The 72,089-nt window shown below is 35.6% G+C and overlaps 3 protein-coding genes across 4 annotated transcripts; 2 read left to right on the top strand and 1 right to left on the bottom strand.

Moving 5' to 3' along the window:
• Nucleotides 1-10,535: 10,535 nt before the first annotated feature.
• LOC118734000 (vitellogenin-1-like) lies at nt 10,536-33,717 on the bottom strand. 2 transcript variants are annotated; one of them, XM_036463670.1, is made up of 4 exons: nt 33,379-33,717; nt 11,803-12,055; nt 11,468-11,736; nt 10,536-11,402 (listed from the first exon to the last, which is right to left on the bottom strand). In XM_036463670.1, the coding sequence occupies exons 2-4, from the start codon at nt 12,050-12,052 to the stop codon at nt 10,716-10,718; spliced, it is 1,206 nt and encodes a 401-aa protein (XP_036319563.1). In that variant the 5' UTR covers nt 12,053-12,055; nt 33,379-33,717; the 3' UTR covers nt 10,536-10,715. The 2 variants fall into 2 exon arrangements, with proteins under 2 accessions (XP_036319563.1, XP_036319561.1); XM_036463668.1 differs by lacking the exon at nt 33,379-33,717 and adding an exon at nt 12,156-12,399.
• A 123-nt stretch (nt 33,718-33,840) lies between these two features.
• LOC118734001 (glycine-rich cell wall structural protein 1.0-like) lies at nt 33,841-34,922 on the top strand. The gene has a single exon (XM_036463671.1). It carries the CDS (start codon nt 34,438-34,440, stop codon nt 34,786-34,788), a length of 351 nt encoding a protein of 116 aa, XP_036319564.1. The 5' UTR covers nt 33,841-34,437; the 3' UTR covers nt 34,789-34,922.
• A 30,502-nt stretch (nt 34,923-65,424) lies between these two features.
• On the top strand, nt 65,425-66,093 carry LOC118734002 (glycine-rich cell wall structural protein-like). The gene has a single exon (XM_036463672.1). The coding sequence runs from the start codon at nt 65,501-65,503 to the stop codon at nt 65,945-65,947; it is 447 nt and encodes a 148-aa protein (XP_036319565.1). The 5' UTR covers nt 65,425-65,500; the 3' UTR covers nt 65,948-66,093.
• The last annotated feature ends 5,996 nt before the right edge of the window (nt 66,094-72,089 follow it).

Consider the following 72,089-nt stretch of genomic DNA (forward strand, 5'->3'; position numbering starts at 1 on the left):
ATGCGGAAGATTACTCAGAGCAATGCAGCAAGCACGATTTAATGAACAAGTTAATGCGCCATCAATTCGTATAAACAAGTTGGTGCGACAAAATGCAATACATACATACACATACATCTATGTACATTAAAGTGGTCCAAAAATGTATGTAAAAAAATAAGGTCGCATTTTTAATGCCGCCAGCCCTTAGGATCGTTCTATACCAAAAAAAATATACCCCTACTTTTTTATTTTGAAATAAAAACAAGTAATTTTTAGCAAAAAAAAACCGACTTCAACTCTCATATAAAAAAAAAAATATATATATATATATCTCATGATCCGCTGATCGGATCTTAACCAGATTATTATGGGACCACCTCTGAGATACTATTTTTCCGATGCAAAAAGAATTATCGAAATCGGTTGACGTGGTCCAAAGTTATGCGGTAACATACATCAAAAAAAAAAAAAATAAAAAAAAAATATTCCGACGAACTGATAACATCCTCCTTTTTTGGAAGTCGGTTAAAAAATAGAGTGTGCTCAACGCGCTCAAAGTTTTCAATGTATTTTATATGGGGAAAAAACAACTTTTCGTAGAAATAGTGTATAAATCTTGAAAATCAATATTTTTCGATGGGAAAACTTTGCTTATCTTCAGAAGATTCCCAGTAATAATACCCAATTGTTACTTTAACAATTTTTTCATGGTAACTATATTTTATAGGTCCTAGAAAATGCAATGGGAGGACCAATAAAAAATCTTTAATAATAAAAAATTGTTAAATAAACTATTGAATATTAATATTTGGAGTCTCCGGAAGGGAACCACAGTCTTACGAATGAAAAATATTGATTTTCAAGAGTTTTATACAATTTTTACGAAAATTTCTTTTTTCCCCATATAAAATACATGCACAATTTTGAGCGCTGTGAGCACTCCCTAAATATTTTTTGATTTCAAAATAAAAAGATAGGGGTATATTTATTTTCGGTTCAGAACATCCTAGGGGGTGGCGGCATTAAAATTCCGACTTTATTATTTTGGACCACACTAGGGCGGGTTGATTTTTTTTTAATCGTATAGCAAAAACGTAAACTACATAAAATTCTAAGAAAATTCTCCGAAGAAACCATGTATCTAAAATAAAGTCCTAATCCGCGCCTCTCGACTTGAAAATTTATATGGCCGCCTTTGCCAAAAAAATAAATGTTAGAAAAAATAGGTTTTTCCAAAAAGAAATCGAATTTTCTGAATAAAATTGTTTAGTAAGGTAGTTCTTTTGCACTTTATATTTTTTCTACACTCAAAACTGAAGAAAACTGATATGAAGTGCATGTGAAAATATTTATACCGAAGCGAAAGTCACTGCCTACTTCTTATCAGCAGTTTGAGAGTGCACAAAACAATGGACAAAACATTTTACATAAGTGTTGTTGTCGATGTGCACTTTGTTTTGAGCAAAGCTGAGGTAACGGTATCTTACGCACTTAAACGAAAAAAACGCCAATATACAAGAGAACAATTTGATGAGATAAACTGGATTAGAGGTCATGTTTTTTTTCTGTTTTAAGAAGTTTGTTTTACCTATTTTATTATAAAAAAAAAACTATTTTTTTTTTAATTATTCTTTGTTTTATGCAAAACGCAGTTTAGGTGAAACGTGTTCTAACTATTTTTTATATGGAACGCAAATCAGAGGAGATGCAAGTTGGGGTTCAACTGCTTTTTTGATAATTGAATATTTTGATTAGTCTCAAAACAAAACCTGTATTGCATAAACTATAATATAATATAATAAAACATAATATATTTCAATAAAAGAAAATAATTTTAGCGAAAGAAGAGGAAAAAAATTTAATAATTGAATATTTTGATTAGTCTCATAACAAAACCTGTATTGCATAAACTATAATAATATATAATAAAACATAATATATTTCAATAAAAGAAAATAATTTTAGCGAAAGAAGAGGAAAAAAATTTTCAAGTCGAGAGGCGCGGATTAGGGTTTGATTTTAGACCCATGGTTTCTTCAGAGAATTTTCTTAGAATTTAATGTAGATTACGTTTTTGCTATACGATTTTTATTTTTTTTTTCATCCATACAAATCAACCCGCCCTAATGCACACATAAAAATATGTTCAAGCATAAACTCATAAAGACAAAAATTCAGGCAAGCCCCAAATGTAGCAATAAAACCAAAAACAGCCAACCGCAACGGCGAACCCAATGGAAAAACTTCTTTTTGTTGCGATTTTTGAGTAGCATGGCCAGTGCATTGGTGGCACATTAACGTGCATCTATTGCTACCACCTGCTTATTATAAGCAATCGAAAGTGGTGTAGCAAAACAAAAAATGAAATTAAAACAAAACAAAGCAAAAGCAAAAGCAATGAAAGCAAAACACAAGTAATTCGAAAACTAAGAGTAAATAAGTTTCTTTTGTTTTCAATTTTGTTGCAGCAATTATTCACTAATCGTTAGACTTCATTCTGTTGTTTACACGTCATAGCTACAAACAAACCGATTTTATATTTGTGGCAATGCAAAAATCAAACACCAACTAACTGACAAGCCAAGACCAACACTTGACTGACCAAGTCATCGAGCGTTTGGGGCATCAATGAAGAGCCGTAATAGTGAAATTATGGCGTTGCTTTAATTTTATAGAATTGAGCAATATTACTTGTTAATCATTAAACATTACCGCACCACATGAATGTGAGCGCATTTTCCACGCATCAGAAGACTGGAAAAATTAAAACAAGTAAGAAAGTCTAAGTTCGGGCGGAGCCGAACATTAAATACCCGGCGCAAGTTTTAAATATATGTTTTTCACCTTTACAAAAGCTACCGCTACATGGTAAGCCGGGGTGGATCAATTTTGAGTAAATTAGCGTCTTTAAATTTTGAAATATTGAAGTTTCAAGCATTTCTGAAATTTACCGTTATATGAAAAGCGGCCGTAATTTTAGTCCGATTTCAATAAGTACAATAACCACACCGAGTTTGGTACAAATTGGTAAAACGGTTATCGAGATATATATATATGATCATAAGTGGGCGGTGCCACGCCCATTTTCCAAAATTTTATCACAAACGTATTTCTTGGTAAAGAATTGTTTCAAGCATTAATTTTGAATAAATTAGCTTTAATATTTACTGATTTATCAAAGATTTCGTATTTCTCTAAATTACCGTTATATGGGATGTGGGCGTGGTTATTGTTCGATTTTAAAAATTTTCGGCCATTTCGTAGGTTACATCAAGGGCAACAACTGTGCCAAGTTTGAAAGAAATTGGTGCAGCGGTTACCAAGATATACACATGTAACCATAAGTGGTCGTTGCTACGCCCATTTTCCAAAAATTTATAATATTCTTATATTTTGTCTAAAACTCATTGTAAATATCAATTTTGAGTGAATTATCTTTAGTAGTTACTAAAATATCGCACTTTTCGTATTTCTGAAAATTACCGTTATATGGGAGGTAGGCGTGGTTATTGTCCGATTTTGCCCATTTTCAATACCATCCGTCCTACGCCCAAAAGAAGTCCACGTACCAAGTTTCGTTAAGATATCTCAATTTTTACTCGAGTTATCGTGTGCACAGACGGACGGACGGACGGACAGACAGTCACCGCTTAATCGATTTCTCTTTTCATCCTGATCATTTATGTATACATTTGTCTATATCTATCTCGATTCGTTTTGCCTGTTACAAACAACCGTTATGTGAACAAAGTTATAATACCCTTGTGCACAAGTGCGCTCGGGTATAAAAATACATATGATATTTGTGCATAAACAGATATAAAATAGAGTACATGCTAGGAATGCCGGCTACTGTTGAAATTCGGACGGTTTTCTTTAAAACTTCAAAACGACTTTTTTTTTTAATTTTCTTATCTTATTTTAAATCACTTTTTTTTGCATTACAGTTTAATGTCTAACAATTTCTCTATATACTCTTTGATCCTAAAAAAAAAATTATCCTGGCCTGAAATATTTTTCAACCGATTTTGAAATCAAAGAAGCTCTCCTTAAAGAAAGGGGCTTTTCAAGTATTATGTATTACGACGATGGTATCTTTGCATTGCTTATTTTGCTTAACCAGCCATCAAAGGGGGTGGATAAAAATTAGAAAATTTAACTCTGCTTAAGTAGTAATTGGATGGCTCCAAACAAGTACTAAAAAAAAGCGATAACGAAGCAGACCTTAATGCGAAAACATAGAAACTCACCTCAAAAAAAGCAGAAAACAAAACAACAAGTAGTGCAGCTGGGCCACACTACTATGGTAAAACTTCCACTTACTCCTTTTTTGATTCATATTCCATATATTTTTATTAAGCTTGCCTTAATCTTTATTTTTGTGTTTATATTCATCTTCGTATTCGAACTCGTCTTCGTATTCCACATTGCCTTCTTATTGTTTTCCACATTCGCATTCATCTTGTATTCGTTTTCTTATTCGCCATCGTGTCCGTTTTACCTCTCGCATACATCTTCGTATTGCTATTCGTCTTCGTATTTATCGCCGTATTCGTCCTCCTTTTCCTCTGCACCTTTGTTTTAGTCGCTGTATTCTAGTTCATCTTCGTATTCCTGTTCGTGTAGGTCTTCGTGTTACTATCCGCCTTCGTTGTCGTATTCGTCTTCGATTTCGTCCCCATATTTGTCGCATAACTTTCGTATCTATTCGTCTCCCTACATATTTGCGTTCGTCCTCATGTTTAAAATCAAAAATGCCAAGCAAAACAAAATTCAAAAATTCAAAAAAAATGCAAAGCAAATCAAATTGAACAGCTTGCAACAACAACTATAACCAAACACTTACTAAAATTGTTTAATGCTGACTGTAGTAATTTTAAACAAATTTTGAAACCATAAAATCTTACATCTACAGAAAAATATCTTTCCAATGGTGTTTTTGATTTCAAAATTGGTCCAGTAGGAACGTCAAAGGAAGGCGGGCACAGTTTGCGCTAGCCTTGAAAGGCGTCCTGGATACTAAGGGTTTGAACTTAAACTGGTGACGCTTAGAACTATCCAGATTTTTGTAATTAGAATGTTAACACCACTAACTTCCTAGTCAGAGCAAGATCCATTTCTTAAAATACTATAGGTAAATTGATTTCAGGAGACAAAAAAAAAACAAGTTCGTGCAGTCCCAGCGCACGGTAGAAGTGAAACTTTATAGAATAAATTGAATCTAATTTTTTGAAAAGCGGGCTAAAGAAAATCTAAAATCAAAAACTGCAGTTATATTTATAAGAAAACTATGCCTTCGTCTTTGCAACTAACTTCCCTGTCCTAATCCAAATCTTAAAGTTAATGTTAATCATAATACTTATCTTAATCTTAAACCTAATCTTTATCTTTATCGTTATCGTCATTTTCAACTTTATTTTAACTTTAACCTTAATCTTAGTGTTTGACTTAATCTTAGTTTCCATCTTTTCCTTCATCTTCATCTTCATCTTCCTTTTTATTTTAGTATTCAATCTTCACATTCTTCTCCTTAAACTTAAGCTTAACCTTTGCCACCTTCACCGTAAAGAGTAAATTTCTCAACTGGACCTCGGATTTCAGTCAAGTTGGAATTTTCGCATGAGTAGAGAGGTTTATAGATGTGAAAGGGATTCTGAGGACTTTTTTGAAAATTTTTAATTTTTAAAGCTTTTATAAGCAAATATATTTTTAAGCAATCTTTTTTTCAAAACTCATTTTCTCTTAAAGTATTTTATGAAATTTGTTTTGTAAGCGTAGGGACATTAGAGCTTTAAAAAAAAATATTTTTTTAATTTAGAAAAAAAAAATTGAAATTCAAGCATTATAAATATTCAAGTTGCATTAATGAGTGTTTTCCATTTCGAAACTGCATTTATTGAAGAAAATATCTCTAGAAAAAGATTTGTTAGATTTTTTCTGTTCATTACTTACCGCAACATTTGTCACAGCGCGCACGCATCGTGAACCATGCACGCTCACCGCCTATGCGCGCAACGTGTTCACTAGAAAGCGCGTACAGGAGCTACTACCTTATATAATAATGATGGCATTTATGGTATTTTTAAGGCATCATTAGGTTAATTCGTGCGCGCTCTGACAAATGTTGCTGTAAGTAATAAACAGAAAAGATTTAACAATTTTTTTTTTACAAATATTTTCTTAAATAAATGCAGTTTTCGAAAATTTAAACGAAATGGAAAACTCTCATTGAGAACATATTTTTAAAGCAACTTGAATATTTATAATGTTTAAATTTCAAGCATTTTTTTTTTAATTATAAAAATATTTTTTTTTAATGCTCCAATACGCTCAATCTCACTACGCTTACAAAAAAAATTCATCAACTTTCGTCAAATACTTTAATAGCAAATGAGTTTTGAAAAAAAAGACTGCTTAAAAATATATTTGCTTATGAAAACTTTAAAAATTTAGATTTTCCAAAAAAATTCTCAGAATCCCTTTCACACCTATAAACCTCACAACCCACAAATTTTCACGCAAAAATTCGAACTTCACTGAAATCCGAGGTCCAGTTGAGAAATTTTCACCCAAAGTTAAATATGTAACGCAAATACATATCTCCGAAGTAGATCAACAAGTTTCACCAACATTTTTGTTAAACAATTGTATACATTAAAACTACTATTGAAGTATACATATGTGTTTACGTTGCAATACAAAGAAAATCTTAAAAATTTGTGTTGTTAATGCCAGACTTAAATCTTAAATTGCAGGACTAATGACTTTCTCAGGGATTAGGGGGCATTAAGTAAAAATTTTCACCTAATTAAAAAAGCGATCGATTAACTGAACTTGTTCAAGTCGGTTGAATTTCGCAAGATCGGGGAAATAATTGATCGCCCTAGTACACGCGTGCATCCGATACAAATCATGTAAATGTAACCACGTTGTATTGTATTTTCAACAAAACTTCTCTTAAATTCACAGCCTTTCTTCCATAGTTTTTAATAAATACCTTTTTGAGCACGTAATGCTGCTAATTAAACATGAATATAATCGCTAATACATATTCATATAATTACTTGTAAACATTTTATACATTGTAGCTCTTGTTCTGTTGCATCGCGAAAATCCACAAGAGAAATGGGTTAGTTGGTCTGCGATTGCATCAATGAATGAATGTTCCGCTGTGTTGATTATGCCGATTGCTGTAGGCTTACAACGCCCACCTACAGAGGTGGTAGCGGTAACTAGTAGATATATACCTATGTACATTAGACTGAAAAGGGAATTTTTTTCCATTTTAATTATAAAATTTATTATATTTTAAGACGTTAACCAAAATATTTCGGAAAAATATTAAGATTTAAGCGAGCTGGACCGATTTGAAAATACCTCCAAAAATGGAGTTTTTTTATGAATACAAATAGTTTCTTAAAGATGTTTTTTGAAAAAATTTCCTCAAATGACAAAACGGGTTAAGCTTAAAAAATTTACACAAAATATTAAAAAAATAAAAAAAAATGAAGGGAATCGTAATAATGAGATTTTTGATGCGGTTTTTTAACTTTTTTCAAAGATTGGTATAAGATAAACTTAAATAACTAAACATAAACTGCTCCGATTTAAACTTGTGAGGTATCATTGGAAAGGTATTTTCACCCTTTTATTTTATTTCTTTGGTAATAAGCTCATTCAAAGGATGAAAGAGAAAGGTAGGATGAACGAACATCATTCAAAGTTGAACTAAGATTTGTCAGTATTTGAAAAAAAAAATTAGGACACGAATGACTTTTTTTGCACATATGTATATAAAAAATAGTGGTAAAATACCTTTCTAAATTACAATAGTTTTGGCCCAGTTATTTAAGTTTTTCGTAAATCAAAAAAAAAAAAGTAAAAAACAGCATCAAAAATCTCATTATTACGATTCCGTTGAAAAGATTTTTAATTATTTTAATGCAGATTTTTTAAGCCTAATCCGTTTTGTCATCTGAGGGGTTTTTTTTTAAATGTTCTTTAAGAAACTATTTATATTCATAAAAAACTCAATTTTTGGAGGTATTTTCAAATCGGCCCAGCTCGCTTAAATCTTAATACTTTTCCGAAATATTTTGGTAGACGTCTTAAAATGTAATGGATTTTGTAATCCCGTTGGAAAAACCGCAGCTTTTTTTGGTGATGCAGTCTAATGTACATATATGTAAGTGGTGTATACAAAATATACCTATCGTGTTAGGGGTTAGATAAAGTTTAGTGAAAACGTAAGCCCATTCTTTTGGCGGCGAGGAAATTTTGAAAAGCCAATTTCCTCGGAATTGGACTATCCTAATGTGCATACATATGTATATAGAGCGAACAAAACTTTTAAACATTTACAAAAAAGCGGATAGCTGTCGCCAACGCCAAACGAACGGATAACCATTGTTGCTTCAAAAAGGCCCAAAACAAACGAAAAAGACCCAAAGGCCTAAACGGAGAAAAAAGGCCCATATTTGGTACAATTGTACCAAAGTGGCAACCGTGCCCATAGATGTAAATAAATACCCGTCAACGACTACCACAAGAAAATTCACTACTACTTTAAACTTGCACTTTATTATACTTAAATCAAATGGGCTACAATGCGAAATCTAGTTAAAAAGTTCGACATTTTTACATATAGGTGAAGCTAAAATGTATAAGCTTGTTAAAAAAAGTACATTAAAATTTCATTGGCAGATTTAGGCAGCTGAATTTTATTTTCTTCAGTAGCTGGTACTTTTCTAGGTAACCTCCAGTAGATTTATTGGCATCATCGGACAGCGTGCTATCATTGTTTCATTTAACATCTCAAATTTTGTTTAAAAAAAAATACTATTATATTTCTACTTAAAAAAAATATCTTTTACATTCAATGTGTATTAAACAAGGTGTGATTGACAACTCAGGTAGGCTCTCTATTATGCCAAAAAATATAAAGAGGCGATTCCAAATTCATACAAAATTTTTTCAATTTGACTTTATAGGATGGTTCTTCTGAAAGCAATTCCAAATTCAATGGGTAGGTTCAAAAGGCGCAGAAGTTGGGCGCAACCGTTGCTAAAAAAATCAGTGATCATAATGCGCCTTCTGAACGGCTTGATACATTAGCTGTCAAATTCAAAACACACAACATGTTGTCTCAAATGATCATAAAAATATTACGATCATCTAACACGCAACTGTTCAGTTGATCAGAAGTGCAAAACAACGCGTTCAGAAGGTGCAATCGCAACAGTTACTGAGCTGTTGCGCCTTCTGAACGTGCCCAATCACACTTTGTTGAATACATTTTGGTTACCATGTTGCTATTCACAAACTTTTTACGTATTTTACTAGCCTTCAGACGTACATACATAGAGTCCATTTAGTTTTGTTGGATTTCCTTTACTTATCCCTTTGAATCCACCATAATGTTATGCTTGGGCGAAGACCGCATGCCGACTGAAAATAAAGAGGGGACTTGGGGCACAGGCCGTTACTGTGAACGGGTTTCGCTTCTTAGAGGATTCCTTTAGCCATCATATTGATGAAAAAGCTCTGCCTAGAAACTGTTTTTTATTTTCAATTTCGGCCGCACTGTGTGCCGTAAGAAATTTTGGGAAACCGACGAGTTAAGTACTGACGATCTAGCGACTATATCAATTACACTGGCCAATAAAATTGCACTTATGGCCTGATGAATGACTTTTGACAGAAGATGTTTACTCATTTGACGTCGCTGTTTCTACTCTACGCTGATACCCTCATTTGTTTTCTGGCAGCTCTTTTTCACGACTTATAGCTTTCATCTTCGTACTATGGAGGAACGCTAGCAAGGCCTGAAACGTACACATGATGGTTGACTATTGTTGAAACATTCACAACTGCTCTCTAAAATTAGATTACCCCACTGGCGCGAAAAAGTATTGGCACAGAGAATTTTTTATAATATACATATGTACATTAAACTGGGTCAAAAATGTATGTGAAAAAGTAAGGTCGGATTTTTAATGCCGCCACCCCCTAGGATTCTTATATACCGAAAAAATATACCCCTATTTTTTAATTTGAAATATAAAAAATTTAGGGACTGCTCAAAGTGCTCAAAGTTTCCCATGTCTTTTATGTGGTGAAAAACTACTTTTCGTAGAAATGGTGTAGAATTTTTGAAAATCAATATTTTTCGATGGGAAAACTTTTCTTATCTTCAGGAGATTTCCAGTAATAATACCCAATTGTTTCTTTAACCACTTTTTCATCGAAACTATATTTTATAGGTCCTCCAAAACCCCCAGAAAATGCAATGGGGGACCAATGAAAAATCTTTAATATTAAAAGATTGTTAATTATACGATTGGATATTTATATTGGAAGTTTCCCGGAGAGAACCACAGTTTTTCGATCGAAAAATATTTATTTTCAAAAACTTTATACCATTTCTACGAGAAGTTGTTTTTCCCATACAAAATACATGGACAACTTTGAGCGCTGTGAAATTTCTCATTTAAAATTAAGCTAGTATCATGTAGATAACATAACCTATTTTATTATCAGAAAATGCGGTTGTGCGGTGTTATTTGAATTCAAGTTTTCTTAAAAATTCATTTGCAACCTAAACATTTTAACAATTTGCTCAAATTTAAAAGTACATATTTGAAACATTTCCAGAATGAATAAAAAATAAAAGCTTTTTAGATAGACTGATCGTACATATGCATATAATATGAGGAATCTTGATTTAATTCCAACTAGTTGGAAAAACCAATAGACTCACAACTGCCGCACTCCGAACTTGGACTTGTGTAACTGGATGAAGAATTCGTTCCATATGGTTCTGAAGGATTAACCTTCAAGACAAATAAACCCTTCAAATTTTTCGGCACAGCATAACCCATAGGATAGTCTTTACCAACACAACGCCCTTGCTCTAAATGCAGCAGCGAATCACAACGCTTAGAAGGAAAATTGTACTCATTACCCGGATACACAGACTCCACATAGTACTGCCAAGAACGTTGATGGGAACAAACTGGCTCCAAGCAGCCATTTTGTATGGGAAAACGACCTCCTACAAAGAAATCCGAATCACCCGTAGCCCGAGGCTGGGCGGCTATACCAGGATCGGTGTGAATAATGTCGACATAATCGGCATCGCCTGTCGAAAGTGTAATTAGCTTTTGACCATAATTGAAGCATGGCCCGGCAGGATCGAAACCAGTGACACGTGGTATTTGTTTGCCGGTTAAGCGTTTAAATTTTCTAGCTGTTTCACCAACAATTTGTGCGCCCAAGCTGTGACCCATCAGGTGGAAGTTTTCGAGTGGCACAACTTTGGTTAAATCAACCAAAGCATTTGCAACTTGTTCGCCTATATTTTTTGTGTTTAAAGATGACCAAGTGTAAAGTGTTTCAATGTAACGACCAACATCAATGCCCTGTCAACGCAAGCGTATAAAAGGAAGTCAGAGAACGAAATTTTCTTATAAACTTTTCGGATTACCAAGAAATTTGTATCACCACGACAGCGGTAAGCTTTCCCCAGACCTTCAAGCACATCATCAGACTTGTTGGCATTTGTTAGCCAGCCGGAGGCAGCTATAACAACTCTCTTGCTAGCATCAAAGTCAGGGTCATCCACTATGGTTGCCAAATCCTTCAGTCGGTATGTCTTTATATCGCAAGCTGTGCGGAATTGAATAGAGATATCGTCCGTGCTGGGAACGTCAGCTGGATCAGGATTAATGCCATCTTCAGTTAAAACGGCAGCACCTGAAATGAAATAGTAAAAGTATTTAAATAGTGTCTCTCAAAAATACACGAAACCTCTTTACTTACATATGGTACTTATGATTAATGAGGCGAATTGAATTGGAAATCCAAGCACAAGGTTGCCAACAAAATTGAAGAAATAACTCGGTGTCAATTGATTTCCAAACGCATCCACCAACCCAGTCGCGATGTCTCCAGCCGATTGAAGCAGATCGGGCAAGGATACGTTTATTGCATGAGCGCCATCTAGCGGTATTTCTGCTGCAAAGCAGGCACTTATGGCAGTGATACTCACCAGCAGTGGGCAGATTCTCATTGTCTGGAATTATTTTAGAAGTTGTAAGTGAAGTTCAAAAGCGCAAAAATTTTATACGTGCGGCTTTCGCAATGACCATCCATTTATATACTGAAATGCTTACATTATTCACAAGCTAACTTGCATAAATTTCGCCTTTATTGTTGCTAATTCCAACGTAAGCCGGGATGTCAAAGGAACCCATTAAATACAGAAACTAAGTACGTATTTGGTGTAATAAAAATGGAGCAAAACAAAAGAAGTGCAACGTGCTTTCTTATCTATGTGCATATCGTCGGTGATACTGCAAAATGTTCTATGTCAGTTATTACCTCGGGTGCTTAATTGATCTGTTATCTCTATCTGATCGATTCTAGCAATCGTTCATCTTCATCAGCCAAAGGTAGACATTTTTTGTCATTCATTTGCTAGGGTATAACGATTTGCAGATGCATTCCGGTGCAAGTAAGAGACCATCTAAGTGTCAAGGGTATTAATAGACATAGACCGTTTTGCAGTATCACCGACGATATGTCCCGTGTTTTAAAAGCAATGCCTGCGTATGTAATCAGTTGTAGGCACAATTATACAGCTGTTCAAGCACCAAGCATTGGGAAATTAGCTAAAAAAAAAAAATGTGTGTGTGATAAGAAAAATCTTATTTGCAATTAGGCATTTCATGGAAAGCAATTAAAAAAGTATCTAGTTGACTTAAAAAAATTTGTTTTTACTCGTAAAATATAATTGGAAATAATTTGCATTAATTTCCCTGTATTCGAGCGCACTGCTCTTTAAACATATTAAAAACTTTAACGTTCAAGGACAAGTATTAAACATGTTTTTTTCTGGTACAAACATAAATATGTCCTTACATAATTTTGTTGCTTTTTTCGTTTATGTGCGAAGTATTTAAAGTAATTTCTAAGCTTACTAAAAACTCTGTAAAAATGGCTGAATTAGAGGAGCCGCATGCACCTGGAATGTCCGGACCCTTAAGGGGAAGGTGCCTCTGCCCGGCTGGTTGATGTCCTCGTAAGGACAAAAGCTGACATAACCGCCATCCAAGAAATGCGTTGGACGGGGCAAGTTAAAGGCGACGTCTACTACAGCTGCCATGTAAAGGAGCACAAATTCGGAGTTGGATTTGTGGTGGGAGAGAGACTCCGTCGCCGAGAGAGAGACTCCGTCTAGCCATAATCCGCATCAAAGCGAGATTCTTCAAAATCTCGCTCATCTGCGCCCATTCCCCGACGGAAGAGAAGGATGAGGCATCCAAGGGTCTCTTCTATGAGCGCTTGGAGCGCACGTACGAGCGCTGCACCCGCCACGATATCAAAATCGTGCTTGGCGACTTCAATGCCAGGGTGGGCAAGGAAGGGATTTTTGGAACCACCGTCGGAAAATTCAGCCTCCACGACGAAACGTTCGACAACGGATTGAGGCTGATCGACTTCGCCGGGGCCCGAAACATGGTAGTATGCAGTACTAGGTTCAAGCATAAAAAGATCCATCAAGCTACGTGACTGTCTCCGGATCGAAAAACGAGAAAACAAATCGATCATGTTGTGATAAACGAAAGGCACGCTTCCATTGTTTTAGACGTACGCACGCTCCGAGGTCCAAACATCGACTCGGACCACTATCTTGTTGCAGCCAAGATACGCACCCGCCTCTGTGCAGCAAAAAATGTGCGCCCAAATATGCAAGGAAAGCTTAACGTCGAAAAGCTGCTTTCGCTACTCGACTCTCACACCTGCTCTCAGAGAGCACTCTTCAACAAACCGACATATGCGAGCAGTGGAACCACAGTAGTCGGATTCCTGCGAGCCCGAAAGATCAACTGGTACGATGAGGAGTGCAGGAAGCTGCAAAGAAAAAATATGCCGCCTACAGGGCCACGCTGCGATCGGGCGCAACGCGCGCTATGTGGGACCGCTATAGGGATCTGAAGAGGGAAGCGAGACGTATTTGCCGCAACAAGAAGAGAGAGGCCGAAATACGTGAGTGCGAAGAGCTTGAAATGCTGGTCGACAGGAAGAATGCCCGTAAATTTTACCATAGAGTTAGGCGACTTACGGAAGGTTTCAAGACCGTGGCGTACTCCTGTAAGAACAATAATGGCGACCTAGTAACTGATGTCCAGAGCGTTCTTAAGTTATGGAGGGAACACTTTTCCGCCCTACTAAATGGTAGCAGCACGGAAACTTGTGGAGAAACCCGAGCTCGCAGTCGATGATGACGGATTCGACGTTCCACCGCCTGACTATGACTAGGTACGTATAGCAATAACGCAGCTGAAAAACAACAAAGCTGCTGGAGCTGACCAGCTGCCAGCTGAGCTATTCAAGTACGGCGGCGAGGAGTTGATAAGGTGCATACATCAACTGTTGTGCAGAATATGGTCAGATGAACGCATGTCCGACGACTTGAATTTAAGTGTGCTCTGCCCAATCCATAAAAAAGGTGACCCCGCCAATCGCGCCAACTACCGCGGGATCAGCCTTCTAAGCATAGTTTACAAGTTCTTATAGAGCGTACTGTGTAAAAGACTGACACCCACCGTCAATGAACTGATTGGGCCTTATCAGTGTGGCTGTAGACCTGGCAAATCCACCATAGACCAGGTATTCACAATACGCCAAATCTTGGAAAAGACCCGCGAGAAAAGGATCGACACTCACCACCTATTTGTCGACTTTGAATGCGCTTTTGACAGCACTAAAAGGGGTTGCTTATACGCCGCTATATCTGAATTTGGCATCCCCTCAAAACTCATACGGCTGTGTAAAATCACGTTGAGCAGTACCACCAGCTCCGTCAGAATTGGGAAAGACCTCTCCGAGCCGTTCGCCACAAAACGGGGTTTCAGACAGAGCGACTCCCTTTCATGTGACTTCTTTAATCTGAAACAAGAAAAGCACGAAGAAAAACAAAATTTTAAACATAAAAATTCTTAAAAAAAACACTAAATTTACCCTTTCTTCGATTCATTTCTAGTTCGTCTTCACATTCGGTTACGTGTTCATCTTGGTTTTCGTGTGTGTTCGATTATGACTTTGTCGTCGTATTCGTCGTGTTCCACTCGTAATCGTCTTCGTCCTAGTATTCGTCATCGTCCTCGTATTCGTTTCCGCCTCCGTAATTGTCTTCGAATCGTCCCTGTATTCTCGTTCGATTGTGGTTGGTCTTCCTTTCGTTTTCGTATTTGTCTTCATATTCGCGTTCGTCTACGTCTTTAAAGCAAAAAAAAAAAAAAAAAATCAAAAAAACAGCAATTTTGGAAACCATAAAAACTCTCGTCATCTGCAGAAAAATACCTTTCTATTTTTTTTTTTGTCAAAATCGTTAAACCAACACGGATAATATAAGTACTTATTTTTTAAATAAAATTCAATCACTTAATCCGGTCAATCAAAAACATACTTAAGTACAATAATTAAAAGCAGAATCCGAAATGTAAAACAAGTCATTTTTAAGCAAAATACATAACCGACTTCAATTCTCATACAAAAATTTAGGAGTACCGTTAATTTCTTCATGAGCCAATGATCGGATCTCAACCTCTGAGGTAATAAAATCTTTCATACAAAAAAGCGTATGTAAACACGCTCTCCTTCAAGGCATATCAAACAGGTAGCAGTGCCTATTAGAGAAAAATAAAAAAACAATTTCTGTGTATTTTGTTGTTGCAGTAGATTTACTATGGTTTTCAAGAAAATTTAAAATTTACTACGCTACTCCGCTTTACCTACGATCTGCTACATTTTTCATTCCAAAATAATAAAGTTTGCAATATCTAAACTCAAAAAAAAACCCAAAACTAGAATTGTTTTTATTTTTATGCAAACACGAAGCGATGAATTCAGGTAATTTTTAAGGTATGATATAAATAGTATTACTAAATTGTATTTTTATGTAGCACATACTATATCTAAACATAAATATGCCTCTTAAAGGTATTGTTTCTGGGAAATGGCATAACTTTCGTGATTTTTCCACGATAATAATAGTTGAAACGTCATTTTAAAGATAGTTTTTTCCACTCTTTCGCTAAAATATGCCACACTTGCTTGAAATAGTAGATGATAACTATGTCATCAAAAATCCATTTGGTTCCTTAAAATAAGAATCGGTAGCCATTTTGCATACTTAACTAAAAAAAAATGTCTCTTTGGTTTATGACGTTCTCCAGTAAACGAACGACCTTTAAAAAATCTACTACGGAACTTTATTTTCTGCGACGATTTTTCATGCCATTTACTCCAATTTAAGCTTGCCATAGTTCTAACCCTTATTGTAGTTGCTACCTAGCAACGGCAAACTACAATTTTAATATTGTAATTTCTATACCACATGTGTGCTGGAGGCATACGCAAACGTTTCAAAGATGGTTTTCAATAACTTTTTTTTTGAAGATTCGCATGTAAATACAATTAGCCAATTAACAAAAAGACCTAATAATTTGAAAAAATCAAGTCGGGAACGAGTACGAAGAAAAAGAATATGCGAAGTAATACATCAATAGCAAATGAAACACTACTCAAATTAAAGAATCTACAACAGAGGTTCCCAATCTTTTTTTTTTCTCGTAGACCCCTTTAAAAGATTTACTGGTTTCGGTGGAACCCCTGCTGATACATTTCTAAATATTCCCAAAGCTCGTAAAAAAATTGAATGTGAAATTTAGATCTAGCAATGTACATTTGCATCGCGGGTGAATTCAAAAACTAAACTCAGAGTGGCCAAAATAAAAAGTAGAATATTGTCTCGTGTTCTATTTACACAAATAATGTAAACACTTGTAGGTTTTAAAAATGGAGCTCGTAAATACATCAAAATACGCTCTCGCTCGGAAGTTATATTTTTAAGAGCACTGCGAGCGCTAGCGTTATTTACATTATCTTCACCATAAACTCATCAAATATTCGGCTCCCTCATGATTTTGCACGTGGAGTATAGGTAAAATAGTTTATTTGTGTTAATGGCATCGTTTTTATTTTTATCGCCCCCAGTTTTAAAGTGAGGCGAAAAATATTTATCACATTTTTAAAACACAAAACCTAAAACATCAAAACGGCTAAGCTTCTTACGCCAAGTTTTTAATTCAGAAACTGACAATAGAGAAAAGAACGAGTTCAAAAAAATCTATGGCAAATAACCAAGCAAGCAAGAAGCACTAAAAGTGCTCCACGGTCTTATCTTCTTCAAGGCAAGATGGGCAAATGGACTTGTTATTTACGCCTATCACAGTCAGGTGTTTGTGCCACGTGAAGTGAGCAGTCAGCAGTCCAGTAAGTTGTCTGCCGTGTCATCTGCTCAGTGAGAGTAAAAACTTTGATAGGCCGTGTGAGATTGAAGGCAACATGAATTTTGCACACCTGCATCCCCTCGATGCCTCCAGTCATTTCTGAGCGAAGTATTAACCCAGTTTCTGATGGTGGATTCGATTTCCGAATGTGGGAGTACTAAAACTGGTTGCGGACCGAGGAATACCTGGTCTGAGGCAACTTTGGCCAAATGATCAGATGTCTCATAACCAGGTACTCCAGAGTGACCTGCCACCCAGAGTAAAACAACCTCGTTATGTTAACCATCATATTTTAGTCGAGACTTGCATTACCGAACTATTTTGGAAGTACTTAAATAGAGGGCTGGTCAATTAAGTGCAGCTTGGTTATCACTGCTGTCACGTAAACTCCTTCCCCTCCACCTATGTTCCACCACGTAGTCCATGGCTTTGAGTATTGCAATTACCTCAGCCTGGAAGACCGAAGATATTCCCCTACAGAAAAGTGAAGCTTATCTCCATTAACCTCGAAAAAGACCCAAGATCATGACCCAGAGTCAGTTTTGGAGCCGTCAGTGAAGATTCGACAAAGTGTGATTCCGGTCTCAGTGATGGAATCAAACCAGCATTCAGTCTCAGGGAACTCAACATTATAGAATCTCTTCAACAAAGGTAATGGTGGCGTACTATCCTGTAGCATTGAAAAGACACAACTGCTTAAATCTCTGTCGCCAGAAATTTTCGCCGCGCCTCACTCATTGTCATACCAGCATACTCATTGTATGAAAACACAAAGTGACGGTAAGTGCAGCAGTGCGTCAAGAGCACTATACACCACTTAAAAAAATTAAAGTTAAATAAAAAGGCTACCAAGCAATCATTTTGGTTCTTTACATCGAAACCAGATAAATTTTCGTGGACCCCCATTTACAACTCATGGACCCCCATATTTTGTTCACGTCACCGTGGACCCCCGTCGAGTCTTCCGTGGACCCCTGGGGGCCACATGGATATGATATGTGGTAAACCCGATCTATTTCGATAACAATAAACTTCGATTACTCTATAAATTTTGATCATTTGATAACTTTCCATAAGTAAATTTTTGATGACTGTATATATTTTAATATATTTTTTTACTTCTTTTTGGTTGTTTGTGTTTCCGACAAGGGATGACGGAAAATCGTTCCACAATATATCATATTTTTTTACCCCTTCAGTTACCTTAATTCTTATGTACACTAGTACATACATATGTATGCATATATATCGCTAGCTAAGAGTAAAAAGTTGCTAAGTCCAATTTTTATGAAAACTTATACATATTGGCCGCTGTGGTGTAGTGGTAAGCAGTGCGCGCTTCCACTCCGCTGTGCCTGGGTTCAAGCCCTGGTCAAAGCAACATCGCAAAAAAAAAAAGTAGAAAATAGGTTTTTTCTTAGCAGCGGTCGTCCCTCGTCAGGCAATGGCAAACCTCCGAGTGTATTTGTGCCATGAAAAACAGCTTCTCATTAAAATACAATCGCCGCTCGGAGTCGGCGTAAAACTGTATTTCCGCTTTGTGTGACAACTTCAAGGCGCACGCCACAGTTGGAGGAGAAGCTCGGCCAAACACTAACATATGTGTAAGCGCCAATCTATTATTATTATTATTATACATATTTAGATACAGGAGGCTGGAGAAATTTAAAATGCATTGTTTCAAAAAAGATAAAAATATTTGTTTTATTTATTCCCGGTTATATTCAATGAAAGGGAAATTTGCTAAGTCCAAAAGAAGCACCGAAAATCCAATAAGGCCAAAATAGTACGAAATCTTTTAACAAAGATCGAATCCCTCTGATTCGTATGGAGTTGCGCTTTTCTTTAAGCCGGCAAAATGTTGTATTAAAAATTTTGCGAAATACTTGAAGAAAATGGCTATAAGAAATTTTTTTCCTCTACTGTAAAAATTTTAAAATGGGAGTTAGCAACTTTTCGCTCTGAGCTAGCGATATGAATTTCTCATTATGTATTTTCATTTTCTTCTTTATCTTAATTTTGTTACCGCCACTTTTTAATGTTGATTGTTTTTACAAGCTTTTATTATGCTTCACCTGTGTGTGGTCAAATCTTGCAATCAATTTTTAATCAACTTTCCGATAAGCTACAGCCTTGAGACTTTAAACTTAGCTCAGGGCATGATTGCAATGCTAGACGGCGCGGGTGTCGAGATATTTGGAAACCTACGGGGTTTGTGGTCCGATTTGGTTCACATTTAGAACGAATATTACTTAAGACGAAAGAAATAGTAAAAAAGGCATTTCCATATTAAATGCCATTAGGCTTCGAGTTTCTTTGAATTAATTAAAAAAGGCGGAGGATATTCTTTGGAATATTGTTTTTTATGTGTGTTACCGGATAACTTTGGACCACGCAAACCACTTTCGATAACTTTCGAAATTGGTCAAGTTTCGATTATTGAATAATGAGTAAACTAACAGTACTTCTAAATTTTTATAAGAGCCTTCAAGTCTGTTATGTTTTTTGCTTAATAATTAATTGTTTACAAAAAGGTTTAAAGTCAAAAATGCAATACAGAAAGGAAATGTGTACTCACAATCAGATTAACTGAGAGACCAACTGGAAATGAACTTGAAATCTAGAAAAGGGAACGTTACACAGATCTGTTCCATTTGATGTTTTTCGAGTTCGAAAAGGCTTTCGATTGTGTTCATAGAAAATGCTTTTGAGTACCCGATAAAGTCATCGCTGCTATTAAATCTACGTCCTTCACAACGAGAAGCTATCTGAGACCTTTGAAGTGCGCGGCGTAGTTCGACAAGACTGGTTGTACTAACAGTAGTGAGAACTCACATTAAATATTTGGTTTATTTTCAAATAGTGGGACGCTTAAACTGTTTTTTTAAGTGGTAATATGAGCTTTCCCAAAAATTTAGATACGTGGTTAACACAGAAATGGCACAATATGTCTTTTGATACACCGCCTTTCTAATCTGTCTAAAATGGGCAACGTGCTACACAGAGAACTAAGGCGGCAGAGCTAAAGATCAACTATAAAAGGACCAAAGTTTTAAGTATGCCAGCGCCGGCTTGTGATGTCGTGACCTTCTCCGAGCAAAGACTCGAGGCTAGGAGCAATTTTACATTTCTTGGCCAACGAAGACATTGACTGCCGAATAAATCAAGCTTTTTTTATGATACCACGTAAGTATTCGTATACCGATTTCTTAGAACAATACTCCGATTTTTTTGGCCTAAAACAATCTCAAATGAGGAGTGGCTCAGGAAAGCTAACACGGGTCCCTTTCACATCAAGTGTACTAAATACTTTAAACCAGTTTTTCCAAACAATATTTTCTAGGGATCACTTTTCGATAGAAGTTCTACGCAGAAAAGTGTTCTGCGGAAATACCTGGGGTCAGCCTAGCCGGGGTTGAATAGATGAGGAATGCTCAGATTCAAAGAAGTATAAGTTTGGGCGAAACCGAATTTTATATACCCGGCGCTTTTATTTAAGTAATATCGTTTTTCACCTTTCAGTAAAGTTGGTGGTGCCATACCTATTTTACAAAAATCTGTAATTTCATTTCTTGTTAAGTTGTTGTGAGTTGGGTATATATATGGTAAGTGGGCGCAATTTTTGTGTCATTTCAACAATTTTCAACATATTTCTCTTTTTCTCCAAGGTTAATAACTGTACCGATTTTGGTAGAAATCGATAAACCAATACCGATATACACATATGTAAGCGTAAGTGGACGGTGCCACATTTTCAATAGGTTTCATATTTTATCGTAAGTGGCTGAAGCCACACCCATTTTCCAAACAATTCATAATTGTCTTATTTTATGCCGAAATTCTACTTCACATTCCAACTTTCAGCAATTACATCGTGTACACGGACAGACAGAGGGACAGACAAAACATGGTTAAATCGACTTCTCTTTTCATTTTGTCCAATTTGGTATGTATATGGCTTTATTTACAAACAATATATACGGTGGCGGGAATTTAAAGGGGGAAGAGACATTTTGGCAAGTTTTGGCTACTTTTCTTTGTTTAAAAATTGTTTATTATTTTTTTATGAAAATGAAAAAAAAACATGTAAACCAAAGTTTCACTTTTGAATTTTATTAAATGCTGATAAAAAATTTTAAAGATTTTAAACAGATTTTTTTAGAATTGTTCTGAGTATGCCTATTCAATTCAAAGTACAAGTTTGAAGTAGCTTGGACTTACCATTGAGTTTTGGCTATTTTTTTTGTTCACTTCTTCCATACAAAGTATGGGTGCATTCGAAAACATCAAAATATAAAGCATCAGTCTCTTTTATTTTTAAATCTCAGCAGATTGTAATGCCAAATGTGCGCAACAACGGTAAGATGCTAATTATCTACTAGGCTGCGAAAGTTAGAACTTTTTTCTAGAGCGGTGTAGAAATAAAAGAGACTGACGTTTACGATGCTTCCTATGTTCGAACATTTTTTTGTATGGAGAAAATGAGCAACACCTTCCACAAAAAAAAATTCCTAAAATCAACGGTAAGTCCTAGCTACTTAAAATTTGCACTTTGAATTGAATGGGCTACAAAACTGAACACCCGGAATGTTTCTAAAAAATCTGATTCAAAAGCTCATAATTTTGATGACCCTTTGTCGAACTTGGCTAACTTGTGTACAACCTTTGAAATTTTGACTCGCATGGTCTTTGTTAAATAACGGTCTACACTTTTCATAAAAAATAATAAAAATTAAATAATCGAAAGGGTAATAGCCGAAGAATGCTATCATGTCTCTTCCCTATTTATATTTCTGTCACTGTATCTGCAATTATATTTTTCATATCCATGAATTTTTTGAGGAAATTAGTATTATTTTTTTAATTGCACCAAATTTACGAAAAAACAAAACTTAACAAATAATGATAAAAACCTTAAAAATAACTCAGCCAAGAGTGATAGAGTACAATATGGGGAGGGTACCAGTTTGACAAAATAAAACATAACCAAAGATCATAGAAAATAAGGATGCTGCCTATGTTTATGGCTCCCTTATATTCTATGTTTTTTGTGATAACGAAAGTGCTGCCATGTTTGTAAGAAAAATTGTTGTTGGGCCAGAGTACAGGGAGACTCTTTAAATTAATAAAGAAAACACTGAAAATCGCGACATAATCGGTACAAATATGAAAACTCGCGACACTTATACGTCCCGATTTTTAAAAAAATATTCAGGGAGACAATTTTCTCAAAATCCGTACTGTCCCGCCAAAATCGGTACGAATGATCACCATATCCATGAGCCACTCCAGAAGAGATTATGGCGAACCTCCCCGGTGGAGACTAGTCATACTTTGTAAGATCGAATATTTTAGCATTCTTTCTGCATTAATACAATCGAAATATTATTTTTTTCAACTTAAAGACTTTTTTGTTTAGGGGCATATTAGATTTTGGCCCAGCATCTTTCTTGACTGTTTGTGTTCGTCTGTACATTAATTTCATGGGAAATACTTCGTTGTAGAAAAAGCACATTAATAAATAAACGCAAACGTACACAAATACATACATACCAGAAATACATAATCCATCACTCACGTTCGAAGATGATCGCATTTAAAAAAATTGTAGGAAAATATTCTTTTTATGATTTTAAGTTCTTTCTAACATCACGGAATTAATGAACATCAGAGTAGTTATGAAAACACATAGAGTCTAGAATTTTATTATGGTGTCATTAATTATAGAACTTTATTCAACAAAGATAATTTACTTAATGAGGGACCTTGAAATAAACCAATAATGTTTTGTTTTGTATTTCAAGACACCAAGTATGTATGCATTAGCATTAGGTTGTCTCACCAAAAAATAAAAAAATAATTGCTTGTTTTAAAACGAAGCAGTAATGGCCGATTGTTCAATGTCTGGTTATCACTACCACCCAGTTAATTATCATTATCGACGCTTTCGACATCATGCATATAACATGTGATCTATTAAGCAGTCGTTGTATTTAAAAGGAGCTTCTACCTACTCCTATTTGTGTTAACCGGGCGTTGAACAACCGGCCCTAAATTGGGTTACTACTTACATATATATAATCCCGCCAAAATAATTTGCATTCGTAACTTTGTAGTTTAATAATTTTAAAGTGACAAACCGTAGCTGATAAATACAGCAGCAGATTAAAAAAAAAAACCCATTGACTCGAAAAGTAAAAACTTGAAATATCTGAAAGTTTTTAAAACGATATTACAATCGTATTAAAAATAGAGACGTTTTCAATGCAATTTTATGCAACGAAGTTAACTCGTATCTCGTAATCATTATTAATTATCAAGTATTTGAGGCATCGAGAACACAAAAATAAATAAAATAAAATAAAATAAAAAAGTAAAGTATAAGTTCGGGCGAAACCAAATTTTATATGCCCGGCGCAGGTATCAAATATCGTCGTTTCAACTTTCAACGTATTCGATATCACAGCTACAGACCACAGTTGTCAAATTATTTTAACACGTACTCGTACGTGTAGATAATTATTTTGGCGACGACCAGGCTACGCGACGGCTGTGGTTGTAGCCAGATTAGATCTATTTCTATTTTTCCGGCGACAGATAAGGTTCATGATGTCGCTGCCGCGTTCAAAAAAAATCATGTCGTCATCGACAAAGCGTTTAGATAATGAACATAACAAATTTGAAGCTGTGGCCCTTAGCTCGTCGTTTTCAATGTGTTCAGAACTTTAATGAAGTCATTGAACCAAGTTTGGTAGAAATCGCTAAAGCGGTAATCTAGATAGACCTTTGTAGTTATAAAGTGGGTGGTGCCACGCCCAATTTCTAAAAGACTACAACAGTCGTATTTATTGTTATGAAATTATTGTAAATATTAACTTGGGATAAATTAGTGTCCTCAGGTTTGGAAATATCGGAGTTTTCGTATTTTTGAAATTTACCGTGACACGGGAAGGGCGTCTAATTTAAGCCGGATTTGAATAATTTTCAACAAATTACTTGGTCATAATGTGCAAAAATTTTGGTTGAATTTGATGAATCGGTTACCGAGATACATATTTGTGATCATTTTCGAAAATACCGTTATATGAGAAGTGGGCGGGGTTACAATCAGATTTCGCCCATTTTCAATACCAACCTACCTTGGGTAAAGGGAAACCTACATACCAAATTTCGTTGAGATATCTCAATTTTGCGTTATTGCCGTGTGTGTTATTTCACCCCCCCTTTCGGCCCACGTAATAGACACATTCTGAGAGTCATATGATTCATTGGAGGACAAACGATATTTATTTTTGCATGGAGCGTAGGGCACACTAATGCACTTTGCTAAAATGTTTGTTTAAAATAATCGATGATGAAAAATTTTCCGTAAATTTTTGTAAAAATGTAATTAATGATACATAATAAAATTGGGAATGCCTTGCAATAAACTATATAATTATGAATTTACCTATTTATGTACATATGTACATAGGTATGTATATATAAAAGTCAGAACTTAAGTATGTGCTAATAGATACGAAATCCAACTACATATATTTACTATTTTTTTTTGTTTTTAGACAATTATTTGGAAATTTTCAAATGAATACATACATAAGTATGTAGGCTGGATTTTTTTTTTAATTCTGAATGTTTGGAAACATTTTTTTTTTTACTTACCCGCAAATTCATAAAAAATATAGAAGACTTTAAGTGCTTTATAAATCGAAAATTTTTATGAAAATGTCACTTTATAAAGTTCTTGAAGCCTATTTTATTTTTTATGAATAAGGCCATTATTCTTTAGAACGTTCCGGACAATTTGTAACCAATATTTCAAACGCATTCCGTTTATTCTGCCTGTGAGATAGGATTAGCTGGAATGTATAAAGAAACAGAGCCATAAATAACGATTAATTAAATGGAGCATTAAATCGCTTTTTAGAATAAGCAACATATTGCTAGTTGAAGTAAAAATTTAAATTGGACATTAAATCCAAGTAGTTTCTTGTGTAAAGGACTGCTTAGCTTCCATTCTCTGTCCAATTCGACATAATACTTTCATAAACTTGTACATATCTCTAAATTGTTACCAATATATTTCCATTAAAATAAAACAATAAAAATATTCGCTCACTTTCAGTGATTATAATAATTATTATCTGTCTCAAAGCAAATGCTTCTTACCAGCTTCGTTTAGTATAATTTACCTGTCAGAATGCCTTTGCTTTGAAAATTTCGTAATTCTCTCACTCTTAAATAGTATGTATGTGTTTATCGTGCCCAATACTGGTACTTTAAAGTACTTAGGCGTCCGTTGCTGCCACCGGTTGCCATTATGCGCTTGTTGCGTCTGCTAATGGTGTTAGGCCTTTGCACATAATTTACAGCCACAAAATTACTTAATTTTAACATTGCGCTTACGTGTATTCGCATAGTTAATTTGAAATGGAAATTAACTATACTGCAATAAAATAAATATAAACAACCGCAACTGAGCATAACAAAGCTGGAAAGTGTTTTGTTATTAGACAAAAATTAGGTTAGTAAAAGATTATACTGGGCAAAAAATTTTTGATCAACTTAATTGTTTTACCAATGAGATTCGCTGCATAATACTTTTTATAACTATACGACGCCCACTATTGACTATTCTTGACTTTTTCTTATAAAAATATACATAGTTGATTCTATAACAAAAACCATGGTGGAAGATCGACCTTCCTCGGTAGCCAGTTCGAAATCGCCCTATCTCAGAAAACTTTTCCAAAACGCCCTATTTCAGAATTTGATTGAAAAGCGCCCTATCTCAGCTGACGATTCAAAAACCAGTTTAGATAGGGCATTTTTGAACAAAATTCTGGGATAGGGCGTTGTTGAAAAGTTTTCTGGGTTAACTAGGGTGTCTTTCAATAAAATTCTAAAATACGGCGTTCTTCGACCAAATTCTGAAATGGGGCGTTCTGGAAAAGTTTTCTGAAATAGAGCGTTTTCGAATCGGCTGAATCTTACAACAAGTTTAAAGCTTTCTAAACAAATTTAAGAAAAGTCAACAAAACTACAACATAATTTCGCACTTTTTATTCAGAGTTTCTAGAAAATATCTGGGTATGCAGTTTTATAATTTATTCAATTCTAGTATAAGAAGTGCAGGTTTATAGTGACTACAAAGTCCCGTAGTGACTGGTCATTGAAATTACGACTGCCTGGAAGTGAACTTCATACTTTCGCGTAAGTAAGTAAAGTAATTTTTTTGTTGGCGTTTATGGAATGCACCATTTCTTGTTCCAGATAAGCTCGGATAATCAGTTAAGAAGACCTTTTGTTGACTTCCTCTTTTGGCGAGTAAAAATATCGTGGTAGATCCCGATGGTGTTGGTCGTTAGTAATGAATTGAGGTGCGTTAACAATCATTCTAAAAGTTCAAATTCAATATTTCGGTTAATCTTCTATCAAGGTGTATTCTAAGATATTTAGTTTCATAGCTTTGTGTTATGTTAACATCGTTCAGTTGGACGGGTGGGCAGGTGCCTCTGTTGAGTGTGAACGTTACTTGGACAGATTTAGTGCTACATATTAGTATTAGGGGAAGTGTCATCCTCTAAAATAGCAGTGTAATCAGTTGGCAAATCGTACGTGTAGTGGAGATATAGTATTGCGCCCATTACGCTACCTTGTGGCGTTGTAGTTGAAACTGTTCTACTCCTTGTTTAACGAAAAAGTAGCGCTCTTTCAGGCAGGATGGAATATAAATATATATATATATAAGCTTGTAAGGAGGGTATTTTTAATTTTCTAAAGAAGCCCATCATGCCAAACGCGATCGAAGGCTTGTGACATGGATAACTAGATATGAAAGTCTCTCATTTTTATCTGAGAGCGCGCCCAGGAACTCGTTTTCGTAGTTGGCAGTACTACCAATTTGAGTTCAGTGGATTTATTGCGCCTGCATTTTTTGATTTGCTATAAAACAGTATTTGTAAATAAGATTTTACTGGCAATTGAAACGCTAAAAAAAAACTAATATGAAACCCTAAAGTTCTCAATAAATGCCCACACATGTTTTCGTAACAGTGGCTCTATTGGAAAATGTTATAAAAATACACACTTTGATCGCGCTCTCACGGGAAAAAGAGTTTCATATCTAGTTACCTATGGCTTGTGATATGTCGAGGAAAGCAGAAGTGCAGTATTTCTTTTGGTCAAATGCTGACTAACTTTTATCGATAACCCTATGAACTTTTTCTATTGTGCTGTGCCATCTTCTAAATCCAAATTGGTGATTCGGAATAAGCTTCTCATTCTCGATAAGTGGGAAGGGTAGTAAGCTAATATACCGATATAATTCAACTTTATCAGCATTATTCCGCTTTTAAGATCATTTTTACTTGTGAGACTTTCCATTCAGGAGGTATATTTAAAACCGATATACAGAACCGCGTTGAATATGGCAGAAGCTTGATGCCTGAGGGCTGTAGTTGTTTTAATAATTGGCCAGTTATTAAGTCGTAGCCAGGTGCCTTTTTGGGTCTTAGCTTTTCAATGGGTGTTTTTATTTCTAATTTAGATATTTTCATATGAGTAACCCAAGGTAGTTTTAACGGTTTTTGTTGTATTGGGTGGTGACTCAATATCATGTGGGGTGAATACTTTTTTAAGTGGCGAGCAAATGTGTAGGCTTTTTCAATATCACTTTTGGTTCATGAACTGTTCTCCTTTCATTTTGCAGAGTTTAAGAGGATGGGTCTTTTTAGTTTACCCGCTGCTTTCAAAAGGGAGTAGTCGGTTACTGCAGAAGCATCATTGCTCATATAGCGTGTAATTTGAGCATTAAACTCGTTGCTTAAACTCTCTTTAAGTTCTGGAGTGAGTTTATTTAGCCGTTTCTTGTCTTGTGAACGACGCGTGTAATGCAGATCGAATTACCATAGGAATGACGAACGAATCTAATATTTATCGGAAATATATCGAAGTTTTCACCGGCCTGTTCCCATTTGCTGACAATTTTGCAAGTTGCTGGAAAATTAATTAATAAAATATTCTCTATATAAATGAAAATTTTGATGATAACTTAAATTTTTGCTCCATCTTCGATATTTTCAGTACAAAAAAATAGTAATAAATAGCGAAGACCAAGAACGAGAAGTAGAGCTGCCAAACGAGTTACTAATTTGTGTCGTGGAAATACGGTAATTCTCGAATTACTTAGCGAATTACTTGCTCGACATTTACGAGATTGGGGTAAGATTTTTGTTATGTAGGGGAGAGGCCGAGTTCAAAGTAGTTTTTTGTAGACCCTTGTTAAATTGTTAAACTGCTTCAGTTATATCCTCATTAGTTTTAAGAGCTCCTTTCAAGTCAGGAGTGGTAGAAACTATGCTTCGAAATGTGTTCCACTCTGTTTTTCAGTTGTGTAGCTGACAATGTGTGGGTTTGTTCAGAAAATTGTTATCGAGGGAAACAAGTACGGGCGAATGGTCAGAGGACAATTCAAAGCATGACTTTCACGATACTGCCCAGGTGCTATGCCTTTAGCGACGCAATTATATATGAATTAAATGTTTTAGGTGTCATTTACTTTACTTCACTCTTTTCAATATTGAATGAATAATTTTTTATGTTGCCCATACGATATTTTGTACTAAAATTACGCAAAACTTTGTAGACAAATTTGTATATCAGTTTCATTAAGTATTCAATTGTTAATTTTTTTTAATTAATACCCAAGATTTTACTTATTCCCGGAAAAATTGTACATACATATAGGCAAGTCTCCGGAACCTTGTGCTTTTGTGACACTCACCTTTAAATTAATTTTATTAATGTAATTTTTCTTTTTGTAAAAAACTTTTATTTACATGTATAGGGTGTTCTGTAAAAGCGTTCAATAAATAAAGGGGGTGAAGAGTTAATTTAAAACTTAAAGACTTTACAGGGAAAGAAAATAATTGTCAGCACTTTTAGAAAAAATTAACATCTTAACGGAAAGTTCTAGTAAAATTTGGCTCTAACGATTTCGATACAATTTTGTATTCAGGTAGTGTTTTAAATTTTAAGGTTATATAGACAGGTGTTGCCATCTTATATTTATTTAGCTCATTGTTTAAAAATAACATACAATATTACTATTCGTGCATACTAAAAGAAGGCTCTTAAACAATTCTTTTTCTATGTAGTAATTGTTATCCCTTAGGATATTGGTTTAAGGGTGCCACTTATTTTCGTTTCTACAAAATTTAACTAAAACTATTAACGTGGATATCAAATGAAAAGTATTTTTAAGAACTTTATTCAAGAAATATTTTTGATATGAGTTGCCACGTTTTTTTTTTATAGTACAAATTTGTGTCTTATTTCCTTAAAGTTGAATTTCGTTTTTAAACAGGTGGCAACCCTCCCACTTGTTGTTTAGAAATAAAGCCTTTTCAAAACCATTTCGATTGATACCCTTATTGTAGGAATTCTTTTAACTTAATTGTATTTATTGTTTTAACAGATGGCAGCTCATATTCTAACCTAACCATAAACATTGTCCTCGCCGAGACGAACACGTAGGTGTGCATGTTTCTACAATCGGACTACGGCAACTCGCTTATCGATGTCAAACTTTAAGGAGCTTTAGTTTTGTTGTTTTGGTGAAATAATTGGACGTCCTCCCACTTTATTTACTTGATTTTAAACGTTTACAATTTTAAATGTCGCAACACGTATTTTGTAAACATTTTGAGTTAAAATTTTCATACAAATAATTTTGGGCGCCTTAATTGGTCAAATACCCCTATGTGCGACGCCGTAAAAGCCTGCAAAGCCTGAACCAAATTCGAAATTTGGCATCTTTCAGGCTTTTCACGCTTTGCAGACTTCGGTTATGGAGCAGCTTCTATACAATTACAGCTTAACTTTGTTTTCAAATGTTCATCTTGAATAAATTTTCTTCTTCACTACACAGATGCTTTTTCGTAACTAGTAAAAACCAAAAATAAAAATTAAAATAAAAATAAAAAAAATTATAGTTTAAAAAACTAAAACCTCGCTACTATAATTTCCATTCGTACTGTCATCAAGTATGTAGCTTGAGAATAGAAATCGCTACATCTTTTAGGAGTATCAATATTACATAGTTACATCCCGAGCTAATAAAAGGGAGGTAATAATAACAAGTAAGAAAGTCTAAGTTCGGGCGGAGCCGAACATTAAATACCCGGCGCAAGTACTAAATATATGTTTTTTCACCTTTCCGAAACCTACCGCTAGATGGTAAGCCGGGGTGCATCAATTTTGAGTAAATTAGCGTCCTTCAACATCGAAATATTGAAGTTTCAAGCATTTCTGAAATTTACCGTTATATGAAAAGCTGCCGCAATTTTACTCCGATTTCAATAATTGCTTTTGTGTGGCGAGCACAATAACCGTACCGAGTTTGGTACAAATTGGTGGAACGGTTACCGATACACACGCCCATTTTCCAAAATTTTACCATAAACGTATTTCTTGGTAAAGAATTGTTGCAAGCATCAATTTTGAATAAATTAGCTTCAATATTTACTGATTTATCGAAGATTTTGTATTTCTCTAAATTACCGTTATATGGGATGTGGGCGTGGTTATCGTCCGAATTTAAAAATTTTCGGCAATTTTGTATGCTGTAGCAAGGCCAACAACTGTGCCAAGAAATTGGTGCAGCGGTTACCAAGATATACACATGTAACCATAAGTGTGCGTGGCTACGCGCATTTTCCAAAAATGTATAATATTCTTATTTTTCGTCTAAAAATTATTGTAAATATCAATTTTGAGTGAATTATCTTCAGTAGTTACTAAAATATCGCAGTTTTCGTATTTCTGGAAATTACCGTTATATGGGAAGTGGGCGTGGTTACAGTCCGATTTCGCCCATTTTCAATACCAACCTACCTTGGATTAGCGGTAACCTACATACCAAATTTCGTTGATATATCTCAATTTTTGCTCGAGTTATCGTGTACACGGACGGACGGACAGACGGACAGACAGACATAGCTTAATCGATTTCTTTTTTCATCCTGATCATTTATGTATACATTTGCCTATATCTATCTCGATTAGTTTTGGCTGTTACAAACAACGGTTATGTGAACAAAATTAATATACCCTTGTGCACAAGTGCCTCTGACGGCATTCGAATGTTCAAATTCCATCACATTTCGTTAAAACAGGAGCAGTGATCGGGTAACAATAAGATATTGGGGAGACGCGAGTTGGTCCGCTACTGCATCACAGAGGAGCACTTTTTAAGTACTCCAATATGCCACAAATATACTACATGGTCCAACGATTTTTGCACATTTAAGTATGTACATGTACAACCAGCAAACACGTTCGAACTATATATAGGGTTACTAATTGTTAAAGAAAGAGGCGCCGGTTTACGTATATAAATTTGGTTTTATTATTTATGTTGCAATGCAAAAAAATACTTTTAGTCAAGCGTGTTTTACGCAAAGTGGTACTTACACTGATGATATTTAAAATGTAACCAATGTCACATCAACCAGCGTCCCGCCGTCATCTTCCTTCCAGCACTTTCAATAACATTTTATTTCGGTACTGACATTACATATAATACCAGTTAAAGAACTTACTTTTACTTACTGACTACAACAATCTCTACTCTTCATATGTATGTAAATATGTTTACGAATATATTAAGGTTAACATGAATTTAGAACATCAATCAGCCAGCATTAATAAACCCGCTGCCCTTAATTGCCGCACCACTATATTCTGCGAGTATCTATTCTTTTGCTGCAGCGCGTAGATGCGGGCAGACGCAATAAACCTGATTACAGCTCAGGTGAGATAATGATTTAAGACTTAAGTGCGGAAATATACTCCAAACTTACATATACATACATACGCATGGAAGTATACAATTAGTTAACCACGTATGTGCATTAGACTGCATCAGCAAAATAAGTTGCGGTTTATTATATTTGAAGATGTCCACCAAAATATTTCGGAAAAATATTAAAATTTACGTGTGCTGGGCCGATTTGAAAATACCTCCATAAATGGAATTTTTAGGAATAAAAATAGTTTCTTAAAAGCTTATTAAAAAAGTCCCCTCAGATGACAAAACAGATTAAGCTTAAAAAATCTGCATAAAAATATTTACCAATCTTTTCAACAAAATCGTAATAATGAGATTTTTGATGCTGTTTTAACTTTTTTCAAATAATTATTTACGGAAAACTTGAATAACTGGGCCAAAACTACTCTGATTTAGACTTATGGAATCTCGTTAGAAAGGTATTTTCCCACTATTTTTATATATGTGCAAAAAAAGTCATTCGTGTCCCAATTTTTTTTTTCAAATACCAACACATCTTAGTTCAACTTTGAATGATGTTCGTTTATCCTACCTTTCTCTTTCATCCTTTGAATGAGCTTATTAGAAAGAAATAAAAAGCGTGAGAAAATACCTTTCCAACGATACCTCACAAGTTTAAATCGGAACAGTTTAGGTTCAGTTATTCAAGTTTTTCTTATACCAATCTTTAAAAAAGTTAAAAAACAGCATCAAAAATCTCATTATTACGATTCCTTTCAATTTTTTTTTTATTATTTTAAATATTTTTATGTAAATTTTTTAAGCTTAAACCATTTTGTCATTTGAGGGGATTCTTTTCAAAAAACATCTTTAAGAAACTATTTTTATTCATAAAAAATTGCCTTTTTGGAGGTATTTTCAAATCGGTCCAGCTCGCTTAAATCTTAATATTTTTCCGAAATATTTTGGTGGAGGTCTTAAAATATATTAGATTTTATAATTCCAATGGAAACACAGTACCGATTTTTTTTTGTATGGGGAGTGATGCAGTCTAATGTGCATGTAACAGACATACATATGTAAGAAGGGCACCTGGGAGCTGCGGGTGGCGACCAACTTCGTTGGCAATGAGTCACGCATGACAATGTTGCCACATAAAACAGCTACAACATATGCTAAATAAAAACACACCCAAAACGCAAACCACTTATTTATTTATGTATGTATACATACTTGCAAGTTACTTACACACAATCAACTTATTTCAGTTGCGCTGTTGATAAAACTAGAAGCGGCTTGTTTGCCTCATCTGCCGTAACTACTTGTCTACCATTGACAAGTGGGCATAAGTAGCCACCGCAAGCCGCAAGCCGCAAGCCGGGCGGTGTCAACAACTTATTGTCGCTCAAAAGCGACATAAACTACTCAACTTTATAGGTAAGCATCAATTTTACATGAGTATGACACGAAAACTCTTGTTTCGCTTCTAACTTCTTGAGATGTGAATTTTCTTATTTTCGATTGCTTCTTCTAAATATGAATCATAAATACTTACGACTATGTACCTGCATTTGTAAGTATATACTTATAAAGTCACGTAGGACGTTCGTTACCAGCCAAAAGTTTAACAACATATCGTCGACCGCATCAGAATGTCAGTGCAGAATTCGCAAAAACTTGCGTATTTAGAATCGCCGCGCATGTGCAATGCCACATGGAATATGCTTGTGTAGATACTTATACATGCCTATGTCACTGTGATTGTAACCAGTGTGGAGATGATGTTCTGCTAGTAGTGCCCCAAAGCAGTTTACTAGCGGTCTTATCGCTGCCTGGCCGAGTACTTGGTTAACAGTTTAATAGTTCACTTGTACAATTCAACAATCCGTTTATTATAATCTTAATAAAACAAGCCAAAACAATAACAACAACAAAAATTTACAACTACTGTGCTACGTGCGGATACGCAACACTAGTACGCTTCTTAACGAATATACCAAATTATCTTTTTCAACGCCACCGCTTTTGAGTGAGCTGATGACCAACGGCTAATAAGACGCTCACTACATCAACATAGTTTGTATTTGTAATGTACATATGCACATACATAAGCGTGTTAACAGAACCACATTAAAAATAAACACAATTTTGTGTCGAATATAAATACCAGCTCCGATTTGCATCTCGATATCAGTTCAAATTCGGCTATAGCTACTCGCGTACTCGCGGAATCATCCACTTCTACGCGTTGTTAAATTTTTCGATTTATTCTTTCGCTGCTGTTAGTTCAACAAAGTGTGTGAAAATATGAAGATCCTGATTGTCCTGTGCGCGGTAGTGGCAGTAGCTTCGGCTGGTTTCATACGCAGCGGTTGGTCTGGCGGTTCTGGCGGCTGGGGTGGTTCTGGTGGCTGGGGTGGTTCTGGCGGCTACGGAGGCGGCGGCTATGGAGGTGGTGGCTATGGAGGCGGTGGCTATGGAGGCGGCGGCTATGGTGGTGGTGGCGGTTATTCTTCGCCTAAAATCATTAAAGTGATTACCTTGAGCGGCGGCAGCGGGGGCGGCGGCTGGTCGTCTGGTGGCAGAGGCTGGAGTGGTGGTCACGGCGGTGGTGGTGGCTGGAGCGGTGGATATGGTGGAGGAAGTGGTTGGTGGTAAAAGGGACTTTAAAACTCAGTAACCAAGGTCGAATGAATTTACGAATTCCATGTGTAGTGAATTTGTTTTAGCAATTAAAGTTTTTATATATTTTTTCATAAATAAAATTTGTTTTCCGATGGATTATTTAAATATTTGCCAGTCTGTATATTTCTCTGGACTCCCGATATTAGAAGAAGAAAACACGATTGCAATCAAATGCACCCCTTCAGCTGTAATGGGACATATAATTACTGAGAAGCTTTTTTTCATGGCAGAAATACTCTCGGAAGTTTGCGTACTTCCCATCATAACACCACAGCGGTCTACATACGAGACCAATATTCAGAGAAATTTTTAGGACTTTTATGCCGATATTAATGGGTACCCGATATTTTTACTGCGATACTTTAAATGAGTACCATATCGATACTTTTGGGGATTTAGCTATTAAACAAGGGACAGTTGGAATTGTCTCAAAACTTCCAGAAATTGAATGAAAAGCGATCTAAAGGTCTCCCCATGCTGAACCGAAGGCACCGATACACAGCCATAGGAAGGAACGAGGAGCCACCTGCGAATGTCGTGAACTTTGCAAAATTTCATGGGCTCAGAATTCTTCTAGGTTTAACCGACATAGCCGAAGTAAAACTATGGCAACTCTTGAGCTTGAGACTCCACACGATGGTTTGTCTAGGAGGGTTCTAACGCGCGTGGTATCACAACAGGTACCAAATTTTAAGGGCCTTGGTGTTCTAGTGGCAAATATCACGTGGACCAATTTGGACTGTAAACAGTCATACATTATATACAGTCGAGCTGCTTTTAATGATTTTAGGATGGTAAAAATCAAGTTTTCTCTAATAGCGGTCTCCCATCGGCAGGCAAGCCTCCGTGTACATTTCTTCCCTGAAATAACTTCTTCCAAAAAACTAACTGAGATTCGCAGACAAAGTAAAACTGTGTGGCAAAAATAAAGACGCAGACCAAAAATCATACGAGATGACCGGCCAAACAGTTGGTAAGTGTGAAGTGCCAATTGCTTCCTTATGTGGTCGAAATTCGACAGTTTTTTTTATCTATATATATAAAAATGAATGTTTGTCTGTATGTCCTTTATAGGCGTCAAAAGTACCCAACCGATTTTAATGAAATTTACGGTAGGTGCATATAATCACTGGGAGTGTTATAGAACAAAACCAATGTCGATAGGTGGCGCTCCAGTCGAGATATTTCTAAAATCCGTATTTACGGTCCGATTTGCTTAAAATTCGGTACGCAGGTAGCTTTTTAGCATATATTAGCATATATGATCCATTTTTTACGAGAAGTGGACCAGGGACCGATCTATTCGAAAAAATCGTATTTACGGTCCGATTTGCTTAAAATTCGGTACGTGGGTAGCTTTTTTAGCATATATTAGAATATATGACCCATGTTTTCCGAGAAGTTGACCAGGGACCGATCTATTCGAAGAAATCGACTTTATGGTCCGATTTGCTTAAATTCGGTACTTAGGTAGCTTTTTGCCTGGATAAGCTTATAGATTCCTGTTTTCCAGTTTTCATGCAATTTCGAATATAAATAGCTTTGAGCAACCACCATATCAAGGGGCGAATTCGTCACTAAGCAAGATATTTTTGCGCCCATCAGAAACAACGGATACTGTCAAAATATAATTATAATATATAATATATCTCAACTAATATATATTTTGAAAGCCGTTTTTTAGTTTTCGCAAGGCTCGAGAGCGGCTGAACCGATTTTCTTGAAACTGCCACCTGCCGCACGTGTCCCAAGGATGGTTTTAGGCTAAAAAAAAAATCAATATGTAAAGGGGGCGTGGCACCTCCCATACCAGACGAATTTCTCATGCTACATATCTCTGAAAGTGTGCATGGTAGAGTTCTGGAACTTGGTATGGAGATATACGAAATCAATCGCATACCCTCGGAGAAAAATGTAAGCTATTGTAAAAAGGGGTGTGGCATCTCCCATACAAACCAAATTTTTCTTACTACGTATATCTGGAAATGTTCATGGTAGAGTTCTGGAACTTGGTATGGAGATATACGAAATCAATCGCATACTCTTGGAGAAAAATTGGAACTATTGGAAAAGGGGGCGTGGCATCTTCCATACAAACCGAATTTTTCATACTGCATATCTTCGGAAGTGTTCATGGTAGAGTTCTGGAACTTTGGTATGGAGATATACGAAATCAATCGCATACTCATGAAGAAAAAGGGCAGCTGTTGGAAAGGTGGGCGTGGCACCTCCCATATAAATCGAATTTTTATACTGCATAGCTCTGAAAGCATTCATGCTACAGTACTGGAACTTCGTATGGAGATATGTATGTAGTTGAAATCAAGCCCTTACTCATGAGAAAATTTGGGCTATTTGAAAATGGCGTGTGAGGCCTAAAAACGTACTGACCTTTAGCTATCTTTGAATGTATTTATAATTCTTCTGTAGGTGTGTTTGTGAGTGAAATCCTCCTAAATGATTGTACGGATTTTAACGAAACTTTTTGTGTGTGTTTGAGTGTGTCTCTGGATGGTTTAGTTTCACAATTTAATGCGACAGTTGGCGCTGTAGTTGAGTTATTACTAAAAATCTTATTTATGATCCGATTTGGTGAAATATGTATGCAATACTATTGCAAACACGTGCTGCCAAGTGGTGCTGAAGTCAAGTTATTACTAAAAATAGTGAGAAAGGAGCCGTGAAGGTCAGATTAAATCGAGCTGTTGCACCATTGAGTATATCCAACGCTCCTGCGTTGCGATTGGCCCAATGGATGTGATGTTCCCATATTATTATGCGTTCAAACTTTTAAGGTATTTTGTCTAAAATAAGTAGATGTATATTGCATTTCTGTAGAACAATGATCCGCACCCATTTTGAAATTGCCGCCAGCTATACTGTAAAGCTTCTACGACATTCACTATAGAACCGGGTCATTGTTGCCGCCAGGGAGTGAAGAGGCAAAAATTTATTTCGCTTTGCGAATAACCGTGCTATGAAATGCCGCACAACTGGAGTATTTCAAGAACTTCTTCACGGATATAACACTTTCCTTAGGTTATTTAAAGCCGCAAATGACCACCAAACGTGAATTGTTGGTGAAAATGTTGGACCAAAAAGTTTCAATAAAATATATAATAATTTTGGGCGGGACGAAGTTCGCCGGTCTGCTAGTTATTAATATAAAACAACTGTAAACCTGCTCACTAACTCCCACGACATTTTATAGGGCAGACAAATAGCTACTAATATCCTTATTTTTTGCCTACAAAGTAAACCCAATATACTTGTATATGGGATACAAGTAAGCAAACCACTACGCTGGTTTGCCGATTTTGACAATTCTCAATTAAAAGTAAAAAGCATTAACGAAGATCACCTTGGTGTCACATTTTCTTCATTAATTCCTTTTATAAATCATATACATACATACACATTTTTACAATTTAAAGCAATTAAAACACGTTTCCTATTGAATAATATAATATTAAGATAATTTACCAATCCGACAGTTTCTTTTATCCTCCTATTCGGCATTGTGTACTTTTAATTGAGAAATGTTATCGCCGTCAGGAATACGCAATCTTGTATTCTATCACTCTTGCCTTTGAGTACTGGTTCCCACGTTTCAAATGTGGTGACCACAATCGACAAGGAAAGCGAAGAAAGGCCATCAACGTTTGCAGACGTCGAATGGGAGGCAATTTTGGATGAAGACCGATGCCGCACCCTAGAAAAACTTGCGATTGAAAGCCATTTTTACGGTCCAGAAAGTCGTAACTGGATGTCGCAGGCACTATTGCCGTGGCACTATTTCCCAAATGCTCCTCCAACAGAACAAGGCGAAGTAGTTTTTGTATTTTATTGTTACCGGCGATGAAAAACTGATTCATTAGGACAATCCAAAGCACTAGAAAGCGTAGGTTAAGCACTGCGAAGCCAAAACCAAATATCCGTGGCAGAAGGGTAATGCTCTACATTTGGTGGGACCAGAATGGAATCCTGAATAATGAGCTTCTGAAAAGTGGTCACACAATCTACGAGACTCCCCGTAGACAATAACTGACGCGATTAGAGCAAGCAATTGCGGAAAAACGGACGCTCAAAACATGTCGCACAAGTGATAAAAGCTTATATCGATTATCGGAGGGGTAGTCCTAATCCAGCAGCCTTATAGCTCATACTACGCGCCATTAAACTACCATTTGATCCGGTCGATGCAGAACGCCCTTACAGGAGTACGCTTCACTTCAGTTAAAGGTATCAAAACTTCACTACATAGATACTTTATTGCTCTTCAAAGACGAGCACTAATCCATTCATTGTGAGAAAAGTGGGAACAAGACTGAGCTAGCGAAGAATTGTGAAAAGTCATTTAAAACTTACTTGTATACCCAGAACATAAATTAAATAAATACAAGGATTTATATTTTGTTCCAGAATAACAAGCGGGCTGGGACACGGTATCGAAGCGAAAGTATCGATAGGGTACGTATTTAAAGTATCGGGATAAAATGACTCGATATTCCAAATATCGATACCAGATTAGAAAAAAATTAAGAATGAGCACTTTGCACTTTAAAGCGAAGCGCACATTAGCGAGATTCTGATGATGCGAAAATTTGCACGACTCCGTTGCTGCGAATTTTTCGAATATTAGATGTTCCTCTCTTTTGACGAGTTCGAAACGAAAAATGACAACCTCTCTTCGAATCAGCATGCGCATTCGAAGGGAAAATCCGCGGAGACTACACTTCACGCAATCGTATCAAAGACTGAAAAATGATTGACCATAAATCTCGATATCGAGGTTGCTTTCAATAATGTCTATCCGAAGTCTGTTGTTAACTCCCTCCTTATGGTGGGGTGCAACGGGGCTGGTGAATTTCGTTGTGCTCCTTCCCGAAAAGAGAGCTATTCTATCAGAACAGGGGGCTCCATTACAAAGTATGTGACCAGAGACACCCCAAAGAGGGCGTTCTCTCCCCACTACTCTGGAATGTAGCCGTAAACGCCCTACTTCTAGGTCTAAAGGCCAACAGTTGTCAAGTCATAGCGTACGCATCTGCAGGTCCTGAGTGAGTTATTGCAAAATGCACTCAGTCTTGAAAACGTCTAGTCCAAGGAACGTGAACTTAACTTCAATCCTAGCAAGACCGAAATGGTACTATTCCAAAGGAATTTTTCATCTATTCACGCCTTCCACCCTGAACGGGGTAAGTGGAACAGTGAAAATCGCTCCTGGAAGCCCAATACCGCCCTGTATGGCTGTGACACTGCTATAGGAAAAAAATTGGGAATTAAACCACACGATATAATGGATGTACACAACTGTGATAAGACCCATCATATTCTACGGGGTCACGGTATGGTGGCCTGTGCTAAAAACATTCTTACACGATATGTATTTCCATATCTAAGTCCTACTTTTCTGATACGTTCTAATATATTGTCATTGCATACAAAAAGGTAGAATTTACATATGCAAATACATATCGTGTAAGAGCCCTGTAAACAACACTTTGTCCAGAGCCAAGGAGGAATGAATGCAAAGGATGGCTGCCATGCTTGTCACGGGAGTACTGTCCACTACACCCCCAATATTAAGTCTTCCACCTGTGGATCTCTACGCTAAATTCCGGTCCGGCTGCAGTGCAGTCAGGTTAAATACGATCAAACCATGGAGAGACCTCAGATTCGGACGGGCGAAAGTACTTGAAGCTCTACCGGATAATCTACGACAGTCAGATTATACCACTCCTCTACTGTGTTTAGAGAACAAATTCCCCATAAGAATCCCAGAGAGGAACACATGGGAAGGAGCTACAGACTTAAACCCAGCGTCTACGGTTGTATATACAGACGGCTCCAAGCTTAACAAAAGAGTGGCTGGTGGGATTAATTCTGACTAACTCCCGTTAAACCTCAGTTTTCGCCTACTGGACCTTTATAGCGTTTTTCAAGCAGAGCTAAACGCCATAATGGAGGCGGCTCCGTGGATATTTATTCTAACAGTCAGGCTGCTATCAAATCTGAAATATAATGCATGAACGTCAAAAGTTGTCGTAGAATGCAGGAAGACTCTCAACCAGCCCAGCCGACGAGCTGCAAGGAGGCGGGCGGAAATACCTGAAGTCAATTCTGTTCAGAATGCGGGCATACTTCTAACCTCCTGCAAGCACAGACTAAAGGCTGAACTTATCGAGGAGGTAAATACCAGGTGGGCTGTGGAAACCGTTTGCCATACTACCAGGAATATTTGGCCAAACATTGATGCATGGTTGTCTTTAGCTCTCACTCGGCTGGACCGCCCCTCTCTCAGATTAGTAGTCGGGTTATTGATGGATACTAACGGAAAAAGATTAGGATACCCCACCAACGATTTCGGTGGTTCAGTTATTAAAATAGAGAAAGAAACAAATGGGTACGGCCGGCGGTATCACAATGGGCTTTTCCAGCCTACGTGTGCTCCGTGCTTTGCGAGACGGCATCCGCTTTAACTTAACCTAACCTAACCTTAAAATAGTACGAGAAATCAGATAACAATCAAGATAGATAAGGGCTATAAGCCAAATGCTTGGTCAAAAGAAGCATTGAGTGCTCATTTGGTGGTTTAAAGCAAAAAATACTTATTTAAATATGAATTACTATTTCACCGTTCGGTACAGTATTCTACAGTTCAATAAGTACGACAACAGCTGTGATATATTGTGTTATTACAAATGGTTTGCCGGTACTCAATCTTTGTATTTATATACTCTTGGCGGTATAGCGAATTTCGTGTTAATTGAAGAGAAACACTATAATTTTCATTTGATTTATGCTAAGCATATTTTAGTTTTATTTCAGTAAATAAGGTGCCATACATCTTCTTCTTCTTATTTGGCGCTGTAACCGCCTAAGCGATTTTGGCCGAGTCCAAAACAGCACGCCAGTCATTTCTCTTCTGTGCTAACTGACGCCAATTGAAAATGCCAAGTGAAGCCAAGTCCTTCTCCACCTGGTCTTTCCAACGCAGAGGAGGCCTTCCTCTTCCTCTGTTACCAGCATCGCGGCCCGCGTTGAATATTTTCAGAGCAGGAGCGTTTCTGTCCATCCGAACGACATGGCCAAGCCAGCGGAGCCGCTGAATTTTAATTCGCTGCACTATGTCTATATCGTTGTAAAGCTCATACAGCTCATCGTTAAATCGTCTGCGATATTCGCCATCACCAACGCGTAAAGGTCCGTAAATCTTTCGCAGAATCTTTCTCTCGAAAACTCCAAGAGCCGCCTCATCAGATGCTTTCATTGTCCATGCTTCCGCGCCATACACCAGCACAGGCATGATGAGTGACTTATAGAGTGTGATCTTTGTACGACGAGAGAGGACTTTACTTCTCAATTGCCTACTCAGCCCAAAGTAGCACTTGTTGGCAAGAGTGATTCTCCGTTGGATTTCAAGGCTGACATTATTATTGGTGTTAATGCTGGTTCCCAAATAAACGAAGTCGTCTACTTTTTTAAACTTGTAACTGTCAACAGTGACGTGGGTGCCAAGACGCGTATGCTCTGACTGTTTGTGTGCTGACAGGAGATACTTCGTTTTGTCCTCGTTCACCACCAGACCCATTCGCTTTGCTTCTCTATCCAATCCCGAGAAGGCAGAACAGACGTAGCTCTTGTTTTTACCGATAATATCGATGTCGTCGGCATACGCCAGCAATTGTACGCTCTTATAAAGTATTGTGCCTGAGCGGTTCAGTTCTGCGGCTCTTATTATCTTCTCCAACATAAGATTAAAGAAATCACACGAAAGGGGGTCCCCTTGTCTGAAACCTCGTTTGGTATCAAACGGCTCGGAGAGGTCCTTCCCTATTCTGACGGAGCTGGTGGTATTGCTCAACGTCATTTTACACAGCCGTATTAGTTTCGCGGGGATACCAAATTCAGACATCGCGGCATAAAGGCAACTTCTCTTCGTGCTGTCGAAAGCGGCTTTGAAATCGACAAATAGATGGTGTGTGTCGATCCTATTCTCGCGGGTCTTTTCCAAGATTTGGCGTATTGTGAATACCTGATCTATGGTGGATTTTCCCGGCCTAAAGCCACACTGATAAGGTCCAATCAGCTCGTTGACGGTGGGCTTCAGTCTTTCGCACAATACGCTCGATAAGACCTTGTAACCTATGCTTAGAAGGCTAATTCCGCGGTAGTTGGCGCGTATGGCGGGGTCGCCTTTCTTGTGGATTGGGCAGAGCACACTTAAATTCCAGTCGTCGGGCATGCGTTCATCTGACCATATTCTGCATACGAGCTGATGCATGCACCTCATCAGCTCCTCGCCGCCGTACTTGAATAGCTCGGCTGGCAGGCCGTCAGCTCCAGCAGCTTTGTTGTTTTTCAGCCGCGTAATCGCTATTCGTACCTCGTCATAGTCAGGCGGTGGGACAGCTACTCCATCATCATCGACTGGGGACTCGGGTTCGTCTTCCTCAATACTTTCAGCGCTGCTACCATTCAGTAGGTTATAAAAGTGTTCCCTCCACAATTTAAGTATATTCTGGACATCGGTCACTAGGTCGCCATTGTTGTTCTTACAGGAGTTCGCCCTGGTCTTGAAACCTTCCGTAAGTCGCCTAACCCTCTGGTAGAATTTTCGGGCGTTCTTCCTGTCGGCCAGCATCTCAAGCTCTTCGCACTCACGTATTTCGGCCTCTCTCTTCTTATTGCGGCAAATACGTCTCGCTTCCTTCTTCAGTTCCCTATAACGGTCCCACATGGCTCGCGTTGCGCCCGATCGCAGCGTGGCCCTGTAGGCGGCATCTTTTTTCTCTGCGGCTTCTTGACATTCCTCATCGTACCAGTTGTTCTTTCGGGCTCGCTGAAATCCAACTACTTCTTCGGCGGCGGTACTTAATGATCGGGAAATGTGGTTCCACTGCTCGCGTACGTCGGATTGTTGAAGAGTGCTCTCAGAGAGCAGGTGTGTGAGTCGAGTGGCGAATAAATTGGCCGTCTGTTGTGATTGCAGCTTTTCGACGTTAAGCTTTCCTTGCATTGTTGGGCGCACATTTTTTGCTGCACAGAGGCGGGTGCGTATCTTGGCTACAACAAGATAGTGATCCGAGTCGATGTTTGGCCCTCGGAGTGTACGTACGTCCAAAACGCTTGAAGCATGCCTTCCGTCTATCACAACATGATCGATTTGGTTTCTCGTTTTTCGATCTGGAGACAGCCATGTAGCTTGGTGGATGTTCTTATGCTGGAACCTAGTACTACATATTACCATATTTCGGGCCCCGGCGAAGTCGATCAGCCTCAGTCCGTTATCGGACGTTTCGTCGTGGAGGCTGAATTTTCCGACAGTGGCGCCAAAGATCCCTTCCTTGCCCACCTTGGCATTAAAATCGCCAAGCACGATTTTGACATCGTGTCGGGGGCAGCGCTCATATGTACGTTCCAAGCGCTCATAGAAGAGATCCTTGGACGCCTCATCCTTCTCTTCCGTCGGGGCATGGGCGCAGATGAGCGAGATGTTGAAGAATCTAGCTTTGATGCGGATTGTGGCTAGACGTTCGTCCACCGGGGTGAACGCCAGTACTCGGCGACGGAGTCTCTCTCCTACCACGAATCCAACACCGAATTTGTGCTCCTTTACGTGGCAACTGTAGTAGACGTCGCAAGGCTTCACGCTTACTTTACCTTGCCCCGTCCATCGCATTTCTTGGATGGCGGTGATGTCAGCCTTTGTCTTCCCGAGGACATCAACCAGCCGGGCAGAGGCACCTTCCCCATTAAGGGTCCGGATATTCCAGGTGCATACCCTTAAATCATAGTCCTTTATACGTTTGCCGTGGTCGTCATCAGAAAAAGGGGGTCTCATCCGAGGCTTGTTAGAATTTTTCATTGGGCGGGGTTTTAACGTGGCGGGACCCAAACCCAGCGCACGCGAAGTTTTACGCCTTCTCACTTTAGCTCGCTCCCAAACGGGTGTTTGGTTGCTACCCAGAGGATACGTGGATATAAATATCCGGACGTTGTGAGCTGCGATTTGAACCGTACGCACAAGAATCGCTTCTGGCCACTCCCAGGTGAATGGCAGTCAAAAGTTTTCCACTTCTGCGCACGGAACCATACATACTGTACATATAAATATGTATACATTCTCACTTGCTGCTTTGTATGAGTAAGCTCGAGAAATTTTTTATATACAGTGCTTTTCATATTTATAACCCATTGTTTGTAAACGTCTTGCTGTTAAATATTTAATGTCGAGTTCTTTAGTATAGTAATTATATTTATACATATGTACCTTTAACTTTAAGTCGAAGCAAAATTACGCGCTTTTTTAACTTAATTTAGCTTTTATTAGTTAAATAATTAATTTTTATTGTCACTAATGTTTTATTTTTTATAACAACATTGGCTTCTTTACTTATTTGCCCTTAAATTTGCCTCTAAACGGGAGCAGGGACTGGATTCTGTACCTGTGAGTTTTCAAGTGTACGCTGAAAATTGGGTGCACTCTTCATTTAGCGGTTCAGCAAGTGTGAGAATCCAGCTACAGAATCCAGCCCCAGGTTATTGTATCTAAAGTTGCCAGTGTTTTGCAGAAGTGCTCGCACACCTCTTTCATAAAATTTTGAACAGTTTTGCTGTGCTTATTTAAAAAATTTGGCAAAACTTGATGGCTTTGATCAATTTTTTGGTAAATATCGTTTATCCCGGTGTGAACGAGGGACCAGCTTTATCTCTACCCCCTTCTGATAGTTGCATACTGAGGCGCATTATAAAATTAATTCATTATTAATCCTCCGAAAAATATTAACCGATTTCAAAATGAGTATAATTTTTGTTAGGATTAAGTTGCTATTACAAAGATTGATATCTTAAAGATAAAATATGAAACGCACTCTATATATACATAAGTATGTATATACATAAGTATGTAAACCACATAAAAATTATGATGAGAAAAGTGCACAAGGGAATTTTTTTGTTGTTTTTAATTATACTGGTATTTAAAGTAGAAATCTTATGTATTTATGTGCATTAAGCATTCACTGAAGATATGTAGGTATTTTGTGACTTAAGCTTGGTTACTGCATTTAATTTATATGTAAATGCTGAAAATATGCAGTTTTGAATCTTCTTGTATGTAGGTGCCATAAAAAACTTCCACGATATGTAGGTGATTTGGACGTTGTATATTTGAATTTTTACGTAATTTAGCAGGGTGGTATTGTGAAAATAAATGCCATCAGTAAATAAGTTATCACGAACTATCACGAAGTATCTTTCGGAAGTAGGTAAGCTTGTTAGTACCTTTATTGCCAAGGATATTTATATTGGTGCTCCAGCGATTGGTGGTGAATTCCACAGTGTCCAAGTGTACATACAATTGGATTTTCCTCTTGTCGTTAATGCGTTTGGGACTTTTGTAGCGCTACATGATTAAAAAAAATCTGAGAACAAAATTAAACAAGATGGGATCAATGTCAACGTACATTGCACTTCAGCCAGAAATCTTCGAAGCTCTTAAGGAGAGATAGCAGCGTGGAAAAACGACCAATCAGCACTACAAAGTTCCCAGTTCCTGGCTGCTACTTCTGCTTTGGAATTTTAAATGCCTTTAAAAATAATGCAGTCAGTGCACTCCATCCTGTTGCCTTTGAGTAAGCAATTAATCGATACGCTGTTATTGAGCCTCGATACAATATCTGAACCTGAAATGGGTGCACCCAACTCAATATATGCCAAAGTTTAAAGAAAATGTCGTGGAAGACGAATTTGTCAAATGCAACTTGTCTGTAAAAAGCGACAAATGAAAGTGTACACCTTGTTCTAATATACTAATCATAATTATTTTCATGAAAATTTTTTTCATTAATTATTTATGAGAAAATAGTTCATTCTAAAATATAAACCACACACTTTATATATATGTAGTTCACAAAAATTCAAAGAAATGTTCATCAAAATTTTCAACATTTTATTCAGCTTCTAAAAAATTTTCGAGAATGTAGTTTTGTAGTCCATTAAATTTTTAGTGCGCTGAAGTGCACAAAATCGCGTTGATTTTTGAGATTTTTTTTTTTTGTTACGGATTTTTGAATTTTTTCCATATAAGCATGAATTATCAAATAAAACATGGGAGACCAAAATTTCAAAAAATCAACGCCTGTTTTAGTAAATTGCATTTGTTATATAAAAAAAAACGCAACAGCAGTCTCCAAAAAAAATTCTCACGCGGTTTTTAGCCGGATAATACTCGAAAATTTTCTAGAAACTCTGAATGGAAAGTTGAAATTTTGATGAAAATTTTTTGAATTCCTGTGATCTTTATATCGATGGATGATTGGACGATCGACCTAACTCGGCAGACAGTTCGAAAACACCCTATATCAGAAAATTTTTCAACAACGCCTTCCTTCAGAATTTAATTAAAGAACGCATTAATTCGGAATTTTATTGGAAAACACCCTATCTCAGAATTTGGTTGAAGAACGTCCTATCTCAGCTGCCGATTCAAATACACCCTATCTCTATCTGAAAGGGAGCGTTCTTCAATCAAATTCTGAAGTAGGGCGTTTTTGAAAAGTTTTCTGAGATAGGGCGCTTTCAAACTGGTTGCAAAAAAATGTTCATGGAAATAATTGTCAATATTATATTAGAACAAGGTGTACGCTTTCATTTGTCGCCAAGTGTATGTACAGTGGCGCTCACGTAAATAGCACACCTTTACATTTTTATCATTAATTATATATAAAAATATATATCTATACCATAAACCATAAAAGTCAAAAATTTAAAAGTTTAAAAGTGTGTCACGAAAATTTAACAAATTAAAAAAAAAATCATCAAAAATTCCAACTTTCAGATTATTTAGAAACTTGTTGGGTAGGTAGCCCATTCAATTTTAGTATAATAATGTGCAGGTTTGAGAATTCTGAAAAAAACGTTAATTATTGAAACTTTTTTGTCGAGGGCGCTGCGCATAAAAATGGATTTTGGTCTGATGGATGAACGGTCTGATTTCTGTTTTCTGCACGTGTTGTTTTGTGTTTGGTTCCGACAAAAAAAGGATAACGCATGGTTTAAAAGACAAGGGGCAAGAAGAAGGAATGAAAGGACATGGAGATGCTAATAAAATGAGGAAGTAACATCTGTTACGTAGTCTTGGAATGGTGATTGTGTAGCTCTTACATCCGTACAAATCGTAGAGTACGCATAGTCGAAAATCAGCCAATCTCATCAGACACTTCTCTCTTACTTCGCGATAGTATCAACACCTCTACGTGAAGATTCAAAACATTCACTTAAGTCTTACCCGGCCGGCAAACACGATGAGAAAGATTGTCTTCACATCCCAAAATAGATTAATTTTACGAAAAATAATTATCTATCATTTAGTACTTTTCAACGCTAATTAATCCCAACGGTTTCAACCTCCCTTTCTCGCTTAACCATGACCATGCCACTCTGCGTGCCTGCAAAACTAGATTTTCTTCTTGTCCGTGGTGTAATAATAGAGTATTAGCAGTATGTTTCGGCGTGTTATGCGGGGAAGACCTTTGAATTTTCGGTTGTAAATACACGAAAGTGATGTTGCAATATATGTGTTGAAAATCAAATATAATACTGTTGGGGTGGATGGAGTTCCAGTTAGATTTATAAAAATTAGCCTCCCTTTTTTACTAGACACCTTACACATCTCATCAACCATTGCATTACAACATCCTGCTTTCCTGTTCCCAAGAACTAATCAGCTTGTTCCTCTGGAGATTTTCGACCTATAAGTATCTTGCCGTTCCTATCTAAAGACTACTGGCAGAATAAATTACCGCATATGTATTAGATAATAAATTGTTATCACCATGTCAGTCGGGCCAAATTAGCTATTCAACGGCTATGTTAAAGATACTTGATGACATACATACGTTTATCTAACCTAAGTCTTAGTGTTTCACAAGGTTCTAAACTTGGAACCCTATTGTTTAGTCTCTTTGTATGTAAATAATGTTTTTTTAGTGTGTCATAGTCATTTCTTGAACTGTAAAAACTGATTTTTGGCAACATTTTTTTGATAGCACAATATTCCAGTGTTTTTTTTCTATTGTTGAATAAATGGCTATAAGTGACCATCGGGTCAAGGTGCACAGATGGTATTTTCAGGGATAGTAGTCGAAAGTTCTAGATATAGCTTTTGTTTCTTTGCTACAGTTTCTCAAATATTGCAAAACGCAATTTTTTGACAAGTTGACCTCGTTTTTCTCAAAATCTGGAGCTGATGGAAACTATGTACCTATTGTACGAAAAAAATCTATCAAAAACAGCTTTAACATAAGCACTGACCTATTCGATCCAGAAAAAGAGGTCTGTTAGGAGATGTGGTTATCTCCGAAATAGCAGCCAAAAAATCTATCCCTTAGAATTTGGTGCTTATCCCCAATTTTCCTAAAAAACAAATCGTGGTATAAAACTCAATTACATTGCCAAAAAGTTTACCTATACTAAACTGGACTAAATACTCTTTCTGAGTGCACTGAAGAAGGTGGTGTGCAGAAAGACTTCTTGCCAGTCTAAAAAATTTGGAAATTCTTTGCAACTTTGCTTCCACCAACACATTTCTAGTTCATAAATCAATGTTTTTGCCAGGCACATTCTCTACCTTGTCTACTTATCGTTTAGATCAGCAAATTTAAGTTAGTGAGCCAAACGATAACAACGTCAATACCAATTACAACAACATCTTCTGGGAATTGCAACAAATATTTCAACTCCAAGCTCACAAATCAATGATACAAGCATACCAGCATAAGTTGTGGGCATTTTTATACCCGAGCGCACTTGTGCACAAGGGTATATTAATTTTGTTCACATAACGGTTGTTTGTAACAGCCAAAACGAATCGAGATAGATATAGATATGATTTTTTATAGAAAATATACGCTTTTGTGGTACATACTACAATATTCTTATATTGTTTAAGTAAATGGAACATATGTATGTAATATATCAGCATACACCATACAGTTTCGATTATAAAAAGCGGGAAAATGTGATTTTGTATTTCGAAACTGTATGGTGAAAAGTGTGTTCTAATATCTATTTGATACACAAAAAATGATCACGGCTGTACTTTTTGCTGATATATTACATACATATGTTCCATTTAGTTAAACAATATCAGAATATTGTAGTATTTATGTACCACAAAAACGTATAATTTCTATAAAATATCATAACTCAGAAAAAAAAATCTTCGCCATTAGAGATTTGGGTTGATTGTAGTTCAAAGTGTCTCTTTCCCGATAAAAAAGTTTGAGAGAAAAAAAATACACTTTTTGAGAAATTAAATAAAAAAAAAATTGCACCTTTTGTTTATTGTTAAATAAAAAATTTTAAATAATGAAAATCAATAATTATATCATTCTATCTTCAAGTGACAAGAATTACTGACATTTGAGTAAAAACATTGTTGGAATCTATTGAATTTTGACAAAGTTATGGGCATTTAAAAAAAAAATTCTCACACTGTCAATTCGAATAATCGATTTTTGCCTGAAAAACAAAATCGCGTTTAATTCGGCCGAAAAATTTTTCCGAGCAAAAAGAAAAAATACCTGTCTCATTATTTGGACCAACAAACAATGTATTTGAGTTTGGTCGAAATTAAAAATCATGCTCGTACCTGACCGGTTGTCTGGAAATGGAAAGCATCAGCAGAAAAACGTGATCACGGTGGCAAAGAGAAGAAACATAACTTTTCCTTGAGATGTGAGAATAACAAGTACATCAAATTTGACGGCTAATAATCTGAGATTTTCCTGTGTAAACGGGGTGATTAAAAAACGAGCTTTGATTGAGATAATATAGATATGTGAACATAGTTTTAGATTCAACACTTGAGACATTAAGGGTATTCTCGATCCGTTACATACTATCTAGCATGTTGCAGAGATAGCATAAATAGCTCAAATAGCATGATTGGATAATTTTGCTGCTGTTTGTACACATGAAACCACAACAAAATTATCCAATCATGCTACGGATCGAGAATAACGCTATTCATTAACTCACACACTTACAAATGCATGTGCTTAGCAATTGATGAGTGCATCTTCACTAGTTACACATCATCGTTTAAATTACAAAACCGCGTATCAACAAAATGCAAAACCGCGTATCAAGATAATGCAAAACCGCGTATGTGAGGTTCCATAAATTATTTTTAAGAGAGTAAAAACACTCATATTTCAAAACGGTTCTCTTTTTTATAAAGCAGTCGCATTTCTGGCTAGTATATTTCAGGACGAATGGATAAGGATTGAGCCAAGAGCTTGTGTGAGCAAATCTAATTTTTGGGAGCCAATGTCAGTTACGCGGTTTTGCAGAACGACGATACGCGGTTTTGTACTTTAAACGACGATATAGTACTTATGTATGTGAGCGGCGAATGTTTGGAACGAATGCAGCCAGACAAATCAAATTGCATGTTTATGCGCTCATCGTAGTAAAAGTCAGCTCTACAGCTTGCCACTTGGTTAAAGGTTAATGCTGCAATGAATGCAGGAACTACGAGTACTTGCCGGTAGTTCACTTTACATACATACATATGTATGTACACTTGTGATCAGCTAATTAAGTTAGCAACATTTTGATCAATTTTGGCTATTTTTCTTTTGTTTATTTAATGTTTATTATTTTTCCATAAAAGTCTTGCTCATTATATAACAAACACCACATAAATCCAGATTTCAAACTTTGTGCAAAAATTATGAAAAATCTGCAAAGTTTTAGCTAGATTTTCTTCTTTTTATTCAGATTTTTTTTTTGAGTATGCAGTTTAATAGCCCATTAAATTCTAGGGCAATAATCTGCACGTCTTAACTTGCCAAAAAATCGCGTTGATTTTTAATAATTTTTTTTCTGACTTCATAACGCCTTTTTTTCATACAAAAAAAAACTGTCGAATTTATTTTGTACGGAGAAAAATTTGTAAATTTGAAAATTTAGCTGAAACTTTGCAGATTTTGCATAATTTTTGCACAAAGTTTGAGATCTGGATTTATATGGTGTTTGTTATATAATGAGCTAGACTTTTATGGAAAAATAATAAACATTAAATAAACGAAAGCAAAACAGCCAAAATTTATTAAAATGTTGCTGGCTTAATTAGCTGATCACAAGTGTATATGTACAAATTAACGATTGAATCTGACATTTATGATCAAATCTCGCCACTAACAGAACTAGTGCTCAAAAAATATCTTTTTTTTATATTGATTCGCAATAAAAGTTGTTGCTGCAGGCGCAGCATGTGCTTGACATTGAAACTGGGAGAAAAAATAAAAAGAAGAAAATTATAAAAATTAAAAAAAAATACTATGCAGTCAAATTTCATGCAAGTTCGCTGGTATTAATAACATACATAAGCTTAAAGTTATTTTGCAAATCATTGATCTTACAGCTGCTGGATTCAATCAGCTGAAAACATCATAAAATTAAGCGGTGATGAACACAGACATTAAGGTATAAATACAATATATACATACATAAATACATACTTAGATTTGGATGGAAAAACTTTATTGTTTTCTCTATTTAAATACGTTAACCATAATTTATTACGCATCAGCGTTAGTAGCGGAAAATAGTTAATTATGTTAAAATTTAATGGGCTTCAAACCTGCGTATCGAAATTTTTTTTTTACGAAATCAGATTAGATAGTTGCAAATCTGTATGCGATTTTTTTTACGCAATCAGATTAGAAAGCTGCAAATCTGGATGCGAATTTACTGAATTTTCCTGAGTTTTGCACAAAGTTTAGAAATAATCGACGGGTTTTTATTGGTTATCCTCTTAAGATCAGAAAATATGTTTGTCCGCCTAAATCGGCTAAATCTATCTGTGTGCGAGGTGTATCTTCTATGAGATAATCACTGCGTTAATTCATTTTTATTCCATTTAATACTGCAGAAATATGTATTACTTTTAAGATTAGCTTAGGTCCCCGTATGTATTCGTGTTAGTGTTCGTGCTCGTTTTGGCATTATCTTCGTCTTAGGACTTGTGTATAAGTTATAAGGCATCCAATCCTGGATCATTTTAAGAAAAGAAATATAAATTTCTTTATTTTCAGTTTGAAAAGCTTACTGCAAAAGTACTGAAAAGCAAACTGACTATACTAAAAACTATGAAATTGAAATTCATCCATTTTGCAGTTGCAGTCATTTTTACAGAAAGTAAAAAATAAGAGATCGTCTTATACACATATGTATATAATATTGGTATGCCACAACGTATATATAATTATGTATATATACAAGTCGGACAGATTTCGTAAAAAAAATGATGTCATGTCTTCGATTCGCTTCACAATTTTTATGGGTTCTATACATGAAATAAGATAACACGTGTTCGAGGAATCTTTTTTGTTTTTTCTTCGGAGATGTGATCTGTCAAAATTCGAATTTTTTCGTGATTCTGACCATTCATGTACTTTTTCAAATCGTTATATCTCGGGCTCTACTCATCGCAGAGACTTAATCTTAACGTCGTTTTAAAAATAAAGAAACGGGCTTAACACATCTATATATAAGATGGTCATGATTGTCCTAGAGTTAACTTAGCTATTAACATTTTTTCTGGGTTAAAAGCTGTAAAACTGTCAAAAAGCACGAGTAGCCAGTAGTAACCGAGTACGAGAATGCTTCTGGTAAATTCCTGTAAATTCTTGCAACTTCTTGCGAGTTAGGGAACGCAACTAAATAATAAAAAAAGTAAGTGCGCCCGGGCCACACTGTAGAAGTGAAACTTACGTTACTTATCTATCTATACATAGACACATCTGCTTTTGCTTATATTTTTTCGCTTTTTTTCTATCAATGTAGATCCCTACCTCTACCACTGTTCGTTTTAATAATATTCATGTTATTCCGTTTTTCCATTATCTCCATTTTTATCTTCATACTCTATCGATATAACGCCCATCAAAATATCGATAACAAAATCGAAGACAAATTCGATAAAAATTTCAATAGCAACATCGATAATACCATTGGTAGCTAAATCGATTAGAAAATCAATTCAAATATCGAAAACAAAATCGATAAATACCGATAACAAAATCGATAAATATCGATAACAAAATCGATTTATATCGATAACAAAATCGATAAATATCGACAACAAAATCGATAACAAAATCGATAAATATCGTTAACAAAAGCGATAAATATTGATAACAAAATCGATAAATGTCGTTTTTTTCTTACTTTTTGGCAGCTAGACACTGATTCTAAACAATTTTTATTAATTTCATGCAGGTCTAACTTCGTTAATACTAAACACAAGCTCTAAGGCATTACGGTTGCCAGACGTACTGATTTTATCAGTACAGTACTGATTTTTCAACTCTTGTACTGATTTTATTCATTTCAATCAGTACGCTAATGTCCTGATTTTTCAAAATTTGTACTGATTTGTACTGAATTTTCAATTCAAACAAAAAAACTTTAGGATTTTCTTAAGGTTTTTACATAACGTTGTAACTTCCTTAATCTGTACTGTAAAAAGTAAGATATTAATTTAATTATAGTTGACATGTGTCAGATAATGTTTGATATGCCTAAGAAATTAATACAAAAAAAATATCAATCCTTTTATGGGCATATCTCCGGGTCGTTACATACCAGATTTTAATATAAAAATCCACCTAAGATTTAACTGTCATCGGTGATGTTAATTCTGACCTTGACAGAAGAATTTACTTTTACATTGCAAAGTCGGAATTAACACCAGTGATGACAAATAAGACCCAGATGGGTTCTAACATCACAAAGTTGTTTTTGTGAAAATTGCAGATAGAGGCTATTGAATATAAGCCCCCGATAATAGGTTTGTTCCACAAGCTACTCGAAGTAACTTCGAGTTACGCATACGCGTTCCACAAGGAAGTTTTAGAGTTTCTTTGATATACGCTCACAGTTTGCACTTTGCTCGAGTTTTACTACAAGTAGCTTGTGGAGCAAGCCTAATATCGAGGGCTTATATTCAACAGCCTATGTCTGCAATTTTCACAAAAACCACTTTGTGATGTTAGAACCCATCTGGGTCTTATTTGTCATCACTGGTATTAATTCCGACTTTACAATTTAAAAGTAAATTCTTCTGTCAAGCGTGATACAAGGTCAGAATTAGCATCACCGATGACAGTTAAGTCTTAGGTGGATTTTTATATTAGAATCTCATTTTTATGAAAAATGCAGACAGAGGGTATTGAAAATAAGTCCTCGATATGTTGGAGGATTAATTATTTAAAAAGAAGGCTGACGTTTTTTTGTCGGGGGTTGCTAGTTGTCTCGAAAATAACTTTCAGTTTAATAACAACAAATTTGAATATTCGAATGGCTTTTGCTTATAACTTACAGTTCTTTTTTCACAATTTACTCACATTGTAAAAGAGTTTTGCATACAAGATATAGAGTTAGATACTCTTATTAGCGAATTCTTAGCCTTCCAAAGTTTTTGCGTAGTTGAAAAAATTAATTTAAGCCATAAGGAATTATAGATGAAGTCCTTAAATAGTGGTACTTTCCACAGTTTGAAAAAATATGTAATTTTTTTTTTCAATACCACACAAGCGAAGCAACTGAGAGGATCTTAAGTATAAAGTTTTCTTCCTGGCGCAAAGAAAGAAACCGGCTTCTAATTAAAAATTTTTAAAGTGAACTGCATATTAAAACTAATTTTAAATTGAAAAATATAGAATTCTTTGACTATTTAAACACTGAAGATGGAAATGATCTCATTATTGCTATTCAAAAATGCCGTAAATATAATGATGTGTACACTCATGTTAAAATGAATAAACCTTTTCTTATGAACTATATTTTATTTATATACCAAAATATGGCTAAAACCAAAATATGTACTGAAAAGTACTGATTTTTTTAGCATGAAAAAGTAATGTACTGATTTCGCGCATAAAAATCTGGCAATCCTAAAATGCTGGTTTCTCAGAAAATCTCAAAACTCAGTTGGCATGATCTCTGAGAATAAATTCGTAGAGCTGTTGATAGTTTTAAAGTATTTTAAATAGATTTGGCTCGAGAGCATTGCTGCAGCAGATTTTGAGTAACGGACAGCAGGTCTACTACAAACGCCTCTTTAGACTGTCGGAAATTTTTAATAAAGCTGTAAAAAAATTTCTTAAATGGGTAAAAATTTCTCAACTGGATCTCTGATTTCGGTCAAGTTGGAATTTTTGCGTGAAAATAAGTGGGGAGAGGTCTATAGATGTGGAAGCGATTCTGAGATTTTTTTTTTTAATTTTATTTTTTCCATACTCATGGAAGAGGGCTGCCACCTGTTAAATTCGACTTAAATTAAGGGAGTTATTTAATTGAAAATTATATTAAAGAATGGATGTTAAGAGGCTTAAAAAAGTTGTAGTTTGAAAGTATTTTGGAAAGGGTTGCAAGCTGTTCGAAAAGCCAAATTTAAATTAATTACTAGCAAGCCATCTGAAAAATGAATATATGGGGTTTAAATGAAAGATTGCTAAAAAACCTTCAGATTGAACATTTAAAATATTACTGGAGTGTTCTAAAAGCGTTGCCACCCGTCTAAAAATTCAAAATTTTCAATCATTTCTACTAATTATTACAATAAGGGTATCAATCGATATGATTTTTAAATTGCTGCATTTGTAAACTACATGTACATAAGTATAAAAAAGTATCACAAGAGAGAGGTTTACGATAGTTTTAGTTTGAAAATATTTTGAAGATATTTAAAAAATTTTAAGTCTGCTGATTTTCGTATATTTTAAGTATGTTAAGTTTAATTAAAATAAATTACACCTAATGTAGCACGTACAGATTTCATACACTCAGCGAAGCGGGTGAGAGCGATCTAATTGCTTATAAAAACTGTAAAAATAAAAATAAAAATAAAAATAAAAAAAATCTCAGAATCCCTTTCACATCTATTAATCTCTCTACTCACAAATTTTCACTCAAAAATTCCAACTTGACCGAAATCTGAAGTCCAGTTGAGAAATTTTCACCCAAATATATTGTATGTCAAAATATATTCGAAAGACTACACTTAAACCCTCTTAAACGTTTTCTACTCCTGGCCACTTTACTAAGCTCTCATCCTCTTACGAATCGTCGAACCAGAACTCCGTTGTATTAATTTTTAGCAAATTTGTATATACTCGCTTTCTTTTTCATTTCAGTTTAATTTGCCCATATTTACATAAATATGTATAAGCACACTATTTAGTATACAAGATTTGTAAACAAAGCTTCTCAAAGGTTGTTACCTAAGCGACCGAAATGCACAATAGCGCTATTCTTCATCGAATGAGCGTCATAATATCGAATGAAAATTTTTTCGATTAGCACTTTCGACCATAGTCGAAGATCGAATGCAACTCATAATAGGGGCCTTCGATTCGCTACACTTATCATAATTTACGACACTCTCATTCTGACACGATTTCAACATTTATCTTAATATTTTTTAATTTTACTATTTGTTTTTAAAAGTATAGTATGTTTTTTAACAAAAACTATATAAATCCAAGATTCAATCTTTGTGAAAAATTAAAAAAGAATTCAACAAACTGTGTAAAAATTTCAGCTTTTCAATTAAATTTTTGAAAATAATATTTGAGTATACAGTTTTTGTTTTTTTTTTGGGATTTTTTTTCGTTAAAGATGTTGCTCATTTTCTCCATATCAAATTGCCAAAAGTCAACGGTAAGTCCCAGTTACTTTAAACTTGAAACAAAATTGAATGGGCTAAAAAACTGTGTACTCATATTATTTCTTAAAAATCGAATTAAAAAGTTCGAAATTTTTACGAAAGTTTGTTGTTTTTTTTCAAATATTGCACAAAAAGCTTGGATTTATATGGCTTTTGTTGAAGATTATACTATATTTTTATAAACAAATAATGATAATTGAAAAAATAATAAGACAAATGGTTAAATCTTAAAATTATGATAAGGACTATACATTCATAGTATCTGCATACCCATTGTTTAAATTTTTCACGTTGGCGGTAAGATCTTGTGCGAATTTGGGTATTAAAGGGCAGTGTTTAGGCTTTCATATCCTCCCACACAGAGGCTCGAAAATGTCCAAAAACGCGTTTTTAGGCACCCTTAAGCCTAAGCTGCTCGAAAACTATAGCCAATCCAATATATTTACGGTCGGATAAGAATCGGCTACAATATTTTACTCACCAGAATTTTGTTGGACAGTGTAATCATCAAAAGCTTCCCTACTTGTTACACATTTTGCAAATAAAATGTGCGAACATAGAAATGAATTTCCCCACAGATACACTCTAAAAAAGAATTGTTTAAATTTACGCATATTAAGATAGGTAACCAGTTGCCCCTCTTAATGTATCCAAATTTACATAAAGTGCTAATAAAATTAAAAACTAGCTGCTCATTTTCACATAACAAATTTGTCGCTTACAGCAAAATTAAACATAAAATCTTTAAAATTTATTAAATATGAGCACTGAATATTTATGATAAATAGGAAATGTATTTTTACGTTCAAAATGTTTGCAATTTTAAATATTTCGTGTGTGCACAATGTACATATATTTTAAACATCCCATGTTCAATAATCTTGAATATCTTATGCGTATATTTACACATATTCTAATAAATTTTCAGAAGTAGTTTTACCTACATGCACTTTTTAGAGTGTATATGTAACTGCAGTTGGGCTCGAACTTAGCCTTTTTTACTGGTTTTTATATTTGCTTCATCTTTTGAGCATATTCGAATCACATAATTTAGCAACCAAGTTGTTAAATTAAATCATTGCATAAATTTGCAAATTTTATAGGTTTGCATGTGATTTATTCATTTGTACTTTTGTGTGTTCTCCGCAAATTTAATAACTAGTCGCTTGCTTTAAATTTTCTCAGGATAATTATAGAATCCATTTCAAGTGTCTAGAATTAAGATCAAGAAAATTTTACTTGACAAAAAATGAACCCTGATAAATCGAGGCATACAATTTAAAGTTTATGCTGCTTACCATAGACAAAGTTAAAGCAGGTTTTATCGACTAAAAACTCATTTCAGGACGAATGAACGGTTAAAAAGTTTGGCAGAAAAGTCTTATTACAACAAATTTTATCTTTACAATTTTTCGCATTGAGATTGCATTATTTTAAAATATTTCAACGTGGGTGCCGTTCCGCCTACTTATAATAAAATATGTGTATTTGTGAATCTTCAGCTAATCTGTATAATATTTTTACTAACTAGGTCGGCGAACACCATAGCCAGGTTCGCTCCTTGCTCCGATAAAATAAATAAAAACAGTCCTAGTACATTACCGACATAAAAAACTTAGCCAGAAGCGAAAATATTTTGCTATTGAATTTTCCTTTTCATATTAGGTTACACTACTTAAATTAAGTCTAGACTAACTGAGTCTTAAAACTGTGTGGCAACGTCAAGGCGGACGTTGCAAAATAAGAGCCGCATGCTGATTTTCTAAATGTTATAATATTTATTTTGGGATTTCACAGAACAAATTTTTAATTAAGAACATCAGTCTGTGCAAAAAAAACACGTTATAGAAATTTGTTCGGTTTTTGGTTGAGAGAAATATTTTATGTTTCAACATAAATCACATCCTTTATTTGAGGAATGTTTTCATTGAAACTATTTTAATAGTATATGTACATATCGATGGCTGAGTGGAAGATCGACCTATCTCGGCAGCTGGTTCGAAAACGCCCTATCTCAGAAAACTTTCCAAGAACGCCCTACTTCAGAATTTTATTGAAAAACACCCTACCTCAGAATTTTGTTGAAGAACGCCCTATCTCAAACGAAAATACATTGAAAATAAGCTGAGAGGCGTTTTTGAATCGGCAGCTGAGATAGGGCTTTATTAAACCAAATTCTGATGTTGAGCGTTCTTGGAAAGTTTTCTGAGATAGAACGATGTTGAAAAATTTTCTGAGATAGGGCGTTTTCGAACTGGGTGCCGAGATAGGTCGATCTTCCACTCAGCCATCTGCATCTGTTTGAAACATTTAGTATATAGTTATAAACGGATATTTTATATTTTTTTTATCAAGAAAAGGTAGTTTTGTTGTACCTTCCATTTTCGAACTGTTGAAAAAACAAACGTTAGGCATTTGTACAAATTTTCTACAAGCTTTTATTTGCTTTGTCCTGTGTGTAATCACAATCAATTTTTAATTAGCTTCCCGATGAGCTAGAGCCTTGAAATGTCAAACTTAGCTCAAAACACGATTGCATTGCAATATGAAAGATAGTTAACCCGTTTTGTGGCGCAAGTGTTGAGATATTTGAAAAAGGAGGCTTGGTTATTATCCGACTCCACGCTTTTTACAATACTATTCGTTCTTAGCCAAAGTGAAAAAGGATTAAGTTAGTTTGACATATATAAATTTTTAATCGATCTACCGTTTGCACAGACGATTCCTTAAGGTAAGCGTACACGGTAGAGAAATCTCTCTAGAGTTTCACTGAAATAAAAATCTCCTCTCTCAATTAAGTTTACACGGTAGAGCAACTCTAGAAGATATACACCCTAGCTAGAGACAAAATAGAGAAATCTCAACTTTTATCTATCACGTACTCTACAAGCTGTGTACACGGTAGACAATAGTTACCTCTCGCCTAGAGTTAGTTTTCTATCTCGAATTGTTGTCAACGATTGTTGTATGTATATATGTATTTATATCAAAGCCTCGGCGCCATCAGCGGAGCCCTAACCCTTCGTCGATTAGACAGCATTCACCTATTTTGTGACGCCATAAAATACACTTTCGCAATATGAACAAGAATTAAATTTTCAAATTGTACTTATTTGCCGAAAAAAATTTTACCTAAAAGTAGACAAATGTACCTAAAAATTAAACATGGCAACCTCTCTCTTCGGTAATATGTGTACTTTTGGACTCGCATCAAACAACCTTTAATATTTAAAATTCCCTTGAAAGGAGTACTCCGAGCAGTTCCAGTCAAACTACTATATATACATATGCATGTAGGTATTCACCAAAACAGCAGATAACTCAAGTAACGACTATTGCCAGAGTGCCAGATCACCTGCTCAATTTGTGAATACCCCTTATGTTTTAACCAATAATTCTGCCCCTTTGCAAAGGACGGAGGCTATTGGAAAAGCCATTGAAATACCAATGAAAATAAGAGGATGATTCCCGGTAAATTATTTGGCTACGTTCCAATTGCACTTAAAATTGTGTGCTTGTATCGAATATACGATTTAATGTCGTAGCCATTTCAAAATTTAAAAATCTGTAATGAAGTTCATTGTCAAGACATTACTATACGTCTCCGTAGAGCAAAAAGTCTATTTAGCTTGCTAAATAGAGCATAGAGTTGTCGTAGAGTTTTCGATCTAGCTTCGTTGGACTGTTTACACGGCGAAAAAGTCTCGCTAAATAACTCTCACATAGACTTTGTAGGTGAGTCTCTCGTAGAGCTCTATTGAGTGTTTACACGTCTCTAGCGAGATTTTTGTCTAAATCTTTCGTTTTTTCTCTACCGTGTACACTTAGCTTTAGGGTGATAAGCTTGGAATCCAGCTCTCAAGAAAAATCACAAGAAGCGGAGAGCGCGTAACGGGCTGGCGGGCACCCGCTGTAAAAATTAAAACACATTGAATGGCTTGAAATGTGTGCAAGTGCACTCAGTTTTTTTTTATTTCTAATAAAAGCTGGTCTCAAGCCTGCATATAAATATTCATTTCGCAGAGTAAATGTTTTGAAATGTATTTCTAGTAATTACGAACTGCAGTAAACAATTGTCAAAAAACTTAAAGGCTTACGAAATAAGTAACTTATTCCACATGAGTAACTAATCAGCTATTTTAATATGGCCATCTGTTAAGCAATGCCCTCCAAATAAATCCGCTTCGCTGCTTGAGTGGATATCCGTTATAATGATGAAATAATCTGATAATTCTACTACAACAACTAAGAGAAAACCATTCAAACACACATTTGATTAGCGATATGCCAAAAGCTGCAGTTGGCGGTTATAAACAAAAAGTAGGCCATTTTACATGTAGTTCATTGGTTTGGTAATTTCCTTGGATTACAACAACAAATTTTAGCAATGTACCAATTTTCATTAGAAAATACTTAGATTTCACGAGTTAAACGAACGTTGTCTACAGTATCATTTTGGTGAATGGTAATAGTAAATATTTAATTATAGTAAAAGCTCATATTTAGTAAGTTCAGTTAGGAGGCCAATCAAAAGTTACGGATTATTTTATACGAGCGACGATATGCACATATGCACTAGGGATGTTATGGGCCTTCGTTGGGCGTTGAAGGTCTCAGCTTTGGACCATTGTTGTTGATTAGAAGATTACTTGTTTTGCTGCTGATTTGCAGCAACTTTATATCTAGTACTTCGCTTTCGAATCTGGTTCCTACTCCAATTCATTTTCAGTTTCCAATGTTGATTTTCAAGTGTACCCAATTGGGACACCAACCCATTCTCAAACGGAAGGGCACATTTTTTGTATGCAAAATAATCTGAGTTTTCCATTTGAGAAAAGCTTGGGTATAAATTTGACTTTCAAACTGTGTTCAACTTTTAATCAAACCTTGGAAAGATTTTGGAAGGATAATATTTTACATCCACCTAAAAATCAAGAATTTCTTATAGAATTTTAAAAAAAGTTCGCTTTATTCATATTGGGTATAAAAGTTCTTAGGTAAATAATGATACGGTTATGAAATAAGAAAATGATAAATTATAAGTGAAAGAGCTTGATCCAATAAAAAGCTAATACATAGTTCGACAAGTGTACCATTGGAAGCTGGTACCGATACTTAGTTCTTAAGCTTTTTATTAGCCTATATATTTGTAAATGTAAAATTGATCAGCACACAAAAGAATAATTTATTTATTTTATTTTATTTCGCATTATTGGTTTCATAATAAGTTTATCTAAATTTTTAGAGTTCAATTTTATAAAAAAAAATCAACAACGAATTAAAAAAATATATACATAAGTTATATATAGTTGAATGAATAAAAAACACCGCTGGCAGTGGGGCTCGAACCCACGGCCTAGCGACTCGTTATCCGCAATATTTACTACCGTCTGTCAAGGCACAATTTTGTTTAGATCAACTGCAGAGATTACAGGTCGAAATAAGACTATCGAAAAAGCTGATAACATAGAAAGTACTATTCCATATGTATGGTATTATATAGCTAAAAGTCGGCCTTGGAGGGTTCTGCTTTTCAGTCGTTTCAATCTGAACTAACAATTTTTATGTAATGTGGAACGATTTTCCGTCATCCCTTGTCAAATTTGGTTTGGAGACAAACCGGTTTCGGCGTTGTGCCATCTTCAGTGTCATTTTTCGTTCTGAATAGTTTCTGTTTGTCTGTCACTATTTATAGCCGTGTTAAATCGTCGTTGGTTCATAGTTAGGTACGTCTCAGCGGATTATATTCTTCCGTTCAACCAGTAGTTTTTTTTATTGTTGCATGGATTCGCAGGTAGGTAAAAAACAGTTATTTTCTTTCTCTTTGTTTCAGTAGTTTGGACCTGCATTTCATTATGGTAGTTGCAGGGTTTCTGTTTCGTTTTCCGTATAGTAGTCTGAGTGGTTCGAATAATATATCAGATTCGGTGTTTATTTGCTCATTTATTATTTTTCCGACGAACGTCTTTTGTTTGTATATCTCCATATTCTCTAATACGTTTAGGCGTTGTCCTTTGTGCTGTACATGGAGAACTTTGGCTGTCTTTCCTATTTTCATTGGCGTACAATGGTTTTCTACCATATGGTTTGCGAAGTTCAATTCCGGGGTGGTATAAGGTTTTAGAATTTTTTTGTTGTAGTCCCTTATATGCTCACGATATCTTGTTTTTATCTTGCGCCCTGTTTGTCCCATGTAACTATGTTGACATTCGCAAGTCAACTTATATACACCTTGCTTGTCTAGTGCACTATTTCGTAGTATCCTCCCCACATTGTCCTTCGTTCCAAATGCTGTATTAATGTTATACTTTTGGAATACCTTAGCCAATTTATATGACGTTTTTCCCGTATAAGTCAACGTTAACACTATTTTTGCATACGCAAACGGAAATATTCTTATCAGACGCGAAGCAAGCCGGGCATTTGCTCGTTTGTAATAAAGCATTAAGATTTATACCAAAAATTGGAGGAGGAGTTCGGCCAAGTACTTAGCATAAACGTTAGCGCAAAATGTTTTTTTTTAGTACTGTTGAATATGAATTTTTCTTTTAATTGAGTCTTCGACAAATTGCTATTCACTAGTATTCAGTATATTTTTTTAATCAATATTTATTATGCAGAATTTCCACTAGGCATTGAAATAGCAAAAAATATATACCATTTAAAAAATGCCATGTGGAAACAGACACACAGGCAGGTTCTGTAATTCACTTCCAAGTGAGTTTCAATAAAATTCGTTTTAAATTCAAATTGACAGGGGTTGAAATTCACTCGGAAGTGAATTACAGAACCTACCGGATAATGACTATTTTTATGAACGCAATGGCGCGGAAATTTTTAATGCCCAGCATTGTCATTAAGAATGTTGTCATTTGTTGCCGAGTGGAAATTCACCATTAGGCGGCGAATATAAATATAAATTATTTTTCAAGTACGTAGGCGCGCTACTTGACTTATGCACAAAATAAACCACACAAATATTTGCGCAAATACCAATCAGTACAAATAGGAATCGAGTAAGAATCTTATTTGTACCAATATGTATTTGCGCAAATATTTGTGTGTTGTATTTTGCGCATTAACGAAAAGTAACGTCGCATACAGTGATATCCAGCTTACATTTAAGTACATTTGTAAGCGTATTTTTCGCGTTTGAGTATATCGTCAATGATATTGCAAAACGTTCTATGTCAATTATTACTCTTGGAACTTAGATGGTCTGTTACAGGCACCGGAATGCATATGCAAATCAGCACACTCTTATAAACTAATGACAAAACTATCTCCCTTTTACTGATGAAGATGATCGATTAACAGAACCGATCAGATACAGGTGGCAGGGCTCTTAAGCACCCAAGGTCATAATTGACATAGAAAGTTTTGCAGTATCATCGACAACATGCATGTACATATATTTGATTTACAATTGTTCTTTCCGCCTCTTTGCTGCATCCCGCCATTTTCATGATTCATGACTCTGCAAGTGTGAACTGAAATATTTAGCAATAAATATATGCTTTTTCGTGCGCATGTGAGTGTTTACGAGTATGTATATGCTGTAGGTACACGTCATGCACTGCAATTAAACTGATTTTGTTAATTTATGCTTGAGATGAGCGCGTCGAACTTCGTTAATTACAAACAAAAAAAAATATACAAAAACTTATACAATTGCATTGCAAAAACTAATATTAAGTATTAAAAAAATAATAAATATAAAAATTAGAAAAACAATAAAATAAAAGAGCGTGAACATGTAAGAAAAGGGAACACAAATTCCAAGCGCCAACTGCGAAATTCACCAAACGTTTCGTGTATAAAAGCGATGTTGCAACTGTCAGCGGCATCAGTGAATCCAACCACCAGAGTTGGACAATACACCAAAAAATAAATATATCAGCGAGTCATCAAGCCAGAACCGCTGAAAATCAAATTGCAATGCGGGCTTTCGTCATAGTGTTGTTGTTGAGCCTGATAGCATTCGCTGCGGCTGGTAATTTGGGTGGCGGCGGTGGTGGCTGGCAAGGAGGTGGTGGTAGAGGCGGCCAAGGTAGTGGTGGCGGAGGATATGGCGGTGGCGGACACAGTAGAGGCGGATATGGCGGTGGTGGACTCAGTGGAGGCGGATATAGCGGTGGCGGTAGCAGAGGACGTGGAGGCAGTGGCGGTTACGGTGGAAGCGGAGGCTTTGGCGGAAAAGGCGGCGGTGGTGGATATGGTGGTTCCGGAGGTGGAGGTAGTGGGGGCTACGGTGGAAGTGGAGGCTTTGGAGGAAAAGGTGGTGGTGGTGGTGGTAGAGGTGGTTATGGTGGCGGTCATGGTGGTGGAGCTGGTGGATACGGAGGTGGTGGCTTTGGTGGCGGCGGCGGCGGTAAAGGGTGGTAAACTCTTCTTGTGGTACACTGGCAAAATGCTTGACTAGATTTGTTTATTTGGCAAATGCTCTCTCTCACTTAACTGAACTATGTATGAACGTAAAAATGCTTGTCAAAAAAGGAAGAAAAAATGCAAAACGTAAACTACTGTAAACATTTTACTTTGGATTTTATGAGGATGCTGATTTTTATGTCTTTTATTAATTTATTCTAAGTTAAATACAAAGCATTTTAAAACGAAACATTTTCACGGCATTCGAAAAGAAGAAACTGTGTGAGGCATTCATGAAAAGGTGATGATTAACCAAACTTAAGCCGTCAACGTTTTGACAATCGTAGACGAAGCACTCGTTCATCATGCCTGCCTTTTTCTCTAAATAAAGCAGAGATTCGGTGGAATATGGCCTCATTCCTGCATATTGCACCTACACACCTCAAAGTAGATATTTTAATATTCGGTTTTTGAGAGACGGTCAGCCAAAAACAAAGTTGGACTGATGAAAATCGGTTCAGGAGTAAGTGATTTCAAAAATCGGAAAATTCCTATCAGATTTACGTTTTTTTTTTTTATCGTGCTTTTGTTCGAGTCGAAAATGAAATTAGGTTTAATGAAACGAGCAAAAAAGTCTAAGTAATTAATTATAAAAACAATAATATTTTGGCGCTTACACTTTTTTTTGCGTGTTTGGCAGTTTCTCTTCTAAAGGTGATCCACCTAAAGTTTTACGCCGCCCTTGAACTACAAAGACAGAAGTACACTCGGAGGTTTATTAAAAAAAAAACAAAAATTATGTTGCCATGACCAGGGTTCGACCCTTGGTCCTCCCGAGTGGTAGTTTGCACCTCGAACCATACTGCTATGGCGGCCAATGTAATTATTGACCGAGTTTGAACTTTTTTTTTGTTTTTGATTAATGAGACTCAAAGCAATGTGTGTACCTTAGATTTCAAAGATTTTCAACTTATGACTTGGTGAGGACTTAATAAATGCGCGTACTGAATTTGGTAGACAGTGGCAAAGCGGTTATTGAAGTACATATAAAGTTTGTATCATAACGGGCAGTGCAACGCTAATTTTTCAAAATTTTATAAGAACACAGTCTCCGATAAAATATTAACTCTTTGACATCACTGTTTAGCAATTAGGCTCCATTAAGTAATGAAACATTTTCAAAATATCGTTATATGGATATAGACGTAGCTTCAGTCACCCATTTCCACAGCAACCTTCCACAAGAAACTTACTCCGCAAGTTTCATTGAGATAAACCAAATTTCTGTAAAAAATAACATTGTTATGGAATTTTGGAAAATGGGCGTGGCACCGCCAATTTATGAATATGTACACAATTTTATCTCACAAGTCTAAAGGCGTACCATGCAACGGTAGTTTTTGGAATGGTGGAAAAACTGTATTTAATACAAGCGCCGGGTATTTAATGTTCGGCTTCAACCGAACTTAGACCTTTTTACTTCAATATTCAATAATTTAATATGCATACCTACATACATACATATTAGAGATGGGTGCGGGATATCGGGACCCGCGGGACCCACGGCACTGATTTCAAATTGGCCGGGATGGGCGGTATCAGGAAGATCTGTGTAATTTTTTGGGGGACGGGACCAAAATCCTTTCCCGACACTCCCGAAAAAACCGCAACCTCAGCAAACTCGGAAAATCTTCCTTAAAAACGATGTGTGAATTATTATGTTTTATTGGGACGAAACCGAACAGCAGAGCACAACAAAATAATCGGAATATGCCAGATCTATCTTTTTCTTGTTATTTAAAATTAATTTGAAAGACATTCGAATTTTTCTTAGTGATAGATTTCGGGACCCTGGGGACCCGCGGTACAATTCTGAAAAACGTCGGGATGGACGGGTTCGGGTCTTAAAAATTGAATTTCGCGATGGGCGGGATCGTAACTTAATATTTAGTCCCGTGCCCATCGCTAATACACATGTATATGTATCGTTACCATTAATGCAAAATGCCATACAAGATTTTTTTTTAGTGCGTCTTTTACTTATTCTGTTAGTTTTTTCTCAAATAAAATGCCATACTAAAATTCATAGCCATGAGTTAAAAATGCGACATGAATGGGGGTTTTTTTTTGTTGCGGTCTTTATAATTGACATCTAAAACTTTCAAGTGTTGTGTAAACCAGAATAAGGAAAGCTTTTACGCGTCGGTACTTTTTGGTATTTGTGATTCTTACTCAATACTTTTCAAAGGGTATCGAGTTAACAATTCTTCTCGCCACTAGAGATGCCAGTCCCAAGATCGATTCATAAATATATGAGATAAGGTTTTTCTTTATTATGATATGAGCATTCAACAGAAACTTGATAAATTATTTGCCCAACTGGTTACATTTTTTCGAAATTGTGTTCTTTTTTGTCATACTAGCCCAATAAAGCTTATGTACGCATACATTTTTGGAATTTGTATTCCATTATTATTTATTTATTTATTTTTTCGCTAATTTAATATTTCACTCCTTAATTAGCCTCTTGGAAAGAATTTCAGTATTGCCCATTGAATTTTAGTATAATGAAGTATAATTTTGAAGATTCGATTTTTGGATTATTTTTTACTTTAAAACGAATTTTTGAAATAATGCATACATCCAGAGACCCTCATATGTACGCTTAAGAATGAATGAATGGAACATTTTACATGTTTTCATAATTCGAATGTTGATGAGAGTGGTCAAAGCCCATCTATACCTTTATTGGCATGGTTGATACAATTGTATCACCAAACAAATTCACGGAAAATGTAGAAATTTGTTACAACTTTTGTAACTTCAAAAACTAGTACCTCGGAAACATATCTTGACCTTCAGAATATATGAGTCCGAAAGGAGAATTAGGTGGGTAAGAAATATGAACTCCAAAAACAAATAATCTGCGAATATTGCCCAGCAAACAGGTTAGTTATCGATTAGAGAATGATTGAAGAACTAGGCACATTCTCCAATCTCAAACGTTAGAGAACGACTCGAAAAGTGGTCTCAACTAAAATGGGAAATAGTTCTCGACTCGAGAAAATATTAATTCTCTAATCGAATTGTAATGTTGATCTCTAATGGGATTTGAATGTGAATTTCAAACTACTGTTTTGCTTTATTAAATAAAACCCTTTGCTTGTAAAATTTTTACTAACTATATTTGCAATAAAATAATAATGCATTATTTGAACTTAAAAATTATTTATGATTCAGTCATTTGGAATATTGCTTATTTACATTTATTTGAATTCGCGTTGTTTCTCTAATCGTTCTCGAATCGAAATCTAATGTAGTTCTCTAACTTCGTCATCGACTCGAGAACGATTAGAGAATTACCCTAGCTATTTAAAATAGAAATCCAAACTTTGCTAACGTTAGAGACTGTGTTTGTTGGGTTATATGAATCATTTAGTAGTCATATGTATATGATCCAAGTGCTGAGTCATGACTTTATGCCAATATAAATACAATATAAATATTAGAAAGAAATGTTTGCACCTGTGCAAACATGGCTCTATAAGAGTTCAATAAGAATCATAGAACGAAGCAAATAAGACTCAAAGAACAACCTGAAATAAGAGTCCGAAAGTAGTCATTTATGAGACCAATAAGAGTCATTCAATAGCCTCAAAAGAGACTGAAATTTGTCTTAAAAAGATCGAAATGAGCCGCATATGGGGATAATAAGAGTCCGATATGACTCATATTAAGGCTCATTTGGTGTATAAATTTAAGCTCATATAACTAAGTCGACTTTTGGGGGAAGGGAGAGTAAAGGCTCCGAAATAGGACTCCTTAATGACTCATTTATGAATATACACGTACATATGTATATTTTAAAATGCCCAGAAGCAAAATTTGAAATGGAATATGGTTTAAGTTTAAAATATACCCAATGTTACAGCTGTTCCAAGGATGTCAGTAGAAGGAAAGTCCAGAATTTTGTATGGCCGTATTCAATGCTTCTGTGCGGGTAAAAACTTATGTATGTCAATCATCATACTAAGTAAAAAAATGCATTCCAACTGAGTCATATAGTCCGTATTTGTAGTAAACAAATCTTCGAAGATTTTTTACCACCAAACCAGGTTATTTGTAATTCGTATTTATTTCCCAGCCCGCAGTCAGTCAGTTGACTTAATGAAGTTGGATGCGATTCAGACCATGGCTTTACTTAATTTCAGCGGAAAATCTTTTCTAGGTATGTGAAACTGCTAAAATATAATTAGCTTAATTAAGATCAATCGCTGAGTTAAACTGAAGTAATTTATGGCTGGTGAAAGATACCTTTAAAATTTCTACAAGAAAAATGATACTTTACTTATTTACTTTACTGGGAGCATTTGCTGTATGGGTAATTAAACACCTACAATTCCTTACCACATTATTTGCCGGGCCTGATCACTACAACGTCTACAATCAGAAGACGAGATGGAATACTTATTTGCTGCACAACATGCCCTGCGCTTTGCACTCAAAATTATAGGATCGCGTGCTTCCACACTTTAATGAAGGCCATGTATTTTTTTTAATAAATTTCGTGTAGATACGCTTTCCCTATATACGAATATTAAATCAAATTTAAATATAAATTTTTTTCAGTGCTGCCATATTTACCATAATTTTTTTCATATTTGTTTGCAAAAATTTGTACATTTTACTGGATTGGGAGGACTTCTGCTTCCATTTGATTTTCATATGAATTTCATATTATGAAACTCAGGCACTTTCACATGAAATGTGTTTATATGTCAGGGCATACAGGAGGGGGATCAATTTTTTTTTTTCTATTTAAATTGTACATTTGTATATGTTCCTATTATACAGCTGCGAGAATGCATTTGCTTTTTCGGTCGTTCTCTTTACTCTCAAAACATGTACAAGGTTTGCAAACGATATCAGCAAGAGAATGCGAATGAGCGGGAGTATAATATTTGGCGAATGGAATGCTCATTACCATTGGTGTAACGGAGTATCTCTTATTTTCTTTCCTATGCTCTCTGTTTCGCATTTTTACCTTCAAATAAACGAGTATTTGAGAGTATTACATGTCAAGCGTAGCCTTTTTTTGCTGAAGTGCTGTTAGTCAAGCGCAATAGCGGCATCGTGCTGTAGGTCTTTTGTGGGTAATAAATATTAAACTAATAATTAATAATAAAGAAATTTTTGACATTGTGGCAAATATAAATGAGGTAAGTTTTTATTAATGTATATACGTATCTACAGGTTTCATTTTATTTTAAATATCTGTACCTAAATATACTTAACAGTCAACTGATGGAGGCTCTTTTGTTAATTACAATGCCATGGTTTCATGGTTTATGGTTTTCAGCTTTTAACATTTTTTTTTGAATTTTTTTGAGTATGCAGTTTTGTAGTTCTCAATTTCAGAATAACAAAGCAGAAATTTTAAGTGGCAATGAGCTACCGTTGATATTTGAGAATTTTTTACTGACGCTCTTCGGCATTTTTTCCCATACAAAAAAACTACCAGGCACTCGTTATATGGAGAAAATGAGCAACATCATAGCCATTTAAAACTTGCACTTTATTGTACTGAAATTAAGTGAACTACAAAACTGCATACTCAAACAAAATTCTAAAAAAATTTAGTTTAAAAGCTGAAAATTTTGGTGTAAATTTGTCTAATTTTCCAAAATTTTGTAAAAACTTTGAAACATTTACTTATATGCTTTTTGATGCAGAATGAACTATTTTTCTATTAAAAAATAACGAAAAAATTTATAATGCAAAACATTGGAAACATTAACAAAAAAAAACACTGTACGGAAACATATTCTGATGGGTGTATGTATGTTTTAAGTGATCCAAATGAATTCCATGTTAAGTTTTAGTTTAAATAAATATTTTGCTTTCATTTTGTTTTAATTTAAGATATATGCACATATGTATGTATGTATGTGCATAGGTTATGTCTATTCGACATAATTTTAAAATAAAGACCATTTACTATTATTAAATTTTCAAATTTTAATGTGGACTAAATTCACTTCAACAGTCTAGTAACAGCGTCATACAAATATATATATATATGTATATTTAATTGTACATACGAGTATATTAGAGTATTCTCAAATACTCTACCTTCCGTTGCAAATGTTGAGAATATGAA

This window comes from Rhagoletis pomonella, unplaced genomic scaffold, assembly GCF_013731165.1.
Source record: "Rhagoletis pomonella isolate Grant_MI unplaced genomic scaffold, Rhpom_1.0 Rhpom_scaffold_00002, whole genome shotgun sequence".
Lineage (NCBI taxonomy): Eukaryota > Metazoa > Arthropoda > Insecta > Diptera > Tephritidae > Rhagoletis > Rhagoletis pomonella.

Excerpts from the sequence above, each read along its gene's own strand:
- LOC118734000 (XM_036463670.1), bottom strand. The coding sequence starts at position 12,052 with ATGAGAATCTGCCCACTGCTGGTGAGTATCACTGCCATAAGTGCCTGC. Across the intron at positions 11,737-11,802 it reads ATTAATCATAAGTACCATAT|GTGCTGCCGTTTTAACTGAA; the intron begins GTAAGTAAAGAG and ends ATTTCATTTCAG. Across the intron at positions 11,403-11,467 it reads GTGGTGATACAAATTTCTTG|GGCATTGATGTTGGTCGTTA; the intron begins GTAATCCGAAAA and ends TTGCGTTGACAG.
- LOC118734001 (XM_036463671.1), top strand. The coding sequence starts at position 34,438 with ATGAAGATCCTGATTGTCCTGTGCGCGGTAGTGGCAGTAGCTTCGGCT.
- LOC118734002 (XM_036463672.1), top strand. The coding sequence starts at position 65,501 with ATGCGGGCTTTCGTCATAGTGTTGTTGTTGAGCCTGATAGCATTCGCT.